At 45.6% G+C, this 72,089-nt stretch overlaps 1 protein-coding gene and 2 pseudogenes across 3 annotated transcripts; 2 read left to right on the forward strand and 1 right to left on the reverse strand.

Moving 5' to 3' along the window:
* Positions 1–19,030: 19,030 nt before the first annotated feature.
* On the forward strand, positions 19,031–47,005 carry pts (6-pyruvoyltetrahydropterin synthase). Of its 3 annotated transcripts, none has more exons than XM_070857528.1 (7): positions 19,031–19,347; positions 19,451–19,632; positions 25,301–25,380; positions 32,300–32,322; positions 42,970–43,026; positions 43,250–43,320; positions 46,863–47,005. In XM_070857528.1, exons 2-7 carry the CDS (start codon positions 19,559–19,561, stop codon positions 46,984–46,986), a joined length of 429 nt encoding a protein of 142 aa, XP_070713629.1. In that variant the 5' UTR covers positions 19,031–19,347; positions 19,451–19,558; the 3' UTR covers positions 46,987–47,005. The 3 variants fall into 3 exon arrangements, with proteins under 3 accessions (XP_070713629.1, XP_070713630.1, XP_070713628.1); XM_070857529.1 differs by having other exon boundaries at positions 19,031–19,144; XM_070857527.1 differs by having other exon boundaries at positions 19,031–19,632.
* Positions 23,757–23,991, reverse strand: LOC139227248 (U2 spliceosomal RNA; annotated as a pseudogene).
* On the forward strand, positions 28,472–28,672 carry LOC139227331 (U2 spliceosomal RNA; annotated as a pseudogene).
* Positions 47,006–72,089: the final 25,084 nt, after the last annotated feature.

The following is a 72,089-nucleotide window of genomic DNA, read 5'->3' on the forward strand; positions in this document are numbered from 1 at the left end:
CCATCCAGCATTCCCACTCACCTTCATCCTTATACAATGTCATGTCACTCCCTCACAGTCACCCTCAATAAATGCTCTCCATCCATTTGTTCCAAGTTGTTAATATAGATTGTAAATTGTTGGGGTTCCAGCACTGATCCCTGCAGCATCCCAATAGTTACTGATTGCCGACCCGAGAATGAACCATTTATCCCGACTCTGTTTTCTGTTAGTTAGCCAATCCTCTATCCATGCTAATATATTACCCCCGTGAAACATAGAAACATAGAAAATAGGTGCAGGAGCAGGCCATTCAGCCCTTCTAGCCTGCACCGCCATTCAATGAGTTCATGGCTGAACATGCAACTTCAGTACCCCATTCCTGCTTTCTCGCCATACCCCTTGATCCTCCGAGTAGTAAGGACTTCATCTAACTCCCTTTTGAATATATTTAGTGAATTGGCCCCAACCACTTTCTGTGGCAGAGAATTCCACAGGTTCACCACTCTCTGGGTGAAGAAGTCTCTCCTCATCTCGGTCCTAAATGGCTTACCCCTTATCCTTAGACTGTGACCCCTGGTTCTGGACTTCCCCAACATTGCGAACATTCTTCCTGCATCTAACCTGTCTAAACCCGTCAGAATTTTAAATGTTTCTATGAGGTCCCCTCTCATTCTTCTGAACTCCAGTGAATACAAGCCCAGTTGATCCAGTCTTTCTTGATAGGTCAGTCCCACCATCCCGGGAATCAGTCTGGTGAATCTTCGCTGCACTCCCTCAATAGCAAGAATGTCCTTCCTCAAGTTAGGAGACCAAAATTGTACACAATACTCCAGGTGTGGCCTCACCAAGGCCCTGTACAACTGTAGCAACACCCCCCTGCCCCTGTACTCAAATCCCCTCGCAATGAAGGCCAACATGCCATTTGCTTTCTTAACCACCTGCTGTACCTGCATGCCAACCTTCAATGACTGATGTACCATGACATCCAGGTCTCGTTGCACCTCCCCTTTTCCTAATCTGTCACCATTCAGATAATAGTCTGTCTCTCTGTTTTACCACCAAAGTGGATAACCTCACATTTATCCACATTATACTTCATCTGCCATGCATTTGCCCACTCACCTAACCTATCCAAGTCACTCTGCAGCCTCATAGCATCCTTCTCGCAGCTCACACTGCCACCCAACTTAGTGTCATCCGCAAATTTGGATTTACTACATTTAATCCCCTCATCTAAATCATTAATGTACAATGTAAACAGCTGGGGCCCCAGCACAGAACCTTGCGGTACCCCACTAGTCACTGCCTGCCATTCTGAAAAGTACCCATTTACTCCTACTCTTTGCTTCCTGTCTAACAACCAGTTCTCAATCCACGTCAGCACACTACCCCCAATCCCATGTGCTTTAACTTTGCACATTAATCTCTTGTGTGGGACCTTGTCGAAAGTCTTCTGAAAGTCCAAATATACCACATCAACTGGTTCTCCTTTGTCCACTTTACTGGAAACATCCTCAAAAAATTCCAGAAGATTTGTCAAGCATGATTTCCCCTTCACAAATCCATGCTGACTTGGACCTATCATGTCACCATTTTCCAAATGTGCTGCTATGACATCCTTAATAATTGATTCCATCATTTTACCCACTACTGAGGTCAGGCTGACCGGTCTATAATTCCCTGTTTTCTCTCTCCCTCCTTTTTTAAAAAGTGGGGTTACATTGGCTACCCTCCACTCGATAGGAACTGATCCAGAGTCAATGGAATGTTGGAAAATGACTGTCAATGCATCCGCTATTTCCAAGGCCACCTCCTTAAGTACTCTGGGATGCAGTCCATCAGGCCCTGGGGACTTATCGGCCTTCAATCCCATCAATTTCCCCAACACAATTTCCTGACTAATAAAGATTTCCCTCAGTTCCTCCTCCCTACTAGACCCTCTGGCCCCTTTTATATCCGGAAGGTTGTTTGTGTCCTCCTTAGTGAATACTGAACCAAAGTACTTGTTCAATTGGTCTGCCATTTCTTTGTTCCCCGTTATGACTTCCCCTGATTCTGACGTTTGTCTTTACTAACCTTTTTCTCTTTACATACCTATAGAAACTTTTGCAATCCGCCTTAATGTTCCCTGCAAGCTTCTTCTCGTACTCCATTTTCCCTGCCCTAATCAAACCCTTTGTCCTCCTCTGCTGACTTCTAAATTTCTCCCAGTCCCCAGGTTCACTGCTATTTCTGGCCAATTTGTATGCCACTTCCTTGGCTTTAATACTATCCCTGATTTCCCTAGATAGCCACGGTTGAGCCACCTTCCCTTTTTTATTTTTACACCAGACAGGAATGTACAATTGTTGTAATTCATCCATGCGGTTTCTAAATGTCTGCCATTGCCCATCCACAGTCAACCCCTTAAGTATCATTCGCCAATCTATCTTAGCCAATTCACGCCTCATACCTTCAAAGTTACCCTTCTTTAAGTTCTGGACCATGGTCTCTGAATTAACTGTATCATTCTCCATCCTAATGCAGAATTCCACCATATTATGGTCACTCTTCCCCAAGGGGCCTCGCACAATGAGATTGCTAATTAGTCCTCTCTCATTACACAACACCCAGTCTAAGATGGCCTCCCCCCTAGTTGGTTCCTCGACATATTGGTCTAGAAAACCATCCCTTATGCACTCCAGGAAATCCTCCTCCACCGTATTGCTTCCAGTTTGACTAGCCCAATCTATGTGCATATTAAAGTCACCCATTATAACTGCTGCACCTTTATTGCATGCACCCCTAATTTCCTGTTTGATGCCCTCCCCAACATCACTACTACTGTTTTGAGGTCTGTACACAACTCCCACTGACGTTTTTTGCCCTTTGGTGTTCTGCAGCTCTACCCATATAGATTCCACATCATCCAAGCTAATGTCTTTCCTAACTATTGCATTAATCTCCTCTTTAACCAGCAATGCTACCCCACCTCCTTTTCCTTTTATTCTATCCTTCCTGAATGTTGAATACCCCTGGATGTTGAGTTCCCAGCCCTGATCATCCTGGAGCCACGTCTCCGTAATCCCAATCACATCATATTTGTTAACATCTATTTGCACAGTTAATTCATCCACCTTATTGCGGATACTCCTTGCATTAAGATACAAAGCCTTCAGGCTTGTTTTTTTAACACCCTTTGTCCTTTTAGAATTCTGCCGCACAGTGGCCCTTCCTGTTCCCCGCCCCGGGCCTCTCCGCCCCCCACCCTCCCCCATCTCCCCTCCGTCTCCTGCCTCTGCCTCCCTTTTGTCTCCCTCTGTCTCCCTGCATTGGTTCCCATCCCCCTGCCATATTAGTTTAGCTCCTCCCCAACAGCACTAGCAAACACTCCCCCTAGGACATTGGTTCCGGTCCTGCCCAGGTGCAGACCGTTCGGTTTGTACTGGTCCCACCTCCCCCAGAACCGGTTCCAATGCCCCAGGAATTTGAATCCCTCCCTGCTGCACCACTGCTAAAGCCACGTATTCATCTGCGCTATCCTGCGATTCCTACTCTGACTAGCACGTGGCACTGGTAGCAATCCCGAGATTACTACTTTTGAGGTCCTACTTTTTAATTTAGCTCCTAGCTCCTTAAATTCGTTTCGTAGGACCTCATCCTTTTTTTACCTATGTCATTGGTACCAATGTGCACCACGTCAACGGGCTGTTCTCTCTCCCATTTCAGAATGTCCTGCACCCGCTCTGAGACATCCTTAACCCTTGCACCAGGGAGGCAACATACCATCCTGGAGTCTCGGTTGCGGCCGCAGAAATGCCTATCTATTCCCCTCACCATTGAATCCCCTATCACTATCGCGCTCCCACTCTTTTTCTTGCCCTCCTGTGCAGCAGCGCCAGCCACGGTGCCATGAACTTGTCTGCTGCTGCCCTCCCCCGATGAGTCATCCCCCACAACAGTACTCAAAACGGTGTATCTGTTTTGCAGGGGGATGACCACAGGGGACCCCTGCACTACCTTCCTTGCACTGCTCTTCCTGCTGGTCTTCCATTCCCTATCTGGCTGTGGACCCTTCTCCTGCATTAAGACCAACTCACTACACGTGATACTCACGTCATTCTCAGCATCGTGGATGCTCCAGAGTTAATCCACCCTCAGCTCCAATTCCGTAACGCGGACCGTCAGGAGCTCGAGGCGGACACACTTCTCACACACATAGTCGTCAGGGACACCGGAAGTGTCCCTGAGTTCCCACATGGCACGGAGGAGCATATCACGTGACCGATCTCTCCTGCCATGCCTTAACCCTTAGATACCCTTAAATTGGTAATAACAATGGTACAGTTCACTTACTGATATAAAAAACAAAAAGAAAAGCTACTCACCAATCACCAGCCAATCACTTACCCCATTGGCTGTGACGTCACCTTTTGATTCCTTTCTACTTCTATTTTGCTTTCTCTCCCGCTGTAGCTGCACAAGTACGCCTTTATAGGCTGCTCCGACGCTGCTCCCACCTCTCGCCAACTGCCGCTGACCCTCGAGCTCCCGCTGGGCCTTTATAGGCCACTCCGACGCTGCTCCCGCCTCTCACCAACTGCTGCTGACCCTCGAGCTCCCGCTGGGCCTTTATAGGCCGCTCCGACGCTGCTCCCGCCTCTCACCAACTGCCGCTGGTACTCGAGCTCCCGATGGGCCTTTATAGGCCGCTCCGACGCTGCTCCCGCCTCTCACCAACTGCCGCTGGTACTCGAGCTCCCGCTGGGCCTTTATAGGCCGCTCCGACGCTGCTCCCACCTCTCGCCAACTGCCGCTTCATATGCCATTTCATTCACTCATAGGTCTGTTCTTTCCCATCTTGTAGGAGAACTAGTGGCAGGGATAGTGGATGCATTGGTTGCAATTTACCATAATTCCCTTTTTTTCTGGGGAGGTCCCAGCAGATTGGAAAACTGAAAATGTAATGCCCCTATTTAAAAAAGAAGGCAGACAAAAAGCAAGAAACTATAGACCAGTTAGCCTAACATCTGTGGTTGGGAAAATGTTGGAGTCTATTATTAAAGAAGCAGTAGCAGGACATTTGGAAAAGCATAATTCAGTCAGACAGAGTCAACGTGGATTTATGAAGGGGAAATCGTGTTTGACAAATTTGCTGGAATTCTTTGAGGATGTAACAAACAGGGTGGATGATGGGGAACCAGTGGATGTAGTGTATTTCGACTTACAGAAGGCATTTGACAAGGTGCCACATAAAAGGTTACTGCACAAGATAAAAGTTCACGGGGGTAATATATTAGCATGGATAGAGGATTGGCTAACTAACAGAAAACAGAGTCGGGATAAATGGTTCATTTTCGGGTCGGCAATCAGTAACTAGTGGGATGCTGCAGGGATCAGTGCTGGGACCCCAACAATTTACAATCTATATTAACAACTTGGAATAAAGGACTGAGAATAATGTAGCCAAGTTTGCTGACAATACAAAGATGGGAGGAAAAGCAATGTGTGAGCAGGACACAAAAAATTTGCAAAAGGACATAGACAGGCTAAGTGAATGGGCAAAAATTTGGCAGATGGAGTATAATGTTGGCAAGTGTGAGGACATGCACTTCGGCAGAAAAAAATCAAAGAGCAAATTATTATTTAAATGGAGAAAGATTGCAAAGTGCTGCAGTACAGTGGGATCGGGGATACTTGTGCATTGTTATATATCTGGACTTGTATATACTCTGTACACCCACCAGAGGTCTCATTCCCCGGAGTCCCAACCGGAGTGGCACTCTGGAGACCTGCAATAAAAGACTACGGTCACACTTTACTTTGAGCTCACAGTGTTCAGTCTGACTCTTTCTCCATACACTACAACTGGCGACAAGATACAGATAGCGAACCCAAAGATGAAGAGAACAGTGGGCATCCTGGAGAAATTTTCGGAGGGAGATGATTGGGAAACTTTTGTGGAGCGACTCGACCAATACTTTGTGGCCAATGAGCTAGATGGGGAAGAGAGCGCTGCCAAACGAAGGGTGACCCTCCTCACCGTCTGTGGGGCACCAACGTATGGCCTCATGCTGAATCTGCTCACTCCAGTGAATCCCACGGAGAAATCGTACGACGATTTGTGCACACTGGTCCGAGAGCATTTGAACCTGAAGGAAAGCGTTCTGATGTCGAGGTACCAGTTCTACACATACAAAAGATCTGAAGGCCAGGAAGTGGCGAGTTATGTCGCCGAGCTAAGACGCCTTGCAGGACATTGCGAATTTAAAGGACATTTGGAGCACGTGTTCAGAGACTTTTTCGTACTTGGCATTGGCCACGAAACCATACTTCGCAAACTATTGACTGTAGAAACCCCAACCTTGAGTAAGGCCATAGCGATAGCCCAGGCGTTCATTGCCACCAGTGACAATACTAAGCAAATCTCTCAGCACACAAGTGGTGCTACAAGTACTGTGAACAAAGTGATGTTGTTTTCAAATCGTAACGGACAAGGCAGATCACACATACCTGCAGCTGCACATCCACAGATGTCTCAGAGTCCACCATCAAGGGTGATGAATGCAAGGCCATTAACACCTTGTTGGCGCTGCGGGGGTGATCATCGTTTTTATTCATGCCGATTCAAAGGATACATTTGCAAGGGCTGTGGAACAATGGGACACCTCCAACGAGTGTGCTGGTGAGCTGCTAGGCCTCCTAAACCTGCAAACCACCATGTTGCAGAGGAGGACAGATCCACAGAGGATCATGATGAAACAGATAGAGGAGGCAGAGGTACACAGGGTGCACATAGTTACCACGAATTGTCCCCCGATGATGTTAAAGGTTGAACTAAATGGACTCCCGGTGTCAATGGAGCTGGACACAGGCACGAGCCAGTCCATCATGGGCAAAAAGACGTTCAAAAGGTTGTGGTGCAACAAGGCCTCAAGGTCAGTCTTAACTCCAATTCGCACAAAACTAAGAACTTACACGAAATAACTGATTCCTGTAATTGGCAGTGCTACCGTAAAGGTCTCCTACGATGGAGCAGTGCACAAGCTACCACTCTGGGTGGTACCGAGCAATGGTCCCACGCTGCTTGGCAGGAGCTGGCTGGGAAAGATACGCTGGAACTGGGACGACGTCCGAGTGCTGTCGCCCACTGACAACACTTTGTGTGCCCAGATCTTAAACAAATTTCCTTCGCTGTTCGAACCAGGTATCGGGAAATTCCAAGGAGCAAAAGTGCAGATCCACCTAATTCCGGGGGCACGACCTATCCATCACAAGGCGAAAGCAGTACCGTACATGATGAGAGAAAGGGTAGAAATCGAGCTCGACAGGCTACAAAGAGAGGACATCATCTCACCAATCGAGTTCAGAGAGTGGGCCAGTCTTAATGTCCCAGTCCTCAAGGGAGACGGCACCGTCAGAATCTGTGACGATTACAAAGTAACTGTCAATCGTTTCTCCCTGCAGGACCAATACCCACTTCCAAAAGCCGATGACCTCTTTGATCCTGTATTTGTGTTAAATTATGGGCAAGGTCCCAAGTCGATTCCCGGCACTGTTGTGGCCAAAGAGGGGAGCAGGGTGTTTCGGGTCAAACTTTCAAATGGAGTCATTCACCAAATCAAACTCAGATTCACGGACTACACTGAACAACCCACCTTGGACCCTACCGTTTTTGATCCCCCAACACACACCAGTGGCAACCGACACCACGGTTGACCACGAAACAGAACCCATCATCCACAGCAGCCCTGCAGGGCCCAACACACCAGGCAGCCCAGCAAGGCCAGCAAATGACTCAACAACACCAGCCTTCACCATGAGACAATCAACGAGGGAAAGAAGGGCCCCAGATCGACTCACATTGTAAATAGTTACACTATTGACTTTAGGGGGGAATGTTGTTATGTATTTGGACTTGTATATACTCTGTACAGCCACCAGAGGGCTCATTTCCCAGAGTCCCAAGGGATCTCATAATCCCTTGGGAGCACAGGTATTTAAGAATGCTTCACAGGTTGGAGTGGCACTCTGGAGACCTGCAATAAAAGACTAAGGTCACTTTACTTTGAGCTCACAGTGTTCAGTCTGACTCTTTCTCCATACACTACATGCATGAAACACAAAAGGATAGTATGCAGGTACAGCAAGTGATCAGGAAGGCCAAAGGAATTTTGGCCTTTATTGCAAAGGAGATGGAGTATAAAAGCAGAGAAGTTTTGCTGCAGCTATACAGGGTATTGGTGAGGCCATACCTGGAATACTGCGTGCAGTTTTGGTTTCCATATTTATGAAAGGATATACTTGCTTTGGAGGCAGTTCAGAGAAGGTTCACTAGGTTGATTCCAGGGATGAGGGGGTTCACGTATGAGGAAAGGTTGAGAAGGTTGGGCCTCTACTCATTGGAATTCAGAAGAATGAGAGGTGATCTTATCGAAATGTATAAATTATGAGGAGGCTTGACAAGGTGGATGCAGAGAGGATGTTTCCATTGATAGGGGAGACTAGAACTAGGGGGCATAATTTTAGAATAAGGGGCCGCCAATTTAAAATTGAGATGAGGAGGAATTTCTTCTCTCAGAGGGTTATAAATCTGTGGCATTCTCTGCCTCAGAGAGCTGTGGATGCCGGGACATTGAATAAATTTAAGACAGAGATAGGCAGTTTCTTAACACTTAAGGGATTAAGGGGTTATGGGGAGCGGGCGGGGAAGTGGACCTGTGTCCATGATCAGATCAGCCATGATCGTATTAAATGGCGGCGCAGGCTCGAGGGGCCGTATGGCCTACTCCTGCTCCTATTTCTGATGTTCTTATGTTCTAAAGACACAGAACACCAGGAAGAGGAAGAGAACTGGAGATGGCCTTCAGAGATGGGGGCCTCCCAGTTACCTGGTGACAGAATTAAGTATCAGACAGCCATGCAACAATACTAAACTCAGTCATGTTGACTTGATGTCAACAGCAAGTGAAATATGATCATGTTCATAATGATAACTTCCATGTTCATAATGATAACTGAGTCAGTACGTTGTGGGTTTAAGTCCCACTCCAGGGACTTGAACACAAAAAATCTAGGCTAACATTCCAGTGCAGTGCTGAGATAGTGCTATACTGTTGGAGGTGCCGTCTTTCAGATGAGATGTTAAACCGAGGCCCTGATTGCCCTCTCTCAAGTGGACTTAAAAGATTGCTTGGCACTCTTTCGAAGATGAGCAGGAGAGTTATCCTCGGTGTCCTGGCCAATATTTATCCCTCAATCAACATAACAAAAAAACAGATTAGCTGGTCATTATCACATATATATATAAATAATTTGGATGAGGTAACCAAATGTAATATTTCCTGACATCAGTAGTGGGGAAAATGTTGGAATCAATTATTAAAGATGAAATAGCAGCGCATTTAGAAAGCAGTGACAGGATCTGTCCAAGTCAGCATGGATTTATGAAAGGGAAATCATGCTTGACAAATCTTCTGCAATTTTTTGAGGATGTAACTAGTAGAGTGGACAAGGAAGAACTAGTGGATGTGGTGTATTTGGACTTTCAAAAGGCCTTTGACAAGGTTCCACATAAGAGATCGGTGTGCAAAATCAAAACACATGGTATTGGGGGTAATGTACTGGCATGGATTGAGAATTGGTTGGCAGACAGGAAGCAGAGAGTCGGGATAAACGGGTCCTATTCGGAATGGGAGGCAGTGACTAGTGGAGTGCCGCAGGGCTCAGTGCTGGGACCCCAGCTATTTACAATATACATTAATGATTTGGATGAAGGAATTGAGTGTAATATCTCCAAGTTTGCAGATGACACTAAACTGGGTGGCGGTGTGAGCTGTGAGAAGGATGCTAAGAGGCTGCAGGATGATTTGGACAGGTTAGGTGAGTGGGTAAATGCATGGCAGATGCAGTATAATGTGGATAAATGTGAGGTTATCCACTTTGCTGGCAAAAACACGAAGGCAGAATATTATCTGAATGGCGGCAGATTAGGAAAAGGGGAGGTGCAACGAGACCTGGGTGTCATGGTTCATCAGTCATTGAAGGTTGGCATGCAGGTACAGCAGGCGGTGAAGAAGGCAAATGGCATGTTGGCCTTCATAGCTAGGGGATTTGAGTATAGGAGCAGGGAGATCTTACTGCAATTGTACAGGGCCTTGGTGAGGCCTCACCTGGAATATTGTGTTCAGTTTTGGTCTCCTAATCTGAGGAAGGACGTTCTTGCTATTGAGGGAGTGCAGCAAAGGTTCACCAGGCTGATTCCAGGGATGGCTGGACTGACAATGAGGATAAACTGGATAAACTGGGCCTTTATACACTGGAGTTTAGAAGGTTGAGAGGGGATCTCATAGAAATGTATAAGATTCTGATGGGACTGGACAGGTTAGATGCGGGAAGAATGTTCCCGATGTTGGGGAAGTCCAGAGCTAGGGGACATAGTCTTAGGATAAGGGGTAGGCCATTTAGGACTGAGATGAGGAGAAACTTCTTCACTCAGAGAATTGTTAACCTGTGGAATTCCCTGCCGCAGAAAGTTGTTGATGCTAATTCAGTGGATATATTCAAGAGGGAGTTAGATATGGCCCTTACTGCTAAAGGGATCAAGGGGTATGGAGAGAAAGCAGGAAAGGGGTACTGAGGTGAATGTTCAGCCATGATCTTATTGAATGGTGGTGCAGGCTCGAAGGGACGAATGGCCTACTCCTGCACCTATTTTCTATGTTTCTATGTTTCTATGTAATATTTCCAAGTTTTCTGATGACATAAAACAAGATGGGATTGTGAGTTGTGAGGAGGATGCAAAGACACCGCAAGGCGATTTAGATAGGTTGAGTGAGTGGGCAAACACATGGCAGATGCAGTATAATGTGGATAAATGTGAAGTTATCCACTTTGGTAGGAAAAACATAAGGACAAAGTATTATTTAAATGGGGATGGCTTGGGAAGTGTCGATGTACAGAGGGACCTGGGTGTCCTTGTACACCAGTCATTGAAAGCAAACATGCAGGTGCAGCAAGCAGTTAGGAAGGCAGATGGTATGTTGGCCTTCATTGCAAGAGGATTTGAGTACAGGAGCAAGAGTGTCTTACTACAGTTATACAGGACATTGGTGAGACTGCACCTGGAGTATTGTGTGCAGTTTTGGTCTCCTTACCTAAGAAAGGATATATTTGCCATAAAGGGAGTGCAGCGAAGGTTCACCAGACTGACTCCTGGGATGGCAGGACTGTTGTCTGAGGAGAGATTGGGTCGACTAGGCCCGGATTCACTAGAGTTTAGAAGAATGAGAGGGGATCTCATTGAAACGTATAAAATTCTGACTGGGTTGGATAGACTGGATGCGGGGAGGATGTTTCCCCTGGCTGGGAAGTCTAGAACAAGTGGTCACAGTCTCCGGATGTAACTAGCAGAGTGGACAAGGGGGAACCAGTGGATGTGGTGCATTTAGACTTTCAAAAGGCTTTTGACAAGGTCTCACATAAGACATTAGTGTGCAAAATTAAAGCACATGGTATTGGGGGTAATGTACTGACATGGATAGAGAACTGATTGGCAGACAGGAAGCAGAGAGTAGGAATAAACGGGTCCTTTTCAGAATGGTAGGCACTGACTAGTGGGGTACCGCAAGGTTCAGTGCTGGGACCCCAGCTATTTACAATATACATTAGTGGTTTAGACAAAGGAATTGAATGTAATATCTCCAAGTTTGCAGATGACACTAAGCTGGGTGGCAGTGTGAATTGTGAGGAGGATGCTAAGAGGCTGCAGGGGGACTTGGACAGGTTAGGTGAGTGGGCAAATATATGGCAGATACGGTATAATGTGGATAAATGTGAGGTTATCCACTTTGGTGGTAAAAACAGAGGGCTGATTATTATCTGAATGGTGATAGATTGGTAAAGGGGGAGGTGCAACGAGACCTGGGTGTCATAGTACATCAGTCATTGAAGGTTGACATACAGGTGCAGCAGGCGGTGAAGAAGACAGATGGCATGTTGGCCTTCATAGCGACAGGAACATATTCTGTTGGAATTGGACAAGTTAGATGCAGGAAGAATGTTCCCGATGTTAGGGAAGTCCAGAACCAGGGGTCACGGTCTAAGGATAAAGGGTAATCCATTTAGGACCGAGATGAGGAGAAACTTCTTCACTCAGAGAGTTGTGGGCATGTGGAATTCTCTACCACAGAAAGTTGTTGGAGCCAGTTCGTTAGATATATTCAAAAGGGAGTTAGATATGGCCCTCACGGCGAAAGGGATCGAGGGTTATGGAGAGAAAGCAGGAATGGGGTACTGAAATTCATGATCAGCCATGATCATATTGAATGGTGGTGCAGGCTCGAAGGACCGAATGGCCTACTCCTGCACCTATTTTCTATGTTTCTAGAATACGGGGTAGGAAATTTAGGACCGAGATGAGGAGAAATTTTTTCACTCAGGGGGTGCTGAACCTGTGGAATTTTCTACCACAGAAGGCTGTGGAAGCCAAGTCACTGAATATATTTAAGAGGGAGATAGATAGATTTCTAGAAACAAAAGGCATCAAGGGGTATGGGGGAAAAGCAGGGATATGGTGTTGAGCTAGAGGATCAGCCATGATCATATTGAATGGCGGTGCAGACTCGAAGGGCCGAATGGCCTACTACTGCTCCTATTTTCTATGTTTCTATATTGCTGTTTGTGGGAATTTGCTTGTGTGCAAATTGGCTGCCATGTTTCCCACATTACAACAGTGACTACAATCCAAAAGTACCTCATTGGCTGTAAAGCGCTTTGCAACGTCTGGTGGTTGTGAAAGGCGCTATATAAATGCAAATCTTTCTTTCTTTCATTGGAGCAGGAGTAGGCCATTCAGCCCCTTGAGCCTGTAAAGCCATTTGACGAGATCATGGCTGATCTGCGACCTAACTCCATATACCTGCCTTTGGCCTATACACCTTAATACCTTTGGTTAACAGAAAGCTATCAATCTTCGATTTAAAATTAACAATTGATCTAGCAGCAAGTGCCATTTGTAGAAGAGAGTTCAAAACTTCTACCATCCTTTGTGTGTAGAAGTGTTTCCTAATTTCACTCAGAAACAGCAGGAGCCCGATGAAACTGGGTCTGCATCAGAGTTATTCCGGGGGAGTGGCGGTACCTCCGCCGAATTCACACAACACATTTCACCCAATTGCATCAATAAACAAAAACAGCATTTTATTACTCACTGGGATGAAATCAACCCCAGGACTAATTTTGAGTTAGTCGCTGAAATTCCTTCATAGACCAGTTGAGACTGTAATATTACTGCAAATTTTAACAAAAGTTCTATTCGATTCGATTATCTTTGTTACCTCTAGACTTGACTACTCCAACACATTCCTGGCTGGCCTCCCACATTCTACCCTACGTAAACTAGAGGTGATCCAAAAATCGGCTGCCCTTGTCCTAACACGCACCAAGTCCCGCTCATCCATCACCACTGTGCTCGCTGACTTACATTGGCTCCCGGTTAAGCAATTTCAAAATTCTCATCCTTGTTTTCAAATCCCTCTATGGGGCCTCGCCCCTCCCTATCTCTGTAATCTCCTTCAGCTTCACAACCCACCCCACAGATGTCTGCCCTCATCTAATTCTGCCCTCTTCAGCATCCCTGATTTTAATCGCTCAACCATCGGTGGTCGTGCCTTCTGTTGCCTAGGCCCTAAGCTTTCGAACTCCCTGCCTAAACCTCTCCGCCTCTCTACCTCTTTCCTCCTTTAAGACACTCCTTAAAACCTAACCCACCTGCCCTAATTTCTTCTTATGTGGCTCGGTGTCAATTTTTTGTCTTATAAACTCCTGTGAAGCGCCTTGGGACGTTTTACTAGCGGCGCTATATAAATACAAGTTGTTGCTGTTGTTGTGTTGTCATGGAATATTACAAAGATACTCAACACAAGTCTGTTTTGGAGAAAAGAATCATTTATTATAAAGTACTCAATCAAGGGAGAGACAGCTCTACACGAGTTCAGTAACTCGGTGATCCAAACCAGCCGTTCTCCTCGAACAATTGTCGGGTTACTGGTTTTATACAGTCAAAATACATACAAAATTATTAAACTACACACGGAAGTGTTCCATTGGTTGTTTGCCACAAGTCCTCGCCCACCTACTGCGATTACATTATTCCATACAATTTCAATGATTGCATTGGTTCATACAATTCTAATGATTTCATTGGTACATATAGTTACAGCAAGTTTATCCAGGGTGGCCCTTATCAAATGAGTTGCGTGTTACATCATTTCTGTGAATTCCTTTCCCAGGCTCATTGATCCTGTGTGCTCGGTCGTCCTTGACTAGGTTTGATAAATACAGCTGGATGTCTCAAAGAGACTTTGTCTCCTGTTATCTCGTATAACCCGAGGTGGCCCCTAGCAGTTTGTTATTTTACGAGCACTGTCTCCATCAGCGGCCATTTGTCTTTGTCTTGGTATACTACTATAGCTGTTTGTCTGTTCTCAGGCATGTGCTGGATACTATCTCCTTGAGAGTTCCTTGACCTCAGCCACAACCTCTTCTAAGATGCATCCAGCTGGGTTTTGTAACCTCTGTTCTTTGTTTTAGACCTGATAACAGCAAAACACATTCTGTTCCTTGATTAATGAGTTCAATAGGGCAAAAGCAGTTGGTTACTGGAAAGCAAAGCTCAGCTATTCAACCATGAACACGTCTTTTCTTTCAGCCTTTCTTGCCTACTTTTTAACTTTATTAAATTAATTATCCCCCTGATTAATTTGTTCTTCTACAGTGTCAATTCTGAGTTATGCTGCCAGTGGCCTTATTTAAGACATTTAAAGTTTGTTATTGTCCATTTATCTGTAAAGTTTGCACCGATTTATGGAAACTAGACCCACAAACCGTGTGATGTATTTGCAGCCATGCTTTATACCATGCATTGTACCATGTAATTACATGTAATAGCCAACAGCTGGGGAAAGCCCGGGAGGCACACATTATTACCCCTCGTGTTGCCTCCCTATATAAAGCAGGCTCCCCCTGCAGTGCTCACTTTTGGAGTTTATATTAAACCTGAAGGTCACAAGGTGATCAGCTCCAGCGTGGGCCACGTGTGATTTATTATAGTGATAAGCATATGTATCAACTGGCGACGAGAATAGGATACTAACACGCAACTATGGCCACCATTGACTACATCGAGCGATATTGCGTCGGGGAAGACTGGGATGACTTCATTAACTGGATCAGTGCTTTGTCGCGAAAGACTTAGAGGGAGCTGCGAATGTCAGCAAATGCAGGGCCGTCCTCCTCACGGTCTGCGGATCATGGACATACACATTGATCAAGGACCTACTGGCCCCGATGAAACCCGCTGAGAAAAGTTACGAAGAACTGTGCGAGCTAGTTCAAAATCACCTAAAGTCAAAACACAGTGCCCTCATGGCGAGGTATCGTTTCTACACCCACCGCCACGGAGTAGGCCAAGACATGGCAGCGTTCATCGCAGAGCTAAGGCGTCTTGCTGGGCCATGCAAATTCGGGACAGTTCTTGAAGAAATGTTAAGAGACTTCTTGTTTTGGGAATCAGGCATGAAGAGATTTTCCGCGCATTGTTAGTGGAGGAAGTCTTGGACCTAGCCAAAGCCACCCTAATTGCTCATGCATACATGGCCAGAGAGGAAGAAACAAAGCTACTCTAATCACAACTGCGGAATCATTCGGGACCAAACACCGTGAATAAGCTAAATTCTTCGGCAGACAGGAGAAGTGCCCCCAGCTGGGCTAATGCGACCTCTGCTCGACCTGAGATGACTCACTCACCACAACAATGGACTAATGTGAAGAGATAAGTACCTGTGAATGCAAGTCCATCAGCAAGCTGAGGCAATGTAAAAGCATTATCGTCGGTGGAGAAAGCCACGTGTGTGCAGGTCTTAGACAAGTTTCCGTCACTGTTCCAGCCTGGCATTGGCAGCTTCACAGGGGCCAAGGTGACAAATCACCTCAGCCCAGACATGAGACCCGTTCACCACAAGGCCAGAGCGGTCCCTTACATGATGCGGGAGAAAGTAGAAGTCGAGCTAGATCGGCTTCAGCGCAAAGGCATCATATCGCCAGTGGAATTTAATGACTGGGCCAGTCCCATTGTCCCTGTTCTTAAAAGTGATGGGACAATTAGAATTTGTGGCGATAAACCGAGTATCGTTACAGGACCAGTACCCGGTACCCATAGCGGGGGATTTATTCGCGACCCTGTCGGGCGGAAAGCTGTTTCCGAAATTGGACTTCACCTTGACGTACATTGGCAGAATCATCCAAGAAGCTGTCATGCATAAACATAGAAATTAGGTGCAGGAGCAGGCCATTCAGCCCTTCGAGCCTGCACTGCCATTCAATAAGATCATGGCTGATCATTCAACCTCAGTACCCCTTTCCTGCTTTCTCTCCATATCCCAAGGAGCTATTCATAAACAACTGGTGCCCCTTTGGGATCGGTTCAGCAGCTGCAATCTTCCAACGAAACACGGAGAGCCTGCTGAAATCTGTCCTGGGAATGGTCGTCTTCCAAAACGACATCTTGATCACTGGACACGACACCGATGAACACCTCCATAACCTGGAAGAGGTGCTACGCCGACTAAATCGAGTAGATCTAAGATTGAAACGAACCAAATGCGTCTTCTTGGCACCAGAGGTGGAATTCCTGGGAAGGAGAATCGCAGCAGATGGCATTAGACCCTCAGACTCAGACGGAGGCGATCCAGAAGACTCCGAGACCACGCAGCACGACGGAGCTGTGCTCGTTCCCAGGACTACTGAACTACTTTGGTAACTTTCTGCTTGGGCTGAGCACTTTGCTTGAACCTTTACATGTACTGCTCCGCAAGGGTGATGACTGGGTCTGGGGTAAAAAAATCAAGAAACTGCCTTCAGGAAGGCCAGAAACTTATTGTGCTTAAACAAACTACTGGCGCTGTATGATCCCTGTAGGCATCTTGTTTCAGCGTGCGATGCGTCATCCTACGGGATCGGGTGTGTGCTTCAGCAAGCGAACGTGTCGGGTAAGCTCCAACCTGTAGCGTATGCGTCCCGCAGCCTTTCCAAGGCTGAAAGGGGGTACAGCATGGTCAAAAAGGAGGCCCTAGCATTTGTGTACGTGATAAAAAAGATGCACCAGTACCTATTTGGCTGGCGGTTCGAACTAGAAACCGACCACAAGCCGCTCACATCGTTATTCTCTGAGAGCAAAGGCATTAATACCAATGCCTCAGCTCGCATTCAGAGGTGGGCATTAACGCTGTCCGCTTATGACTACACGATCCGCCACAGACCAGGCACCGATAACTGCGCAGATGCGCTCAGCTGGCTCCCGCTCGCCACCACCGAGGATGAAGCGGAGCAGCCCACGGAACTGGTCATGGCCATGGAAGCCTTTGAGGGCGAAGGATCACCCGTCACGGCGCGCCAGATAAGAATCTGGACCAGCCAAGACCCACTGCTGTCCCAGGTGAAAAACTGTATATTAAGTGGAAACTGGGCAACCACGTATGGAGAGATGCATGGCGATTTTAAGCTGTTTCACTGGTGCAAGGACAAGTTATCCGTCCAGGCCGACTGCATTTTGTGGGGAAATCTCGTAGTCCTGCCCAAGAAGGGCAGAGATTTATTTGTCAAGGATCTCCATAGCAAATACCCCGGCATCGTAAACATAGAAACATAGAAACATAGAAAATAGGTGCAGGAGTAGGCCATTCGGCCCTTCTAGTCTGCACCGCCATTCAATGAGTTCATGGCTGAACATGCAACTTCAGTACCCCATTCCTGCTTTCTCACCATACCCCTTGATCCCCCTAGTAGTAAGGACTTCATCTAACTCCTTTTTGATAGAATGATGAAAGACATTGTGAGATCGCACATGTGGTGGCCCGGCATCAACGCGGACTTACAGTCATGCGTACGCCGGTGCAACACGTGCACGCAACTCAGCAACGCACCCAGGTAAGTCCCCCTGAGCCTGTGGTCCTGGCCCTCCAAACCCTGGTCCCGCATCCATGTAGACTACCCGGGTCCATTTCTAGGAAAAATGTTCCAAGTTGTAATTCATGCTTATTCTAAATGGATCGAATGTGCTATAATGTCATCCAGCACATCCACCGCCACAATAGAGGGCCTTCAGACAATGATCGCCACCCATGGCCTGCCCGACGTCCTTGTTAGTGATAATGGACCATGCTTCACAAGTTCCGAATTTTGCGAATATCATAAAGCAGGGCATGCAGCGAGTGACGGAAGGCCCCTTGCAGACCCACCTGTCTCACGTGCTGCTTGAATATCGGACGAGGCCCCACTCACTCACAGGGGTTCCGCCTGCCGAACTTCTCATGAAGAGGATGCTCAAAACAAGGTTGTCCCTCGTGCACCCGGTTTTAAGTGAGATTGTCGAAGACCGGCGTCTTAAGCAATGTACATATCATGACCGTAACTCTGTAACACGTTGTATCAATGTCGATGACCCTGTTTTCGTGCTGAAGTTTGGTACGGGCCCCAAGTGGCTCGCAGGCACTGTCGTAGCTAAAGAGAGGAGTAGGGTATTCGTGGTAAGACTCACTCATGGACAAACCTGCAAGAAGCACATCGATCAAACCAAATTGAGGTTCACTGATGATCCAGAACTGCTGGATGACTACAGTGACATCGACTTCCAACCACAAGCAACAGAACCAGCGGTTCACCAAGAGACAAAACCCGTCGCACCAGACAGTCCGACCAGGGCCGCAGCACCGCAAGGCAGCGACACTCCGGTCAGGCCGCCCACACCCAGCGTCCAACTCAGACACTCAACCAGAGAGCGCAGACCCCCAGTCAGGCTCAACCTGTAAACTGCATCGAAGACTTGGGGGGGAAGTGTTGTGATGGATTTACAGCCATGCTCTGTACCATGTAATTACATGTAATAGCCAACAGATGGGGAAAGCCTGGAAGGCACACATTACTGCACCTCGTGCTACCTCCCTATATAAAGCAGGCTCCCCCTGCAGTGCTCACGTATCATTAAACCTAAAGGTCACGTGTGATTTATTATAGTGATAAGCATACGTATCAAACCGTAATACAGTTTTCACGTTGCAGTGGCTGTGCAGAGAATGAGCTTCGGGGTGTGAATTATTTTGTTGAATTGCAAGCTGCAGATAATGCAGTAAGTCTCGATCTCCAGCAATCACTTAAGACATTTCCCAGTCTGGTGCTGCAGATACCGCTGCAAACAGCAGAAGGCGTCCTACACCGCACAGAGTTGATTTTTTTTTTGCAAACTTGAAAAGCTTTGAGCAACCACAAGCTCGCTTGGACCTGCCCCTGCTTTTGCTTTGGCACTCGCACCACATGTTGAATTTTCCCCAAGTAATTGTTTTTTTAAAATCTTTTCGAAACTTGTCGATTCTTTCCATTCCCACACCCTCCTTGCCAAAAACAAATATATAAGCAACACACTGCTTTGTGACAGGTTGTTGGTTTGAAGAGCGGAGAAGGATTGGACTGCCTGGTGGAGAGTGCCTGGCGTTGAAACCCCGCACGCCGAGGCTGCTTTGAAGCGCAGGTTGCAGCGGCGCCGATGGAGGGGCAAGCGAAGAGGGTGGTGCAGATTACGCGGGTGGAGACTTTCAACGCCGCTCACCGCCTGCACAGGTAAGTGACAGTAGCGTCGCCAAGCAGCGTCTCCGCAGCTGGGTCAGTATCCAGGGGGGGCAGCACAGAGGGGAGGCAGATGGGTGAAGAATATCGACGGGCGGGCTATAACTGAACGCTGCATTATAACAAAAGCAAAATACTCCGGATGCTGGAATTTGAAATGACAATTTTTAACCTGCTGAGTATTTCCAGCATCTGAGATTGCAGCATCCGCGGAAACTCTCTCTCCATAGCTACTGCTGGGATTTGCAGCATTTTCTCTTTCTGTTCCCGATGCTGATGTTCCGATGCGTGGGTTTATAGGATTTGTAGTTTTCTCATCGCTCCCTCCGCGATGTGGCGCGACGGGAAGGATTGGAACAAGGGACTACAAACCCCAGAACTGTCCCTGTGCGGGCCTGCTGAGCAGACATGGTGCTAGTGCGTGGCTGATTTTAGCGTCGTTTTGGAATCTAACCTTAAATTTAACCCCCGCCACCGCGGTCGCAATTGAAAGTGAACCAGGTCAGACCGAAGGTCAGTGCCTGGCCGGGGCTGATTCTGTAACTTCTGACCCCAGACCGGCAGCCACAGCACATCCCCAGCCAATTGTAGCTTACCCTGGACAGTAGGGGCAGGGAGCTTACTCTGTCCTGTGGTGCAAGGGATACTCAATGTCTTGGGACAGCTCATACTCCCATTTACTTTCAATATTTTCTTCGCTTTCCCGAAAGGCACCGATTCGCACAGTTCAATCCTTTAATGAGTACACAAGCTAAAATACTGCTGGAAATCTGAAATAAAAAACAGGAAATGCTAGAAACACTTAGCAGGCCAGACAGCACCCGTGGAATGAGAAACAACGTTTCAGATCGATGACCCTTTGTCAGAACTGGAAACATTTAGAGATGGAACAGGTTTTTAAGAAAGTGTCTTCTTACTTAAAGGGGCAGGGGGAGGGGAGGAATGAACAAAAGGGAAGGTGAGTGATCGGATGGGAGGCAGGAGAGATTAGAAGACAAAAGGGATGATGGTGCGAGGCAAAAGGAGATGGTAATGGGACACGTTATTCTTGTTGATATGTGTGCGCACTAGGTCCATGCAGCAGAGCTTGGTCTTCAGTCATCCTGGTTAACCCTTGCCACTGAATAAAGGCCTAGCTCTGTCAAGCCCGTGTGATGGTTGATAGGCGTCGGTCACCACACGTTAAAAAAATCCACGCACAGGCATCTTCCACCCTTAGAGTTCAGGTCTGGAATATTGGGTCCTCCATTGAAACATCCCTTTTGGTGTGGAAGCAAGTCATCCTCGTTAGAGGGACCGCCAGTGATGCAGATGAGTACAGCTTTAAATGTATACATGTGACAGAGAGTGACTTGGGAGGTGTAAATAAGGTGTGACAGCATGTAGGAGTTGAATTTACACAGTTTATGTCAATCCCTTGTTGGACATTCACATGTTTTCCAGCGGGGGTTAGTGGACAACAATTGGGAAATGGGACCTTGACTGAGATGCACTCACTGACCCAAGAGGGTACAATGTTCTCCTCATCTAAACTCTATTGTGTGTACATTGAACTCCTGCGTGCTGCTGCGCCTTATTTACACTGCCAAGTCACTCTCTGGCACATTTCTACATTTAAACCTACACGAGTGAATTGCTCAACAACAGCTTGCATTTATATTGCACCTTTAACATGGTAAAAACATAGAAACATAGAAAATATGTGCAGGAGTAGGCCATTCGGCCCTTCGAGCCTGCACCACCATTCAATAAGATCATGGCTGATCATTCACCTCAGTACCCCTTTCCTGCTTTCTCTCCATACCCCTTAATCCCTTTAGCCATAAGGGTCATATCTAACTCCCTCTTGAATATATCTAACTAACTGGCATCAACAACTCTCTGCGGTAGGGAATTCCATAGGTTAACAACTCTCTGAGTGAAGAAGTTTCTCCTCATCTTGGTCCTAAATGGCTTACCCTTTATCCTTAGACTGTAACCCCTGGTTCTGGACTTCCCCAACATCAGGAACCTTCTTCCTGCATCTAACCTGTCCAGTCCCGTCAGAATTTTATGTTTCTATGAGATCTCCTTATTCTTCTAAACTCCAGTGAATACAGGCCCAGTCGATCCAGTCTCTTCTCATATGTCAGTCCAGCCATCCCGGGAATCAGTCTGGTGAACCTTCGCTGCACCCTCAATAGCAAGAACGTCCTTCCTCAGATTAGGAGACCAAAACTGAACACACTATTCCAGGTGAGGCCTCATCAAGGCCTTACTACAACTGCAGTAAGACCTCCCTTCTCCTATACTCAAATCCCCAAGCTATGAAGGCCAACATGCCATTTGCCGCCTTTACCGCCTGTTGTACCTGCATGCCAACTTTCAATGACTGATGTACCATGACACCCAGGTCTCGTCCCAAGGTGTTTCACAAGAGTGTTAGCAGACACAACTTTGACACCGAGCCACACAAGGAGGTATTAGAACAGGTAGGTAGGTTTTAAGGGGTGACTTGAAAGAGAGGTAGAGGCGGAGAGGTTTAGGGAGGGAATTCATTGCTTGGAGCCTAGACAGCTGAAGGCATGGCCGCCAATGGAGGGGCAAAGGAAGTTGGGGTTGCCAAGAGGCTAGAATTGGAGAGTTCTCCGAGGTTTGGATGGCTGGAGGAGGTTACTGAAATAGGGAAGGGCGAGGCTGTGGAGGCATTAAGAACATAAGAAATAGGAGTAGGCCATACGGCCCCTCGAGCCTGCTCCGCCATTCAATAAGATTTAAACAAATGTATTGTGCACAGAATGTCAGAGGATATATTGGCCCGGATTCTGCTCATTAGCACTCACCGTTATTAAAGAGTAAATCGGACAGCAACTTCCAGCGTCCACACATGCGCTGTTAAACGCAGAAATCCGGAAGCTGCTGTCTGAGTTTCCCTACTCCTCCACACGCTTCGCTATAACTATCTCACCAAGACACTCAACATTGAAATATATGTAACAGCATGAAGTTGGAGTACATCCGTAGACTCATAGAATCATAGAAATTTTCAGCACGCAAAGAGGAAATTTTGGTCTCTCTGTCCGTGCCGGCCGACAAAGAGTTATCCAGCCTAATCCCACTTTCCGGCTCTTGGTTTGTAGCATTGTAGGTTATAGCACTTCAAGTGCATATCCAAGTACTTTTTAAATGTGGTGAGGGTTTCTGCCTCTACCACCCTCTGGGTGAAGAATTTTTCCCTCAAATCTTCTCTAAACTTCCTACCAATTACTTTAAATCTATGTCTCCTGTTGTTGACCCCTCTGCTAAGGGAAATAGGTCCTTCCTATCTACTCTACCTAGACCCCTCATAATTTTATAAACCTCAATCAGGTCTCCCCTCAGCCTCTTCTATTCCAAAGAAAACAAATCCAGCATATCCAATCTATCCTCATAGCCAAAATTCTCCGGTCCAGGCAACCTCCTCGTAAATTTCCTCTGTACCCTCTCTAGTGCAATCACATCTTTCCTGTAATGTGGTGACCAGAACTGCATGCAGTACTCTAGCTGTGGCCTAACTAGTGTTTTAAAAATTCGAGCATAAACTCCTTTTTTTTTTATTCGTTGCCAATCTTTCCAATTCTTTGTCAAATCACAAACGCCAGAGGTCACCTTGCACACATCAAGGATCACTCTGCGCCAATGCTGTTAGCCAAAAGGCCTAAAGCCACTGCACCGTTCCTGGAAGTACTGCAATACCAGGTTCGTGCCATGGAGGTGGATGGGTTAGGCCCCCCACACACCTCCGTGGAGGTGGATGGGTCAAGTTACCCGAGCATAAACTCCTTTTTTTTTTAAATTCGTAGCCAATCTTTCCAATTCTTTGTCAAATCACAAACGCCAGAGGTCACCTTGCACACATCAAGGATCACTCTGCGCCAATGCTGTTAGCCAAAAGGCCGAGAGCCACTGCACCGTTCCTGGAAGTACTGCAATACCAGGTTCATGCCATGGAAGTAGATGGGTCAGGCCCCATAAACTCCTTTTTTTTTATAAATTCGTAGCCAATCGTTTCCAATTCTTTGTCAAATCACAAACGCCAGAGGTCACCTTGCACCTGTCAAGGATCACTCTGCGCCAATGCTCTTAGCCAAAAGGCCTAGAGCCACTGCACCGTTCCTGGAAGTACTGCAATACCAGGTTCGTGCCATGGAGGTGGATGGGTCAGGTCCCCCACACACCTCCGTGGAGGTGGATGGGTCAACCCTCCCCACCCACCTCCTGTTTCCAAAAATGCAAGCATATACCTTCCTGACCAGGGAGAAACCACCATGAGGTCATGGTGGCTGGTCAGAAACGGTACTACACTTGATCTTAGCCAAAAGGCCGAGGCCCCATAAACTCCTTGCTCTTGTATTCTATGCCTCAGCTAAAAAAGGCAAGCATTCCATATGCCTTCTTAACCACCTTATCTACCTGGCAAGCTACCTTCAGGGATCTGTGGACTTGCACTCCAAGGCCCCTTTGTTCCTCTACACTTCTCAATGTCCTACCATTTAATGTGTATTCCCTTGCCTTGTTAGCCCTCACCAAATGCATTACCTCACACTTCTCCGGATTGAATTCCATTTGCCACTGTTCTGCCCACCTGACCAGTTCATTGATAGCTTCTTGCAGTCTACAGCTTTCTTCTTCATTATCAACCATACAGCTGATTTTAGTATCTGCAAACATCTTAATCATACCCCCTACATTCACATCTAAATCATTGATATATACCACAAAAAGCAAGTATTGAGCCCTGCGTGATAGATAGTCACTAAATACGCCAGAAATGGTTAGGGTTTGTCCTTTGAGTTGTGAGTACATTTTTAACGGTCTGATAAGTCTTAATTACTGCCAAATGACCTCTCTGGCATTGAAAAATTTACTTTTAAAAGCATGAGTATCACTCCTTTAGATTTTAATGATTGTTGGGAATTTTAAAAAAATAATTAAAAACCATTTACTTTTTCTTTCTATCTCTTTTTTATCTTCTCTTTTAATCCTATCTTTCTTTCCCTCTCTTTATTTCACATTCTGAACCTGATTTGACATTGAATTAAATATTCTAACTTACACTTCCTGGTTCAGGCTCTGCTTCCCACGTTAACGATTCTTTAATCTGATTGGTTAAGGAGATTGACGGAAGCTTGCCCTGTTCAAACAGGTCTCAGATCTCCTGTAGAGGGCACCACGCCATTTCAGATTTCTAATGACCACAAGTCCCAGTGCAAAAGCTCACAGAAAGTCTGTGGGCAAGTGTAAGTGTAATGAACAGCCGCTGCTGATTACAAAATCTGGGCCATTGTTTTATATCAAAGTGGGACATTGTAAAATGCAAAAGCCAAATGCTTCCCAGCCAGTGAAATGCTTATAAAATGTAATCACTGTTGCAAATAAGGAAATGTGATTATAAATCCCTAATGTCTTTTTTTGTGAAATGTTTTATATCCCTTGATACCCATGTTAGGCTGATATAATACCAGCATCTGATATCAGACACAGGAAGGGGAAAACTGCAGGAAAATTGGCACATATTTGAGATAGGAAGATGCATAATACACCAGTCGAGTCCGCATCTTGTTACAGAAAACCAATGTGTACACCATGACATTTAGAATATTTGCTTTGAAAATGTGATTACTATTTGGGACTTGCTTTCCAGTAACTGCTTGAGTGATGAAGAAAACAAGAGAATTTTTGGAAAATGCAACAACCCGAATGGCCATGGGCATAACTACAAAGGTCAGTAATGGACATATCACTTGTTGGCAGAAAGGTGTGAAATTCATAACTGACTGAACTCTGCTACAGCAGTGAAACCATTATCCCGAACTCCTTACAGTGAACGTCCTTATTGTACCCTGGAGTCCTCTGCTGCTTCATATCAAATGGCTCCAAAGCCAGATAAACTCCATTCCTGATGTTTAGCGTAACTAGTTTGGTTGCTGTGGTGTTAACTGAAAACCTGATTTGGGCGCTCATTTTTTTTGTGTGGCCCACATTCATGATGCCCCACATTCAGCAACAGCCTGGCATAGTCATACTCACAGAATCATACCTTTCAGCCAATGTCCCAGACTCCTCCATCACGATCTCTGGGTATGTCCTGTCCCACTGACATGACAGACCCACCAGAGTTGGGGGGCAGAGTGGTAGACAGTCGGGAGGGAGTGGCCCTGGAAGTCCTCACGGCATCAGGTCAAACATGGGCTGGGAAACTTCCTGCTGATCACCACCTACTGCCCTCCCTTAGCTGATGAATCAATACTCGTTCATGTTGAACACTACTTGGAAGAAGCACTGAGGGTAGTGAGGGCACAGCAAGTACTTTGGATAGGGGACTTCAATATCCATCACCAAGAGTGGCTCGGTAGCACCACTACTGATAGAGCTGGCTGAGTCCTGAAGGACATAGCTGCCAGACTGGGCCTGCAGCAGGTGGTGAGAGAAACAGCACAAGGGAAAAACCTACTTGACCTTGTCCTCACCAATCAACCTGTCGCAGATGCATCTGTCCATGACAACATTGGTAGCAATGAACACTGCACAGTCCTTATGGAGATGAATTCTCATCTTCACACTGAGTACACCCTTCATCGTGTTGTGTGGCATGACCAAGGTGCTAAATGTGATCAATTTGGAACAGATCGAAACTGGGCATCCATGAGACGCTGTGGGCCATCAGTAGCAGCAGAATTGTATTTCACCACAATCTGTAACCTCATGGCCCTGCATATATCGCTCACCCTACCATTATCAAGCCAGGCGGTGAACCCTGGATCAATGAGAAGTGTAGGAGCATGCCAGGAGCAGTACCAGGCGTACCTAAAAATGAGGTGCCAACTTGGGGAAGCTGCAACACAGGACTACATGCATGCTAAAAAACAGAAGAAGCATGCTATCCCAGAACCAACAGATCAGATCAAAGCTCTGCAGTCCTGCCACATCCAGTCGTGAATGGTGGTGAAGCATTAAACAACTGACAGGAGGAGGAAGCTCCAAGAACAAAGCTATCTTCAATGATGGTGGAGCGTAACACGTGAGTGCAAAAGACAAGGCTGAAGCATTTGCAACCGTCTTCAGCTAGAAGTGCTGAGTGGATGATGCATCTCGGCCTCCTCCTGAGGTCCCCTCCATCACCGAAGCCCATCTTCAGCCAATTCGATTCACTTCACGTGATATCATAAAATGGCTGAGCGCACTGGATCCAGCAACATCATGGCTATCATGCTGAAGACTTGTGGTCCAGAACTAGCCAGGCGTCTAGCCAAGCTGTTACAATACAACTACAACACTGGCAACTACCCGACAAAGTGGAAAACTGCCCAGGTATGTCCTATCCATAATAAGCAGGACAAATCCAATCTGGCCAATTATCGCCCCATCAATTATCGCCCCACCTACTCTCAAGCATCAGCAAAGTGATGGAAGGTGTCGTCGACGGTGCTATCTAGCAGCACTTACTCACCAATAACCTGCTCACCGATGCTCAGTTTGGGTTCCGTGAGGACCACTCGGCTCCAGACCTCATTACAGCCTTGGTCCAAACATGGACAAAAGAGCTGAATTCCAGAGGTGTGGTGAGAGTGACTGCCCTTGACATCAAGGCAGCATTTGACCAAGTGTGGCCTCAAAGAGCCCAAGTAAAACTGAAGTCAATGGGAATTCAAGGGACAATTCTCCACCAGCTGGTGTCATACCTAACACAAAGGAAGGTGGTTGTTGGAGGTCAATCATTTCAACCCCTAGGGCATCACTGCAGGACTACTTCAGGGTAGTGTCCTAGGCCCAACCATCTTCAGCAGCTTCATCAATGATCTTCCCTCTATCATCATCAGATCAGAAGTGGGGATGTTCGCTGATGACTGTACAGTGTTCAGTTCCATTTGTAAATCCTCAGATAATGAAGCAGTATATGCCCACATGCAGCAAGACCTGGGCAACATTCGGACTTGAGCTGATAAGTGGAAAGTAACATTCATGCCACACAAGGGCGAGGCAATGACTATCTCCAACAAGAGAGCATCTAACCACCGCCCCTTGACATTCAATGGCATTACCATCGCTCAGTCCCCCAACATCAACATCCTGGGGTTCACCATTGACCAGAAACTTAACTGGGCCAGCCACATAAATACTGTGACAACAAGAGCAGGTTAGAGGCTGGGTATTCTGTGGCGAGTGTCCCAAATCCTGATTTCCCAAAGCCTTTCCACTATCTACAGGGCACATGTCAGAAATGTGAAGGAATACTCTCCACTTGCCTGGATGAGTGCAGCTCCAACAAAATTCAAGAAACTCGACACCATCCAGGACAAAGCAGCCCGCTTGATTGGCACACCATCCATCATGTTAAACATTCACTCCCTCCACCACCGGCGCACAGTGGCTGCAGCAACTTGCCAAGGCTTCTTCCACAGCACCTCCCAAACCCACGACCTTTACCATCTAGAACGACAAGGGCAGCACCACCACCTCCAAGTCACACACCATTCTAACTTGAAAATATATTACCATTCCTTCATTGTCACTGGATCAAAATCCTGGAGCTCCCTCCTTAACAGCACGATAGGAGTACCTTGAAATAGGAGGTGGGTGGGGTGGATTGACCCATCCACCTCCACGGAGGTGTGTGGGGGGCCTGACCCATCCACCTCCATGGCACGAACCTGGTATTGCAGTACTTCCAGGAACGGTGCAATGGCTCTCGGCCTTTTGGCTAAGAGCATTGGTGCAGAGTGATCCTTGATGTGTGCAAGGTGACCTCTGGCGTTTGTGATTTGACAAAGAATTGGAAAGATTGGCAACGAAAAATAAATAAATAAATAAATAAATAAAGACTCGGCCTTTTGGCTAAGATCATGCGTAACTGACCTGACAGGGGAGTAACCATGACCCCAACGTGGTTCTCCCTGGATCAGGAAGGTGGTTCTCCTATGCTTTTTGGAAATAGGAGGTGGGTGGGGTTGCTGACCCATCCACCTCCATGGCACGAACCTGGTATTGCAGTACTTCCAGGAACGGTGCTTGGGCTCTAGGCCTTTTGGCTAAGAGCATTAGCGCAGGGTGATCCTTGATGTGTGCAAGGTGACCTCTGGCGTTTGTGATCTGACAAAGAATTGGAAAGATTGTCTACGAAAAATTAAAAAAAAAAAATTATAAAAGTAAATAAAAAATAAAAATAAATAAAAATAAAGACTGCAGCGAGGTGGGTGGGGTGGCTTGACCCATCCACCTCCACGGAGGTGTGTGGGGTGGCTTGACCCATCCACCTCCATGGCACGAACCTGGTATTGCAGTACTTCCAGGAACGGTGCAGTGGCTCTCGGCCTTTTGGCTAAGAGCATTGGCGCAGAGTGATCCTTGATGTGTGCAAGGTGACCTCTGGTGTTTGTAATCTGACAAGATGATCTGACAAAGAATTAGAAAGATTGGCAACGAAAAAAATAAATAAATAAAGACTGCAGCGGTTCAAGAAAACGGGTCACCACCACTTTCTCAAGGACGATTGGGGATGGGCAATAAACGCTGGCCATGCCAGCGACACCCACAGCCCAGGAACAAATTAAAATAAACTCCAAATGTGCTGAGTTGATGGGTAGGGTAGGGGGTGGGGACAAGAAAGAAAAATAGCTGTGAAACCAGAGATTTAAATATTGGGTCTATAGTTTTAAAAGAGCCCCTTCATTTGGTCCTTGGATGTTGGGATATTTTTTCACCCTCCTCTCACTGGGATGAGGAAACGGTACTGATTCCCATCAATAGTGAAACCCCACAGCTCGAAATGCCCTTAAGTGAAGGCACAGGGACAGATGGTGCATAAAGACTGAAAAATGAACTTGCAATTATATAAGAACAACTTGCATTTATATAGCACCTTTAATGCAGTAAAATATCCTTCACACGAGCCTAATCAGACAAAAATTGACACTGAGCCAAAGAAGGCGACATTAGGACAGGAAAGAGGTAGGTTTTAAGAAGCACCTTAAAGGAAGAGAGAGAAGTGGAAAGGTTTAGGGAGGGAGTTCCAAGCTTAGGGCCTAAACGACTCAAGGCACGGCCATCAATGGTGAGGTGAAGGAAGTGTGGGATGCACAAGAGACCAAAATACCATCTTTCACATCCTCAGAACATCCCAAAGCACGTCAGAGCCAATCAATTAACTTTGAAGTGCACTCTTTGAATGTAGACAAACATGGCTACCAATTTGCACACATCAAGTACCACAAATAGCAGCGAGATCAATGACAAGTTAATTGGCTTTGGTTTTGCTGGTTGAGGGAGGAATGTTGGCCAGTATACTCGGAGAAGTTGCTGCTCTACTTTGAAAAAGTGCTGTGGGAGATCTTTTATGTCCATCTGGACAAGCAGTTTTAATGCCTCATTCATGTCTCATTTAATGTCTTAGCCAGAAGGTGGCATCTCTGACAATACAGCGTCAATGTGTCAGTCTAGATAACTTGCCTGGAATTGGACTTCAATCCACACCTGATTCAGGCAAGAGTGCCACCACTGAAGTCAACTGACATTTAGCATTTTAAGTTTCCATAGCCAGTTCTAGCACTCTTATTTGTTTCAGAGAGCTACTGTACAGAATATATACAAAGAATACCCAATGAGCACAAGTGTTTTATTTACCAATTGACTATGACATGCACTGGGAGAATATTGACGTCGTATCAGCAATTTCTGATGCGGCAAGTTCCATTCTCAGCTGTGTCATCAGGGTAGACACAGAGCAAACATTAAGCACTTCTCAAGAAAATGAAATGACACACAGGCTCCTGTCATACATATGCGATATGTGTTCGCACTAGCTCCGTGCAGCAGAGCAGGTCTCCAGTCATCTTGGTTAATCCTTGCCACCGGACCAAGACCTAGCTCTGTCAAGCCTGTGTGGTGGCTGGTGTGCAATGGCCACCCCATGTTAAAAAAAATCCACACACAGGCATCTTCCACCCTTCAACATGTAGTTCGGGACCTGGAATATTAGGTCCTTCATTGAAACACCTGTGAACTCATTTCTTTTTGACGTGGAAGCAAGTCATCCTCATTTCGATGATGATGATGATTATTGACTGCTACAGAACAGCACTGGCACAGGCTTCAGAGTAGGTCATCTTGCCACCCCCTCCCCAGAGGGACAGAGCGTGTTTGTTGCCAATGGGAAGTGGAAACCAACAACAAGGAAAATTGCTCTTATTGTTTACTTCTACTGTTTAGGTATATCCAAACCATGAGCCCCTGAGCCCTGGCACCCCCCAGCCCTTGAAGCATCAGCAACTCCATTCAATGTGTGCTTCCAGCTCATTGATTTAACCCGTTTTGAATTTTTTGTTTCTGGAGCTTTGGAAAAGGTTGTTCATGTGCTGTTGCCTCATTAGTGGATGAATCCTAACTGAAATCTCAGCACCCTTTAGTCTCAGCAGCTTTTTATTTGTGATGTGAATGTGGCTAGATCTTGATGTGTCACCTTGGAGGCCTTGGTACTTGAAAAAAAAAGTAAGACTTGCATTTTTATAGCGCCTTTCACGACCACCAGATGTCCCAAAGCACTTTACAGCCAATTAAGTACTTTTTGAAGTTTAGTCACTGTTGTAATGTAGGAAACGCGGCAGCCAATTTGTGTACAGCCAGCTCCCACAAACAGCAATGAGATAATGACCAGATAATCTATTTTAGTGATGTTGCTTGAGAGATAAATATTGGCCAAGGTATAAATCCCCTGCTCTATGAAATAGTGCCATCTGATCTTTTGTGTCCACCTTGAGAGCAGATGGGGCCTCGGTTTAACGTCTCATCTGAAAGACGGCACGTCTGACAAAGCAGCGCTCCCTCAGCACTGCGCTGGAGTGTCCGCCTAGATTTTTGTGCTCAGGTCTCTGGAATCGGAATTAAAGCCACAGCCTTCTGACTCAGGCGAGAGTGCTACCTACGGAGCCACCGCTGACCTACAAGGGCTAAAAACTAGGCACCCTTGCACTAATTGTGTACAGGACGATGATTTCATGCTTTTAAATTGCCCACTGGAATATGGGTTATAACAATAGTTAGACTGTTCTTCCCTTTATTTTCCATCTCTGGTTTAAGGGAAATCTTGTTCCAGTTGGCAGGGTTAAATACTGGAGGTGTGGGGATGGACAATTATTTTGTAGTGCTGCTTAACAACATTTGGGGATCAGGAAGTATTTATGTGGAACTGGGTCTCGGTGAGGGGGGGGGGGGCGGGGGCGGGGGGTGGCATTGAATGAGTAGAGTCTGTGATTTGAGTAGTTTGGATAAAATCTGAGGAAGATGAGTTCTGATAGGGTGTGTGAGCTTTTTTTGTTCCCATGCTATCTTTAGGCTCTGATGTGATTAGAAATTTGACCTGAAAGAACTCTTGTGGAGAACACACATACCACCTGTTTTGGGGAATCCCATCAGTACATGAATGGGTTCTGGCAGTGGACCATGTGGAACTTAATTCTACCTCATTCTCCTGGTGTATTGGTTATACCTGTAAGTAAGAAAACTGCATTTATAAAACCTGAAAGTACAGCACACTCCACAAAATAGACTTTGCTTGTCTGATTAATGTGAGTGGTTTTCAGGTTTCATCATCTGAACAATAACAATTTTTTGTGCGATAGTTCTAACCTGGTGTGTTTGTCTTTTTCAGTGGAGGTTACAGTGCGTGGAGAGGTGAGTGAGAATTTGGATTCTTGTTGGCAACTGTCAATATGGCGCAAGAAATGTTTCAATCTGCTTGAGTCATAAGAACATAAGAAATAGGAGCAGGAATAGGCCATTTGGCCCCTTGAGCCTGCTTCGCTATTCAATAAGATCATATATTTCATGTACAAAGACTCCCAGATTCCTCAGTACTGCAGCATTTTGTAATCTCTCTCCATTTAAATAATAATTTGCTTTTTATTTTTACTTTCAAAGAGGATAACCTCACATTTCACATCATACTCCATCTGCCAAATTTTTGCTCACTCAACTTAGCCTGTCTATATCCCTTTGCAGATTCTTTGTGTCCTCCTCACAACTTGCTTTCCCACCTATCTTTGTATCATCAGCAAATTTGGCTACATTACACTCAGTCCCTTCATCCAAGTCATTAATGTAGATTGTAAATAGTTGATGCCCCAGCACTGATCCCTGTGGTACCCCACTAGTTACAGTTTGCCAAACTGAAAATGACATAGAAACATAGAAAATAGGTGCAGGAGTAGGCCATTCAGCCCTTCGAGACTGCACCACCATTCAATAAGACCATGGCTAATCATTCACCTCAGTATCCCTTTCCTGCTTTCTCTCCATACACCTTGATCCCTTTAGCCATACATAAGAACATAAGAATTGGGAACAGGAGTAGACCATCTAGCCCCTCGAGCCTGCTCCGCTATTCAACAAGATCATGCCTGATCTGGCCGTGGGCTCAGCTCCATTTACCCGCCCGCTCCCCGTAACCCTTAATTCCCTTATTGGTTAAAAATCTATCTATCTGTGATTTGAATACATTCAATGAGCTAGCCTCAACTGCTTCCTTGGGCAGAGAATTCCACAGATTCACAACACTCGGAGAAGAAATTTCTTTTCAACTCGGTTTTAAATTGGCGCTCCCGTATTTTGAGGCTGTGCCCCCTAGTTCTAGTCTCCCCGACCAGTGGAAACAACCTCTCTGCCTCTATCTTGTCTATCCCTTTCATTATTTTAAATGTTTCTATAAGATCACCCCTCATCCTTCTGAACTCCCAACGAATAAAGACCCAGTCTACTCAATCTACCATCATCAACCCCCTCTCATCTCCGGAATCAGCCAAGTGAATCGTCTCTGTACCCCCTCCAAAGCTAGTATATTCTTCCTTAATTAAGGTGACCAAAACTGCACACAGTACTCTAGGTGCGGCCTCACCAATACCCTATGCAGTTGCAGCAGGACCTCCCTGCTTTTGTACTCCATCCCTCTCGCAATGAAGGCCAACATTCCATTCGCCTTCCTGATTACCTGCTGCACCTGCAAACTAACCTTTTGGGATTCATGCACAAGGACATCGAGGAGGCTCAAGCACGTGGGGAGATCCCGTCCGAACTGACCCCCGTCCGGACGGAATTCCTCATCGGCGCCAAACCCCGGAACCTCCCTCGGGGGCCGGCGCCTCACAACTTGAGCCGCCTCGGGGAAATCCCCTCCGTGCCTTTCAGTTCCGCGCGGAGGGGTTTCCTGTACGGGCTGCTCCTGCACACCCTCAACTTTGCCATCCTCGCCGGCCGTCCGGACACGCCATGGCGTACCATCTTGCCGTCCGGAGGAGGCGGGGGTCCCCGATGGAGGGCACTCTACGCAGGGGTCCTCCCACTATTCATCGGGGACTTGGCCTGGAGGGTGGTGCACGGAGCAGTGCCGTGCAACAAATTTTTAAGCCGGTTCACAGACTCCAAGGCCGCCTGCAATTTCTGCGGTCTGGAGGAGTCCGTGTTCCATGTTTTTATTGAGTGCACGAGGTTGCAGCCCCTGTTCCATTATTTGAAGGGGCTGCTCCTGAAATTCTGGCTGCACTTCAGTCCCACTCTCCTGATCTTTGGGCACCCTGTGCGGAGGGGAGCGGGTAGGTCCGAAGGCCTCCTCGTAGGACTGCTCCTGGGCACGGCCAAGGGTGCCATCAGCCGGTCCAGGCAGCGGGCGGTCGAGGGGGTCGTTCAACCTGACTGCCTGCCTCTCTTCCGCTCTTACATCCGGTCCAGGGTGTCCTTGGAGATGGAGCACGCGGTGTCCACCGGTACGCTCGTGGCCTTCCGCGAGAGGTGGGCACCGGAGGGACTGGAGTGCATCATCACGCCCGGCAACCAAATTTTAATTTGATTTTACGTTTTTAAGTTTAATTTGTTTTAATTGCCGGTGCTTTTAGTGTCCCCCTTCCCTTTTATAGGGGGCACTGGGGAAAATTGTGATTTTAGTGCCCAAAAAAAAAAACCAAAAAAAGAAAAACACTAAAAAAAAACAAAAAAAAGGGGGGGAAAAAAAAAGGGCCTTGTAAATGTCTGCTGTGTCATCCAGGGCGGGTGGCACGGTTTAATGTTTCTTTATTTTACAGATAAACTCAAAAGAGTTTCATGCACAAGGACCCCCAGGTCCCTCTGCACCGCAGCATGTTGTAATTTCTCCCCATTCAAATAATAATCCCTTTTACTGTTTTTTTTTTCCAAGGTGGATGACCTCACATTTTCCGACATTGTATTCCATCTGCCAAACCTTAGCCCATTCGCTTAACCTATCTAAATCTCTTTGCAGCCTCTCTGTGTCCTCTACACAACCCGCTTTCCCACTAATCTTTGTGTCATCTGCAAATTTTGTTACATTACACTCTGTCCCCTCTTCCAGGTCATCTATGTATATTGTAAACAGTTGTGGTCCCAGCACCGATCCTTGTGGCACACCACTAACCACCGATTTCCAACCCGAAAAGGACCCATTTTTCCGACTCTCTGCTTTCTGTTAGCCAGCCAATTCTCTATTCATGCTAATACATTTCCTCTGACTCCGTGTACCTTTATCTTCTGCAGCAACCTTTTGTGTGGCACCTTATCGAATGCCTTTTGGAAATCTAAATACACCACATCCATCAGTACACCTCTATCCACCATGCTTGTTATATCCTCAAAGAATTCCAGTAAATTAGTTAAACATGATTTCCCCTTCATGAATCCATGTTGCGTCTGCTTGATTGCACTATTCCTATCTAGATGTCCCACTATTTCTTCCTTAATGATAGCTTCAAGCATTTTCCCCACTACAGATGTTAAACTAACCGGCCTATAGTTACCTGCCTTTTGTCTGCCCCCTTTTTTAAACAGAGGCATTACATTAGCTGCTTTCCAATCTGCTGGTACCTCCCCAGAGTTCAGAGAATTTTGGTAGATTATAACGAATGCATCTGTTATAACTTCCGCCATCTCTTTTAATATTCTGTATTAAAATAAGGGCCATATCTGACTCCCCTTTGAATATATCTAATGAACTGGCATCAACAACTCTCTGCGGTAGAGAATTCCACAGGTTAACAACTCTTTGAGTGAAGAAGTTTCTCCTCATCTCGGTCCTAAATGGCTTATCCCTTATCCTTAGACTGTGGCCCCTGGTTCTGGACTTCCCCAACATCGGGAACATTCTACCTGCATCTAACATGTCCAGTTTTGTCAGAATTTTATATGTTTCTTTGAGATCCCCTCTCATCCTTCTAAACTCCAGTGAATACAAGCCCAGTCGATCCAGTCTCTCCTCATATGTCAGTCCTGCCATCCCGGGAATCAGTCTAGTGAACTTTCGCTGCACTCCCTCAATAGCAAGAACGTCCTTCCTCAGATTAGGAGAACACAATTGAACACAATATTCCAGGTGAGGCCTCACCAAGGACCTGTACAACTGCAGTAAGACCTCCCTGCTCCTATACTCAAATCACTAGCTATGAAGGCCAACATGCCATTTGCCTTATTCACCGCCTGCTGTACCTGCATGCCAACTTTCAATGACTGATGTACCATGACACCCAGGTCTCGCTGCACCTCCCCTTCTCCTAACCTGTCACCATTCAGATAATATTCTGCCTTCCTGTTTTTGCCACCAAAGTAGATAACCTCACATTTATCCACATTATATTGCTTCTGCCATGCATTTGCCCACTCGCCTAACCTGTCAAAGTCACCCTGCAGCCTCTTGGCATCCTCCTCACAGCTCACACCTCCACCCAGCTTAGTGTCATCTGCAAACTTGGAGATATTACACTCAATTCCTTCATCTAAATCATTGATGTATATTGTAAATAGCTGGGGTCCCAGCACTGAACCCCTCCCCCTGGCGTGGACTCTTGAACCAAGTGCCCCAGCCCCACCCCTCCGTCAGAAGTTTCATTTTCCACCCCACTAGTCACTGCCTGCCATTCTGAAAAGGACCTGTTTATCCCGACACTCTGCTTCCTGTCTCCCAACCAGTTATCTATCCACGTCAATACATTACCCCCAATACCATGTGCTTTAGTTTTGCACACCAATCTCTTGTGTGGGACCTTGTCAAATGCCTTTTGAAAGTCCAAATACACCACATCCACTGGTTCTCCCTTGTCCACTCCACTAGTTACATCCTCAAAAAATTCTAGTAGATTTGTCAAGCATAGTTTCCCTTTCATAAACCCATGCTGACTTGGACCGATCCTGTCACTGCTTTCCAAATGCACTGCTATTTCATCTTTAATAATTGATTCCAACATTTTTGCCACTATCGATGTCAGGCTAACCGGTCTATAAATCCCCGTTTTCTCTCCCCCTCCTTTTTAAAAAGTGGTGTTACATTATCTACCCTCCAGTCCATAGGAACTAATCCAGAGTCAATAGACTGTTGGAAAATGATCACCAATGCATCCACTATTTCTAGGGCCACTTCCTTAAGTACTCTGGGATGCAGACTATCAGGCCATGGGGATTTATCGGCCTTCAATCCCATCAATTTCCCTAACACAATTTCATGACATAAGAATTGTAAGGGGTGGTTTTCAGGGGGTCAGCTTTCCCTTCTGACCTTATATGAGCGGTTCCGAATCGCTCCCACACCCTTGGTTCTAGACACTGGAATTATGAAGGGACTGTGACAGACTTGGACAGACAATTGATTTCAAGGTAGGAAGCAGGTATGGCTTTATTGTGTTTAAAAAGAAGTAAAAGGCACACCTTTAATAACACACACAGAATATTAATACCAATACACACTGAGGGCTACAACACATTGAATAAAATGTCAAATTACAGCCTGTGGGGAAAAGAATACAGCTTAAACTCTAAATGGGGTAAAGAGGAGAATGCAGATACATTTACACAAGTTATCCCAGCCTCCCCCTTCCCAATTCCCCTAACTAACTAAGTTATAGCTCTGGGGAGGTTCAGGGGCTATGCTCACCAATCCCCTTTTGACAGTTCCAACTCCGGGGTTCGCCTTAGTTGTCCCTGGGGTTTGCCTTAGTTGTCCACGTTCTGTAGTCTGTACCCCTTGGTAGCGTAGGACCAGCTTGTAGAGTGGAAAAATCTTCGGTTTTTCTTCGGTTTTATCGGGTTGGTTCCGGTTGACTGTTTGGTCGCGATGGTCAGAAACTTTCCGATAGTCGTTTTGAAAGCCTGTTTGCTGTCGTGGTGCTGTCCTTCTGGGTTTGAGAGATTCCTTTCGCCAATGTTTCGGGGTCCCACTTTTTCGAGGCTTCTGCAACGAGACTGCTAACTTAATAGTGTCTCTAGAAGCACACCTAACTGCCAGAACAGGCTTCAATTATACTAAAACAGGCTTCCTTATCTTCCATGAAATCTAGCTCCGCTCTTTGTTTCGATTTTGCAGCCCAGCTAACTGAAACTTGATTAAGTGGTTTTAATCTGGCGTTAATAGGCTTTTCGAAGTTGGTGAGCTCTCGTCTATTGTGCTAGTCTGGCCTGAGCCAGATATTTCTATGCCTGTTGAAAAGGTGTTGGAATATGTATGTGACATTGGAGTCCTTTGGGTGGGGTGATGCTGTTTCTTCCTTGGTAGATTGTTTGAATGCTAATGTTTTCTAGGGGCAAGTTTTCGAGAGTAAACAGTTTCCAGACAATTTGATTAGCTCCAATGTTCAAACTGGCCCTTTAGAGATGGACCCCACCCCTTTTCTTGCCGACCCAACATTCATCTTTTAAAAATCCCAAATTTGATTTAAAGTTCGTAGTTTCTTCCATGTGCACTTTAGGATTTCAGACTTTCTGGTAGATAGTTCCAAATTAAATTCCCTTTCCTATGAGTCCAAACACTGGGGGGGGGGGGCTGTCTCCATGAATGCATCCCCTTTTATCCCCTGCAGGCTCGTCTCCCCCTTTAAAACTCATTTTTGTCCCGAAGATTTTCCTTCCATTTTAAAAGTCCAGAAAAGGATTATTCTCCTCTGCAGGGGAAAGGTACAAGGAATCTTTGCAAAATATTGGTAAATTCTACAGGATTTCCTTCAGTTCCTCCTCCCCACTAGACCCTCGATCCCCTAGTATTTCCGGAAGGTTATTTGTGTCTTCCTTCGTGAAGACCGAACCAAAGTATTTGTTCAATTGGTCTGCCATTTCTTTGTTCCCCATTATAAATTCACCTGATTCTGACTGCAAGGGACCTACATTTGTCTTCACTAATCTTTTTCTCTTCACATATCTATAGAAGCTTTTGCAGTCAGTTTTTATGTTCCCAGCAAGCTCTCATACTCTCTTTTCCCCCTCCTAATTAAACCCTTTGTCCTCCTCTGCTGAATTCTAAATTTCTCCCAGTCCTCAGGTTTGCTGCTTTTTCTGGCCAATTTATATGCCTCTTCCTTGGATTTAACACTATCCCTAATTTCCCTTGTTAGCCACGGTTGAGCCACCTCTCCCATTTTATTTTTACTCCAGTCAGGGATGTACAATTGTTGAAGTTCATCCATGTGATCTTTAAACGTCAACCCTTTAAGTATCATTCGGCAGTGTATTCTAGCCAATTCACATCTCATATCATCGAAGTTACCTTTCCTTTAAGTTCAGTACCCTAGTCTCTGAATTAACTGTGTCACTCTCCATCTTAATAAAGAATTCTACCATATTCTTCCCCAAGGGGCCTCCCACAACAAGATTGCTAATTAGTCCTTTCTCATTACACATCACTCAGTCTAGGATGGCCAGCCCTCTCGTTAATTTCTTGACATATTGGTCTGGAAAACCATCCCTAATACACTCCAGGAGATCCTCCTCCACCGTATTGCTACCAGTTTGGTTAGCCCAATCAATATGTAGATTAAAGTCGTCCATGATAACTGCTGTACCTTTATTGCACGTATCCCTAATTTTTTGTTTAATGCTGTCCCCAACCTCACTACTACTGTTTGGTGGTCTGTACACAACTCCTACTAGCGTTTTCTGCCCCTTGGTATTCCGCATCTCTACCCATACAGATTCCCCATTTATCTCGACTCTTTTTTCTGTCAGTTAGCCAATCCTCTATCCATGCTAATATATTACCCCCAACCCCGTGAGCTCTTATCTTGTAAAGTAACCTTTTACATGGCACCTTATCGAATGCCTTATGGAAATCCAAATACAGGCAACTCTAGATTATCCGTGGCCCTCTGCGATCGGGCTATTCCGGGTAAACGATTTTGCTGCGAGGGCGAGTACAATAGAGTACATTTTCTATCAGTCTTGCTTGCTTCCTGCAATCTTTTTTATTTCTTACTTCTTTTCTGCACAATTAACATGTTATGACTGGTGTTATCAACTTGTATAGGTGTGTATCGCTGTAAATGCATTTTCTGAAAAAGTGAGACCATTATCGGTCGGTGGAGAAAGAGCACAGACAAGCCGGACGGTGCCAGCATGCAGGGACCCCACCCGAGCCATGCATGTTTATTTAGCAACGCAACAGAAACAGCAACGGCCCCATTCCTTTCCCGTCGACTACTATTAAGAAATCTTCCTTTAACAATATAATGCGTTTCATTTAAACTTTTGGCGAAAGTGCAAACGGGATCGGTTCTGGCGTCCGAAAATCAGGAGAGATGTGTAACAGCCATTCGACCATGCATTGTCCGACTTGCACTCAGGCCAAGCGTTAAAATATCCCCGATTTAAGCACACGGTTTCAGATGTGCAGAGATGAGATAAACACAACTCGATAAAATTCAACTTGGGGAGGGGGGTGGCATTGGAGGGTGGTCAATAAAACGGGCAGTATCAGACTTCATTGGAAAGACAAATCCAGCTGAGTCGGGCGTGTGCCGTTGCAGTGGGTTCTCTGTTAGATCCGTGTACAGATAATCGAGAGTTGTCTGTATACTGCATCTACAAGTTCCCTTTTATTCACCCTGCTCGTTACATCCTTAAACGCCTCCAACCAATTTGTCAAACCTGATTTCCCTTTCATAAAACCATGCTGACTCTGCTTAACTATATTATGGTTTTCTAAATGTCCTGCTACTACTTCCTTAATAATGGACTCCAGCATTTTCCCAGTGACAGATGTTAGGCTAACTGGCCTATAGTTTCCTGCTTTCTCTCTCCCTCCTTTCTTAAATACAGGCGTTACATTTGCAGTTTTTCAATCCGCTGGGACCCCTCCAGAATCCAGGGATTTTTGGTAGATTACCATCAATGCATCCACTGTCTCTGCAACCACTTCTTTTAAAATCCTAGGATGCAGGCCATCAGGTCCAGGGGACTTGTCCACCTTTAGTCCCATTATTTTATCTAGTATTTTTTCTCTCGTGAAAATGATTGTTTTAAGTTTCCCTCTCCCTAGAGCCCCTTAATTATCTACTATTGGGATGCTTTTTGTGTCTTCTACTGTGAAGACCGATACAAAATATTTGTTCAAATCTCTGCCCTTTCTCTGTTTCCCATTATTAATTCCCCAGTCTCATCCTCTAAGGGACCAACGTTTACTTTAGCTACTCTTTTCCTTTTTATGTACTTGTAGAAGCTCTATCTATCTTGTTTTATATGTTTTGCTACATTACTCTCATCATGTATCTTCTCTTTATTATTTTTTTAGTCGTCCTTTGCTGGTTTCTAAAAATTCTCCAATCCTCTGACCTGCCACTATTCTTAGAAACATTGTATGCCTTTGTTTTCAATTTGATACCATCCTTTATCTCCTTAGTTAGCCACGGATGGTTCATCCTTCTCTGAGTCTTTCTTTCTCACTGGAATATATCTCTGCTGAGAGTTATGAAATATCACCTTAAATGTGTGCCACTGCTTATTACCCTTTAATCTATTTTCCCAGTCCACTTTAGCCAACTCTGCCTTCATACCTTTGTAATTGCCTTTATTTAAGTTTAGGACACTAGTTTGTGACCCAACTTTCTCAACCTCAAACTGAATTTGAAATTCTGCCATGCTATGATCACTCTTCCCTAGATGATCCTTTACTATGAGATCAGTAATTAATCCTGTCTCTTTACACATTACCAGATCTAAAATAGTCAGCTCCCTGGTTGGTTCCTCATCGTATTGTTCTAAAAAAAACTATCCTGAATACACTCTATGAACTCTTCCTCAATGCTACCTTGGCCAATTTGATTTGTCCAATCAATATGAAGATTAAAATTGCCCATGATTATTGCCGTACCTTTCTTACAAGCCTCCATTATTTCTTGATTTATACTCTGTCCTACAGTGCAGCTACTGTTTGGGGGCCTATAGACTACTCCCACCAGTGACTTCTTTCCCTTTATTATTTTTTATCTCCACCCAAACTGATTCTACATCTAGATCTTCTGAGCCAGTATCATTTCTTACTACTACAGTGATCTTATCCTTTATTAACACAGCTACCCCACTTCCTTTTTCTTTCTGTCTATCCCTCGGAAATGTCAAATACCCCTGGATATTCAGTTCCAAGCCTTGGTCACCTTGCAAACATGTCTCTGTAATGGCTATCAGATCATACCCATCTATTTCTATTTGTGTCGTCAACTCATCTATCTTGTTACGAATGCTGCATGCATTCAGATAAAGACAGGTCACAACCTGTCATGAGCACAATAACTTGCACCAAATACATTGCCAAGGGTTTAGAGGAAAATGACAAAAGTGGGGACTACCCAACTTTTTTTTTATCCTTCGGCACAAACATACACCAGGGATTGACTCAGTCACATCAAAGCCTTTGCTTGCTTAGCTTTAAATTAGGACAACACTTAGCCTCTGAAAGAGGTCAATTTTCAGCTAATATAAAGCCACTTGTTTAAGGTGGTCCCAGCTGCAAAATGAGCACTTGGGCAGAGTGGAAGAAGAAGGAGGCTAGAGAAAAGGTTTTAAAAGGTAATAATGTATAGAAAAGATCATTAAGTTTGAATAGATAGGAAAAGATAACATTTAAATTGAAGGGAGAGAATGAGGAAATTGTGATTAAAAAATTAAGTGCTTCAACTGAATTATTTCAATTTGTCGTTTAAAATCATTCCAGTAATAAAGCTGTTTATTACTTTAATACCATTTGTTTTAATGTCAGTGTGAACTGCAAAATGGCCGACCCAAGGAGATGGTTATTTCCTGCCACCTGCTAGCAGTGTGAGGGTTAAGTTCCAGAAACATTTTTTTCACTTTGATGGAACTAAATTCATTAAAATGGAATATTCCCCTTTTGAAACGTCCCTCTATTGTCAATTGGTAATGTAAAAACAAATAATAATATAATTGCGAGAACTATCCACTTGAAGGCAATCAAAGTAGAATGAAAGTGGTTCCATCCGGTCTTTCTGCAGCTCAGCTGAGTGGTGAATCTAACTTCATTTCTGATCCACCATTTCATGTCTGTTTTAGGTCAGTTCACGCACTGGGATGGTGATCAACCTCACAGAACTCAAGGAGCACCTGCAGGTGATGACTAAATTAAAGAATTCTATTTAGACGATTAAATTAAAGAATACAGATGGATGATTCGGGATGGGGTGGAAATTGTAAAGGTTATCAAATGGCCCTGATATGACTGCTGAGTATCTGATCCATAACCCTTTAGGTCGTTAAAGAATGGTCTGTTATTTTTAATCCAACGCTGTAATAGATATTGACTGCAGGTCCCTGTCTAATCTTTCGTCAACAGGAAGCTATTGTGAAACCACTTGACCACAAGAACCTGGACAAAGATGTTCCACACTTTGCGAATCTTGTTAGGTAGGTATATCACCTGTTCTTGCATTGAGAATCCTAAAGCCTTTAACTTTATGCATGTATATGAAAAGCAGGTGGTGATGAGGAACAATTTGGGGGCTTGTCAAGGTGGTGGATGCTAATGCCAGCGAATAGACTATGTTCCTGATTCTGGTACTCCATGTCCGCATCAAATACTGCAGTTATACTGTTTTATAGTCTCAAATCCATGCAGTGTGAAGTGCCATTGGTAGACCCAGTTATACTGAGGTCCATGACAAAGGAGTTCTGTTTGTATCTGCTTGGATTCATTTATAGACCTCTGCTCTCTCGGCAGTTCATTTATAATGTTAAGAGTGTGGGGTGCAGTATCTCTTAGCATTAAAACCATTGAAAAGTACATTTCTGAAGTGGTTCACTTCTACAATGCATGATACACCAGACTGGATTTATAGCACACACCCTAAACTCTAGCTGCTACGAAATAGTCCCATGGAGGTGGTCCCATACTAATCCACATTAGTGCGCATGGGAGTCAGATTGAGATTTCCCTCCTGCGGCATACTGAGCCATGTTGCTGCACATCTGAGGATATTCTGAATTCATATAAAAGTAACACCAAAATATTCCCAGGACAGGTCCAACATGGGATCGATGCAGCAGTTTCTGTTGACCGAAGTGTCAGTAAAGTCATCCCATCATAGGCAGTCCCTCGGAATCAAGGAAGACTTGCTTCCACTCAATATGAGTCCTTAGATGACTGAACAGTCCAATACAAAAACCACGATCCCTGACACAGGTGGGACAGATAGTCGCTGAGGGAAAGGATGGGTGGGACAAGTTTGCCGCACGCTCTTTCCGCTGCCTGCGCTTGATTTCTGCATGCTCTCGCCGATGACTCGAGGTGCTCTGCGCTCTCCTGGATGCACTTCCTCCACTTAGGGCGGTATTTGGCCAGGGACTCCCAGATGTCAGTGGGGATGTTGCACTTTATCAAGGAGGCTTGGAGGGTGTCATTGTAACGCTTCCTCTGCCCTACTTTGGCTCGTTTGCCGTGAAGGAGTTCCGAGTAGACCGCTTGCTTTGGGAATCTCGTGTCTGGCATGCGGACAATGTGGCCTGCCCGGGGTAGCTGATCAAGTGTGGTCAGTGCTTCAATGCTGGGGATGTTGGTCTGGTTGAGGACGCTAACATTGGTGCATCTGTCCTCCCAGGGGATTTGTAGGATCTTGCGTCAGTAAAGTCATCCCTCGGAATCGAGTAAAGTGCCTCTTACTACGCTGACACTGATTTCTCTTTTGGTTTGGGTGGGGATGACTGTTGGCCAGGATACCAGGAGAACTCTCTTCTTCAAATAGCACTAAGGGGACCTTTTATGTTTATCTAAATAGGCAGTTGAACCCCCAATTTAAAATCTCATCTAAAAGATGGCACCTCCAACAATGCAGCGCTCCCTCAGTACTGCATTGAAATGTCAGTCTAGATAATGTACTTGGTTCTTGGAGTGGAGCTTGAGAACACACAATCTTCTGACTAGAGCTGAAAACACTAGCACTAAACCAAGTAAATTGGTGGAGCACCATCATCATAAGGGCTATAAAGAAAAAAAGAAAGACTTGCATTTATATAGCACCTTTCATGACCAGCAGACGTCTTGAAGTGCTTTACAGCCAAGCAAGCTCCCACAAACAGCAATGTGATAATGACTAGATAGTCTGTTTTTGTTATGTTGATTGAGGGATAAATATTAGCCAGGACACCGGGGATAACTCCCCTGCTCTTCTTCGAAGTAGAGCCATGGGATCTTTTACATCTACTTGAGAGAGCAGACAGGGCCTCGGTTTAATATCTCATCCGAAAGACGGCACGTCCGAACACTGCAGCACTCCCGCAGCACTCCCTCAGCACTGCGCAGGAGTGTCAGCCGAGATTTAGGTGCTCAAATCCCTGGAGTGGGACTTGAACCCACAACATTCTGACTCCGAGGCGAGAGTGCTAGCCACTGAGCCACAGCTGATCTCAGTAATGGTTCAAGAAGGCCCATCATCACCTCCTTGGGGAAACTAGGGATTGCCCATCCCTACTTGCCCTCGAGATGGTGGTGGTGAGCCGCCAGCTTGAACCGCTGCAGTCCAGATCAGAGGGCAGTTATAAGTCAACCATATTGCTGTGGGTCTGGAGTCACATATAGACCAGACTGGATAAGGACAGCAGATTGCCTTCCCTAAAGGACATTAGTGAACCAGATGGGTTTTTACGGCAATCATGGTCCCCATTACTAATACGAGCTTTTTAAAAAAAATAATGTTTAATGTGAAAACTCTCAATGCCACATCAATATAATGGAATATTTCTCCTACTAACGTTCTTTATCTTAATGAGTAGTTAAATAGAGATTGCCTGGAATATTAGCAAATTTCATGACTCCATGTCAGGGTGAACCCAGATAATATATCGCTTTAGACCCACAAAAATTTAAAGTGAACAATCTAATGTACACACCCACACGCACATCAAATAATTCATACACAGATCAAAAGAAATGTCTTTGGGTATTAGTTAGCCAGTTTACTGACAACTGGTTGCACTTTAGCTTTAAGGAGATGAGAATAGAATCCAGAATAAAACTGGGTTAAAAATTATATTTTGAAAAAATAATCCTCTGATCAAACCTGGTAGAACAACAATTCTGCTTTCATCACAAATGATCAATCCATAACTTTGGGTTGGATTTAGCTGTAAATGCTTGATTTAAAGGGATATTGTAAATGCTCACCCTGCCGCCTGGTTTCTTGAAACCATTGATTAAACCTTTGCCATTTTTATTAAGGGTGGCCATAAGATGAGACCATAACTGATGGAGTGGCAGTTGTGAGTGACAGATGCCTAACCACATGTTTTTAGAAATGCGAGTTCATCCAAACTTATATTTCTACACCACATTTATTAGTTTTGTGTTTGAAATCAAGACATCCCTTGCCTCAGACTCTCTGAAGTCTTCTGCTGAGGTGGGGGTGGAGTTGATGGTGGGAGCAGATGGTGGTGTTTCAGGTCTTAACAATTTCTCCACACTCCATAGGGGAAACTAAGTAGACTTTAGGTTGTCCTTGTGTTTTACTTTCTCCTGGGTCTTGCGTTATGAGAAGAAGCCATGCTCATCTCAGTCTGACAAGGTCCTGTTGATCAGAATTCCTTATCGATGTGAAAAGTATCCTAGTTTTTGTTTTTGTCTTTTCTTGGGCAAACCTGTTTTCATGTTGTATCTGGGTATAATATAGATCTGGCAGCTTTAACGAGTCAGCACTAAGTGTTCAAAACCACTCTTATTTTAACTTAAGCTGCAAATTGATGCAATGTTACGGTGCATTTACACTGCAGGCTCAGTGTAGGTCCAAGTTGGTTTTGGGTTTGCACCAACCCGAAATTGGTGTAAATCAGGTATTCAGGCCCAAACTGAACCCACTTTACACCAATGCTGCAGCAGTGGTGTGGATGCACCCTTAAAGAGGGAGATACGTAGCAGAATGAGCAACTTGTGGAACTGATCCTCTTGTCTTTCTGATTAGCACGACTGAAAATGTAGCTATCTACATCTGGGACAACCTACAGACTCGTCTCCCACCAAATCTACTCTACGAAGTAAAGGTGTATGAAACGGATAAGAACATTGTTGTTTACCGTGGAGAATAAAAGATTTCTTTCGAGTTTTTGCAGTGTTCTAGTCTTCGTACCCTGGCTTCTTGTTGACCCAGAATTTCTGTTGACCCCAGAAAGTCCCGCCCAATATATCCAAGATGAAATGTCACTGCTTGTACTGTATTAAATTCTGTTGAACTGCCAAATAAGTTCCCAAGATAGTTACATATGAGGAAGGCCATTCGGCCCATCTTAGTTCAGCACCCAGAAAGATCCAAAGGTCTTTCCATTTTATCATCTAACTGTTGTTTAGAAGATTCCAGAGATTTTGCGTCCACCATTCTTCCTGGTAGTCCATTCCATGTGTTCACTCTTTGTGTGAAGAATATTCCTGATTTCATTCCTAAATTTACCTTTTACTAATTTGAATTTATGTCCCCTTGACCTACTCTCTCTATCTAACTTAAAGTCCCATCACCGCGTGTTGTCATTATCTAGTCCACTGGGGCAATACACTAGTAGAGGCAGAACAAAGGAATCGCTTTGTTGCTTGGCACACTGAAACCTTGGCTTTGCAAAAATTAAAGGATGGGAACTGCGAGGAAATGAGATATCGGGCATTGGTGAAACCAGTATTTTGAATATATTTGCATTGCACAAATTGTGATTTACTTGCCACAGCTGCAAACCGAACAGAATTCTGACACAGACATCTATAAATATTGAAATCAGTGTCACAGTAATAGCCCCAAAACCCACTGGTACAAAGTATGGAACTTGCTGGAAGTGTGAGCGGATAACAGCCCAGTGAGAGCAATGGGACCTTGGTGAGCGAAGGGACCAACCGTCTATCTCCTTAACCAATGAGATTAAAGCATTGAGAAATAAACAGAGGAAGGACTGAAAAGAAGGGTGAATTCAAGGTGAATTCAATGTCAATTCAGGTACAGAAGGAGAAATAGAGAGGGAATGAAAGATTGGATTAAGAGAGAGAAAAAAGAGGCAGAAAGGAAAAGTAAGAACAAAATCATTTAAACTATAGATATGTGAAGAGAGAAAGATTAGTGAAGACTAATGTAGGTTCAAAGCAGTCAGAATCAGGTGAATTTATAAAGGGGGAACAAGGAAATGGCAGACCATTTGAACAAATACATTGGTTCTGTCTTCACTAAGGAAGACACAAATAACCTCCCGAAAATACTAGGGGACCGAGGGTCTAGCGAGAAGGGGGAACTGAGGGAAATCCATAATAGTCAGGAAATGGTGTTTGGAAAATTGAAGGGACTGAAGGCCGATAAATCCTCCGGGCCCGATAGTCTGCATCCCAGAGTACTTAAGGAAGTGGCCCTAGAAATAGTAGATGCAGTTTTCCAACATTCCATGGACTCTGGTTCAGTTCCTATGGATTGGAGGGTAGCTAATATAACCCCACTTTTTTAAAAAAGGAGGGAGAGAGAAAACAAGGAATTATAGACTGGTTAGCCTGATATCGTTTGTGGGGAAAATGTTGGAATCAATTATTAAAGATGTAATAGCAGCGCATTTGGAAAGCAGTGACGGGATCGGTCGAAGTCAGCATGGATTTATGAAAGGAAAATCATGCTTGACAAATCTTCTAGAGGTTTTTGAGGATGTAACTAGTAGAGTGGAAAAGGGAGAATGTAGTGTATTTGGACTTTCAAAAGGCTTCTGACAAGGTCCCACACAAGAGATTAGTGTACAAAATTAAGGCGCATGGTATTGGGAGTAATGTATTGACATTGATAGAGAACTGGTTGGCAGACAGGAAGCAAAGAGTAGGAATAAACGGGTCCTTTTCAGAATGGCAGGCAGTGACTAGTGGGGTGCCGCAGGGTTTAGTGCTGGGACCCCAGCTATTTACAATAAACATTAATGATTTAGACGAAGGAATTGAATGTAATATCTCCAAGTTTGCAGATGACACTAAGCTGGGTGGCAGTGTGAGCTGCGAGGATGCTAAGAGGCTGCAGGGGGACTTGGACAGGTTAGATGAATGGGCAAATGAATGGCAGATGCAGTATAATGTGGATAAATGTGAGGTTATCCACTTTGGTGGCAAAAACAGGAAGGCAGATTATTATCTGAATGGTGACAGATTAGTAAAAGGGAAGGTGCAACGAGACCTGGGTGTCATGGTACATCAGCCATTGAAGGTAAGCATGCAGATACAACGGGCAGTAAAGAAAGCAAATGGCATGCTGGCCTTCATAACGAGGGGATTTGAGTATAGGAGCAGGGAGGTCGTACTGCAGTTGTACAGGGCCTTGGTGAGACCACTCCTTGAGTATTGTGTGCAGTTTTGGTCTCCTAATCTGAGGAAGAAGGTGCTTGCTATTGAGGGAGTGCAGCGAAGGTTCACCAGACTGATTCCTGGAATGGCAGGACTGACATATGAGGAAAGACTGGATCAGCTAGGCTTATACTCACTGGAATTTAGAAGAATGAGAGGGGATCTCATAGAAACATATAAAATTCTGATGGGACTGGACAGGTTAGATGCAGGAAGAATGTTCCTGATGTTGGGGAAGTCCAGAACCAGGGGCACAGTCTAAAGATAAGGGGTAAGCCGTATAGGACCGAGATGAGGAGAAACCTTTTCACCCAGAGAGTTGTGAACCTGTGAAATTCTCTGCCACAGAAAGTTGTTGAGTCTAGTTCATTGGACATATTCAAAAGGGAGTTAGATGTGGCTCTTACGGCTAAAGGGATCAAGGAGTATGGAGAGAAAGCAGGAATAGAGTACTGAGGTTGCATGATCATATTGAATGGCGGTGCAGGCTCGAAGGACCGAATGGCCTACTCCTGCACCTTTTTACTACGTTGGCGGCGCTATATAAATAAAGCTTGCTGTTGTAGTTGACTGACTTAAAATGATTTTAAAATGGAATACTTATTTGCGCAGTTCTGAAGATTAGTGGCCAGCAATAAAACTGTGCCAACTGTAATGTTGATCGTATGTTGTGAGAAAGATTGTGTCATAGCATCTTATGTTCGCCCACATTTACAATGTAGAAAACCATGTATAGGAACAGTCTAAAATATTAAAGGCATCTTCCATTCCTTAAGAAACCCATTCCTTGTACGTTTACAAAATAAAAAGTAAGATTTATTTTCCTCCTCTTAATGTACCTGCTTTAAACCCATCTGATCATAGAGGCTTAGCCCGACAGAAGATATAAATAATGGTTAAGTCCGAGCTACTCGAGCTTGGGTGTAAACTGCTAACTATGGTGGGATTATTATAGTCAAATTATTTTAAGCTGATGTTGTCTTATCCGCTTAAGAATGTAGGAAAACTGAGAAGTACCTCCTAATAATGTAATTTAAAAGTGCCAGTCGTGATTTTGGTGCTGCATTCAAAGTGAATCAACGGATATATCATAGTTGCTGGTTATAGATGGTGACAGCAGAGACCTGGGAGATCCTTAGGGCCTGATGTATGTAAAATTGATTTTATATTTATAATTTATATCACCAAATTCAATTTTAAATAATTAATTAAAATGGCAATCACACATATTCCTCACTGACCTCGATTTTTCCATAGTCGCACAATTACTATAACGGAGAGAATCCAACTCGCTCTCGGTCAGTCCACTTTTATATATCTTTTATATTTGCATCATTAAGCCTGCTAATTCCTCCAAGTTTGAGAGGCCTCAGGGACCACTGTTCATTGTTTTTTTTCTTCGTTTTCTAACTTTTTCTCGACAGTTTTCCTTGGCCCTGCCCTGAAGTCATCGAGGGCCATTTCCAACTTCACCACCTGGACGATAACTTGGTTGAACGGATCATCCGGCCTTTGTAGAACCTACTTGACCTGTTCCACCAAGTTACTTCACGGGATGAAGTTGGAATTACCCCCATTGTTTCTTTCCCTGATACAATTCCATCCGCACTGGTTGCCTTCTGGTACCAAAGGGCCATGATTCATGTGCGAATCCTGGCCTTGAATGCTGGCTTACTATTTGCACTGAAGGGCTGATGGAGAAGCCGCGATATTTGCTGATTTTCCCCCTCCCTAATCTAGGACTACTGACACCAATTTTTGTACTCAAACAAAGGTCAGCCACCTTGGGATTTAATCTGGGACTTTCCTGGCCTCTAAAGCTCACCTAATCATTGGATCATCTCACTGAACTATCATCGGAGCTCAAGGCCCATTCTTTTTAATCAGTATTGAACATCAGAAAGAGAGACGTTGAAGTTAATCATAACTTTCTGGAACAGTTGAATTTTTGGTTAAGGGACTCACTCATTAACAATTGTAAATGAACATAATGCAACAATTCCTACTTCAGATAACATTTCTGTATGTGTTCCCTCCATTTGGTGAAGAGTTTTTAAGTTCTGTGACCTCTTAATCTTTGCAAACACTATTGCTTTTCCAGAGAAGAGTTGCAAGCAAGTTTCCCTGTCAGATAATGCCGCTTTGTTGTTGTGGTGTATTTTTGTGAAGTCAAATTATTTATAGAACTATTCAGTCAGAAAGTTGGTACATCTGAGAACCATTAGAGATGTGGTTGTCTATATGTATCTGTAGACTTTCAGATAATTGCAATTGGCTTCTTCAGATGCTAGTTAAACTACAATAACAGTGAATTAAGAAATGACTATTCCCATGTGATACACGTGTCAGAATGTGAGTGGGAAACAAATTAACATATTAGTGATGTGCTTTATTTTAATCTAAGTGTTAAATCCCTTTTATGTTGCTTAGTACTCAGTGCACACTTGCCCTGGAGATACACTTGGAGGCCTCATGCCAATGCTGCTTGAATTTAACACACTGCAATATGGAGCATGGTCCCAGGGTGACCCTCCTTGTATGGATGGCATCCGTGAAGGTACCACAGTCATGCAAGCCAATTTGTTATTTAGACTTGGAGGCCACACCAACTTTGAGAAGATGTAAGGAAATAAAACATGGGGCATCTACTAGTAATAGATCCATGTGGAATTCAAACACAGACACTGCACGTCAGGGTATGAGAGACTCCTGTCCACCTTATTAAAGGCCCACCATCATGTTAAAGATCCACCTTCAATGTGCGAAACGAGCTATCCCTTCGGCCTCTGAGAAGATTGTCAAATAAGGGTAAAGGGCTCAATTTTCCCCAATTATCTGCGCTGTTTTTTTTGGCCTGCACCGTTCCTTTTGGAGTAAATTAAAATCTCCAAGTTTCCCCAAAGTTTCTGGGCTAGCGTAATTCATTAAGGTAGGATTTTTTTAGGCTACGATTTATTTACCTTATTGGGGGCGTAACCTGCCACCGGTGCCAATTTTGGCCATTTAAGCAAGTTTAGCCAGCTCCGATTTGCTCCAATTTTTCTTCGGACGGCGTATGTGACCACTCTGGAAAAACCTTCTGGGCGGTTCACAAAATCAGCGCAGGTAAGAGAATTAGTGCAGCAGATGCAGTTCCACGGCCCGGACAGCAGCAGCAGAGAGGGAGGGAGAGTGGGGGGAAGAGGGGAGAGGGGAGAGGGGTGGGGGAGAGGGTGTAGAGGAGAGGAGAGGAGAGGAGAGGGGAGGGGGGGAAAAGGCCTTTCGGCCAGGGCTAGCAGCGGCACCGGGAGGGGAGGGAAATCTTTCTGCCAGTGTTAGGAGCGACACCCGGCAGCGGAAGGGGGGGTGGGCGGGTGAGGGGAGAGGAGGGGATAGACTTTTGGCATAACACTTTAATCATTTAATGCTGGTAAGCTGCTGCAATGTGCAAGGTGCTTGTGCAGAATGTGTTGTATGGTTCACTTTCCAGCCTCCCTGCAGTAGTGTGTCTCTCGTTACCCTGGCAACCCGATCTTTTTGCCACAGATCTTAGGCTCCAGCCCCATGCTAAAGGACAGGCTAGGCGGCACCAAAGTCAACAATTCAAAAGGGGAAAATTGGATGATTTTGTTTTGGCAGGCCCCAAAAAAACGGGCGTAACTCTTCAAGTACGCCAAAAACCGGCTTTGGGGAAAATTGAGCCCATTGTTTGTTCAGTGGGCCACTGCCCTCCAGGAGTTGGTTTGGTACCAGTCATGGCGGTCTCTGGGATTTGATGCTTGTCCAACTATGTGTAAAGTTATTCTGTACTGAGTTTTGCCATATTGTAATGGAGTCACTTATGGCACACGAAATCTATTCACATCACAAAGAAATACTGCAAAATAACAGCAAATGATTGCAACATACAAACAAGTGATATGCTTAGTTGAATTTGCATCAGATTTAAATAGCATTTGTTCTGTCATTTTAATACATTAAAGCAGCTGATAAATGTTTCTGGGTAAATAGATTTTTTGTAAAACTTAGAAGTGACTACTTTTTAATGACCGTCTCCAAGCACTGTAAAAGTCTTCTAAATGTATTCTATTAAAATGAAGAAAAAGCACCATGGATAATCTCTCTCATTGCATTGTGTTGTGTGCATTCCCAATCCTGTATCGACCAGAATCTGCTGGCCCCAAGCATTGTTATTCATCGTAGAGTCCACTAGAGGTTACTAATTCTCTTTGTTACACAACTGAAAAAAGATTACGCTGGGGCATTGACGTAGGTTCCTGGTTAATCATCACTCAAACCTGCAGTGATTACATCACAGGCACGAGGTCATTCTGTGCTAGCTGTCAGGCTAATTAGTTTGGGTCCGCATGACGTCACGAGAATGGAAAATAAGGGACCCAAATAGAATAAAACCACAACCTAAATATCTATCTCTTTAAATAATATGTACACACACACATAAACTGGTAGATCACCTATATAATTGATAAAAAAGGACAGCAGGTTTCCTTCCCTAAAGGATATTAATGAACTATTTGGATTTTTTACAATTTCACAGCTTTGTCAATATATATACATATACTGGTAGCTCACCTATATACAAGGACAGCCCCTTTCCTTTCCTGAGGGTCATTAATGAAATAGTTGACGTTTTACAATAATCTGACAGCTTCATGGTCACTTTTGTTGATACCAGCTTTTCATTTCCAGATTTTCTTAAACTGAATTCAGATTCTCAAAGTGCCCTGATGGGATTTGAACTCAGGTTCTACTCGGTTATTAGTTCCAGCTCCTTATTTCTAGTCTAGTAACATATCCATGGCAATAACATACCCTCACTTGCTTGACATAAAAGATTTCAGAATTCAATATTCTGTTTCTTTCAAAAAATGTTAGAAAATCCAACAAAACTGTCAAATCACATCCATGCATTCTGAGAGGCTGTAGTTTGCAGGAATTCTCACAATGCAACCTGTGTATTGGCAAGAGTTGAGAGCTGAAAGGGTGTGCTTCTTTGCTTTTTCAAAACAAAATTTAGGCAAGTGCTGACATTTATAGAAACTTGTTAACAACTGCTTTCCTGTTGCACACTTTTCATATTCGAACACCTGTAAGATCTTCTCCTTAGGCAGCCCCTTGGAGTCGAGGATGAATTGCTTCCACACTAAAGATAAATTCTCAGGTGACGGATGTGTCCAATGCGGGATCTACAGTCTCTGTCACAGGTGGGGCAGATGGTGGTTGGAGGGACGGGTGGGTAGGGTGCTTGTGTTGTCGTGCGCTCCTTCCGCTGTTTGCGCTTGGCTTCCACTTGCTCCTGGCGAAGAGACTCAAGGTGTTCGGCGCCTTCCCAGATGCTCCTCCTCCACTTAGGGCGGTCTTGAGCGAGGCATTCCCAGGTGTCAGTGGGGATGTTGCACTTTTTCAAGAAGGCTTTGAGGCCGTCCTTGAAGCGTCTCCCCTGCCCACCTGGCGTTCGCTTGCCGTGTCGAAGTTCCAAATAAAGCACTTGTTTTGAGAGTCTCGTATTGGGCATGCGGATGATGTAACCCATCCATCGGACCTGAACGAGCGTGGTCAATGCTTCAATACTGGGGATGTTGACCTGAGCGAGAACACTGACATTGGTGTGCCTATCCTGCCAATGGATTTGCAGGATCTTGTGGAGTCAGCACTGGTGGTACTTCTCCAGTGCTTTGAGGTGCCTGTTGTACATGGTCCATGTCTCTGAAGCATATAGAAGGGTGGGTATCACTACTGCTTTGCAAACCATTAGCTTGGTACCATGTTTGAGGTCCTGTTCTTCAAACACTCTCTTCCTCAGGCGACCAAAGGATGCACTGGCAAACTGAAAGCGGTGTTGGACCTCGTCGTCGATGTCTGCCCTTGATAACAGTTGGCTCCCGAGGTATGGAAAAATGTCCATTTTGTCCAAGGCCTGGTCATGGATTTTGATAATCGAGGGGCAGTACTGTGTGGCGGGGTCAGTTTGGTAGAGGAACTTTGTCTTACGGATGCTTAGTGTAAGGCCCATGCTCGCGTACGCTCCGGTGAAGGTGTTGACGATGGTTTGGAGTTCGACCTCCGAGTGTGTGCAGATGCAAGTGTCATCTATAATTCAATGACAGAGGATGGAACGACCTTGGATCTGGGCTGAAAGTGGCAGAGGTTGAACAGTTTCCCATTTGTTCTGTAGATTAGTTTCTCTCCAGCGTTGAGCTTACTGAGGGTGAGATGAATATTGCAGCAAGGAAGATCGAGAAGAGGGTGGTGTGATGACACAGCCTTGGTTGACCCCGGTCCAAACGTGAATTGGGTCTGTGGTGGATCCGTAGGTCAGGATCACGGCTTGCAGGTCATCATGAAGCAGGCGGAGGATGGTGACAAACTTTTGAGGGCAGCCGAATTTGAGGAGGACGCTCCATAGTCCCTCGGGGTTGACATTGTCGAAGGCCTTTGTGAGGTCAAAGGCGGCCATGTACAGAGGTTGGTGCTGTTCCCTGCATTTCTCTTGAATTTGACGTGTGGTGAAGATCATGTCCATAGTGCCCCTTTAGTGGGCGGAATCCGCATTGCGACTCTGGGAGGAGTTCATCGACCACTGGGAGAGGGCAATTAAAGAGGATTCTTGCGATGACTTTCCTAGTGGCAGACAGCAAGAAAACTCCTCTAATTACCGCAATCGGACTTGTCACCTTTCTTGAAGATGGTCATGATTACGGCGTCTCTGAGATCCCTTGACATGCCCTCCTCCTTCCAAATAAGAGAAATGAGTTTGTGTATTCGCGCCAATAGTGCTTCTCCGCCATGCATCTGTAAGATGCAGTGCCTCTAAACAGCAATAGCTATTAGCCATGGTTCCTTTGTTCATAGTTAGAAAAAGAGATGTCATTGCTTTGTTAATGGTTAACTGTATACTGAGAATGGATTTTTAAAATCAATCACCTCGAATCATAGAATGATCCGGCACAGAAGGCCATTCCCCCCATCATCGTGCCTCTGCTGGCTCTTTGAAACTGCTATCCAGTTAGTCCCACTCCCCTCTTTATTTCAGTTGTATATGTTTATGATAAATACTCTCTCACTTCAGAACCATTTGGAGGCTTAGATAACAACTTGGAAAATGTGTAAGCAATGAATGTGTGAGTGTTTATGCAATACGTTTTATTGATGGAAATATATGTTTATTAAAAACTTTATGAATTGGCCAACTTACTAATAGTGAACTAAAGGATAACATTTGCACTTCTGCACTCCTGGTCCTAGGGTATGAGTACAGTGCAGGAAATTGCGCCCACCCCCCCCCGCAAACCATAATTCAATTTAAAGAAGCAGCAAAGTTAGTGATTCGAATGCAAAGGAACTGGCTGAGGGTGTGTAATGTAGTGGGAACTACCTGTTGGGTGAAAAAGGGGCAGAGGATGTTAATGGGTGGGGATATGGTAGAAGGTTGAAGCCTGATAGTTCAATAGGGGCCCAAGAGCAATTTGTCTCCTGGGCCCCTCACCCATAATGCTACTAAACCCAGCTTGCCACTATACTGCTCGATCTCAGGCATGTCATCGTGAAGCAGGTGGAGAATGATGACAAACTTTTGAGGGCAGCCGTATTGCCAGGGTCCATCCCCCCCAAAGCTTCAAACCCCCCCCCCCCCCGCCCACTACCTATGGACCTTCGACCTCGCCCCCACCCGAGACACCTCCATTGCCCCCCATCTCAGTGCTGGATGACTAAGAGTTATTTTTAGACAGCAATCTCATCTTGAATTATAAATGATTTAAGCTTCATTCATGTGTTGAGTCTGGATCTAAAAGTGGGTTACTACCTTGTAAACACTCCCAGTTATCCATTAACTTTTATGTAACAACATTTGTTGTGGAAAATGAAAAAAACTTTTTAATGTAAATACTGTGGTAATAGAATTTAAGGTGCAGTATTCATTTTTCTGATTATGGTGTCTTTTTGCAACTCTAAGGCATTTGCGAATTAATTGGTGTAATCAGAGGCTGGGAATTTCCAAGTGGGGTGTGGCAACAGTACAGGAGAATACTCAAAACATTTCCAGGGAAAATGTTGATGAAAAATAGTGCCTTTCACAACCACCAGACATCCCAAAGTGCTTTACAGCTAATTAAGTATTTTTTGGAGTGTAGACACTGTTATAATGTGGGAAATGTGGCAGCCAATTTGCACACAGTAAGCTCTCTCAAACAGCAATGTGATAATGACCAGTTAATCTGTTTTAGTGATATTTATGGTGGGATAAATATTGGCCATGATATAAGAACATAAGAAATAGGAGCAGGAGTAGGCCATATGGCCCCTCGAGCCTGCTCTGCCATTTAATATGATCATGGCTGATCCAATCATGGACTCAGGTCCACTTCCCCCCCTGATCCCCATAACCCCTGATTGGTTAAGGACATCAGGGATAACTCCCCCCACCCTGCTCTTCTTCGAAATAGTGCCATGGGATCTTTTACATCCTCCTGAGAGAGGAGACACCTTAGAGATTCCCTCTTTCAGATGAGATGTTAAACTAACAGTACAGCACTCCCTCAGCATTGCACTGGAGTGTTAGCCTAGATTTCTGTGCTCAAGTGTCTGGGGTGGGACTTAAACCCACAACTTTCGTGATGTGGAGGTGAGAGTGCTACCAATTGAGCCACAACTAACATACTAAGAGCACATGTTTAGTGATCGACATATGGGATAATGGAGCTGTCACTGCAACCCTCCGCCACAAGGGGGAGTGAGACTTCAGATACACCATACTGCTGAAATTTGTGTTGAATATACTCAAAGACTTGTACTTACAGCACATCTTATTCATTTATCTCAGAAAAGTCTCCACGTGCTTTGCATACAATTAATTACTTTGATGTGCAGCGACTATTATATAAGCAAGTGTGGCAACCATTTTGCACACAGCAACTTCTCACCAACAGCAATGAGATGAGTGACAACAGAATTTCTTCCAGCGAAAAGAACTCCAACTTTTCAAGTCTTTCTTCATATTTGTAATTCCTCATAACCAGCAGCATCCTGGTGAATTTGCACTGCAACCTCTCTATTACCTCAACATCATTTCTATTGTGTGGATCCCAAAACTGCACATACTACTCCCAACTGTGGTCTTGCAAAAGTTTTATGTCGATTCACCATTACATCTCGACTTTTATATCACCATAAGACTCAGTATCCCATTAGTATTTCTTTTAATGGCCTCATCCACTTGAGGTGGTGTTTTCAATGTCTTGTGAACCTGACCCTCCAAATCCCTCTGCCCTTCCACATCACCCAGCTATTCCACTATGCTCACTTCACAAACTGATCTGGAACTGAGGTAGCGTTTTTTTGGCATTAATATAATAAAATGTGGTGGGGACTACAATTAAAAAGAAAAATGACGGGCTAGTGCAATAGATTTGCCCGCTCGCCTTTTACCTCAGACACTTTCTCAGCTCTAACGTATGTCGCAGTTTCACTTCACACCAACATTATGGCGAGGCTTATTCTGCTTCATTCCTGATTTAGGTTGGGGCCAGACTCTGGATTTACAATGCAACTTCTTAATGTTGGTGCGTAGTGGAACCACTTCACACTGACACCGCAGTTGTAGTGTAAGCACCACTTTAAAGATGGAAACTCACAGCCAGGTTTGTTTTCCTGTTGTTGGGAAACTGTTGGAGAAAAGAAAAGTCCACGATCATAGCAGACAAATGCAATCAACGGTCTTCAATCTCCAGAATCTGTGACTGGGCCTATTATTGGAACACAGATGCTTACTAATAAGAACATAAGAACATAATAAATAGGAGCAGGAGTAGGCCATTTGCCCCCTCGAGCCTGCACTTCCATTCAATAAGATCATGGCTGATCTGATCATGGACTCACCTCCACTTCCCTGCCCGCTCCCCATAACCCTTTACTCCCTTATCGCTCAAAAATTTGGCTATCTCCGCCTTAAATATATTCAATATTATCGATTTGAATTATGATGAAATATTAAAGAAGCCAGGTTTCTCTTCGAAGATTATTGTTATATATGTGGACTTATATCTACTCTGTACAGCCACCAGAGGGCTCATTCCCTGGAGTCCCAAGGGATTCCATAATCCCTTGGGAGCACAGGTATTTAAGAAGGCTTCACAGGTTGGAGAGGCACTCTGGAGACCTGCAATAAAAGTCTACGGTCACACTTTACTTTGAGCTCTCAGTGTTCAGTCTGACTCTTTCTCCATACACTACAACTGGCGACGAGATACAGATAGTGAACCCAAAGATGCAGAGAACAGTGGGCATCCTGGAGAAATTTTCGGAAGGAGATGATTGGGAAACTTTTGTGGAGCGACTCAACCAATACTTCGTGGCCAACAAGCTAGATGGGGAAGAGAGCGCTGCCAAACATAGAGCAATCCTCCTCACCATCTCTTGGGCACCAACGTATGGCCTCAAGAAGAATCTGCTCACTCCAGCGAAACCCACGGAGAGATCGTACAACGATTTGTGCACAGTGGTCCGAGAGCATTTGAACCCGAAGGAAGCATTCTGATGGCGAGGTACGTGTTCTACACCTACAAAAGGTTTGAAGACCAGGAAGTGGTGAGTTATGTCGCCGAGCTGAGACGCCTTGCAGGACATTGCGAATTTGAAGGACATTTGGAGCACATGCTCAGAGACCTTTTCATACTTGGCATTGGCCACGAAACCATACTTCGCAAGCTTTTGACTGTAGAGACACCAACCTTGAGTAAGGCCATAGCGATAGCCCAGGCGTTCATTGCCACCAGTGACAATATTAAGCAAATCTCTCAGCACACAAGTGCTGCTACAAGTACTGTGAATAAAGTGATGTTGTTTTCGAATCGTAACGTACAGGGCAGGTCACACATACCTGCAGCTACATGTCAGCAGATGTCTCAGAATCCACCATCAAGGGTGATGAATGCAAGGCTATTGACACCTTGTTGGCGCTGTGGGGGTGATCATCATTTCCATTCTTGCCGATTCAAAGGATACGTTTGCAAGGGCTGTGGAACAATGGGACACCTCCAACGAGTGTGCAGGCGAGCTGCTAAGCCTGTTAAATCTGCAAACCACCACGTTGCAGAGGAGGACAGATCCACGGAGGATCACTATGAACCAGAGCCTCAGATAGAGGAGGCAGAGGTACATGGGGTGCACACATTCACCACGAATTGTCCCCCGATAATGCTGAATGTTGAACTAAATGGACTCCCGGTGTCAATGGAGCTGGACACGGACGCGGGCCAGTCCATCATGGGCAAAAAGACTTTGGAAAGGTTGTGGTGCAACAAGGCCTCAAGGCCAGTCTTAACTCCAGTTCGCACGATACTAAGAACTTACACGAAAGAACTGATTCCTGTAATCGGCAGTACTACCGTAAAGTCTCCTACGATGGAGCGGTGCACATGCTACCATTCTGGGTGGTACCGGGCGATGGTCCCACGCTGCTCGGCAGGAGCTGGCTGGGAAAATTACGCTGGAACTGGGACGACGTCCGAGCACTATCGCCCGCTGACGACACTTCGTGTGCCCAGGTCTTAAACAAATTTACTTCGCTGTTCGAACCAGGCATCGGGAAATTCCAAGGAGCAAAAGTGCAGATCCACCTAATTCCGGAGGCGCGACCCATCCATCACAAGGCGAGAGCAGTACCATACATGAAAAGAGAAAGGGTAGAGATCAAGCGAGACCGGCTGCAATGAGAGGGCATCATTTCACCGATCGAGTTCAGCGAGTGGGCTAGTCCTATTGTTCCAGTCCTCAAGGGAGACGGCACCGTCAGAATCTGTGGAGATTACAAAGTAACTATCAATTGTTTCTCCCTGCCGGACCAATACCCACTATCAAAAACCGACGACTTCTTTGCAACGCTGGTGGGAGGAAAGACTTTCACGAAGCTGGATCTGACTTCAGCCTACATGACACAGGAACTGGAGGAATCATCGAAGGCCCTCACCTGCATCAACACGCGCAAAGGTCTTTTTGTTTATAACAGATGCCCGTTTGGAATCCGATCAGCGGAGGCGATATTCCAGAGAAACATGGAAAGTTTACTGAATTCAGTCTCGCACACCGTGGTCTTCCAGAACGACATCTTGGTCACAGGTCGGAACACAGTCAAGCACCTGCAGAACCTGGAGGAGGTTCTTAGTCGACTCAACCGCGTGGGACTCAGGTTAAAATGCTCGAAGTGCATTTTCCTGGTGCCTGAAGTGGAGTTCCTGGGAAGGAGAATTGCGGCGGACGGCATCATGCCCACCAACGCGAAGACGGAGGCAATCGAGAACATACCGAGGCCACAGAATGTGTCGGAGCTGCGGTCGTTTCTGGGACTCTTGAACTACTTTGGTAACTTCTTACCGGGTCTCAGCACCCTGCTAGAACCACTACATGTCTTACTATGAAAAGGGGGGCAAATGGATTTGGGGCAAAAGCCAAGAAAATGCCTTTGTAAAAGCGAGAAAATTGTTATGCTCAAACAAATTGCTTGTGTTGTATGATCCATGTAAGCATTTGGTGCTAGCATGTGATGCGTCGTCATATGGCGTCAGCTGTGTATTGCAACAAGCTAATGATTTCGGGAAAATGCAACCGGTTGCTTATGCATCCAGGAGTCTGTCTAAGGCCGAGAGAGCCTACAGCATGATTGAGAAAGAAGCGTTAGCGTCTGTCTATGGGGTAAAGAAAATGCATCAATACCTGTTTGGGCTAAAATTCGAATTGGAAACTGACCATAAGCCACTTATATCCCTGTTTTCCGAGAGTAAAGAGATAAATACCAACGCATCGGCCCGCATCCAGAGACGGACGCTCACGTTGTCCGCATCCAACTACGCCATCCGCCACAGGCCAGGCACAGAAAACTGCGCCGATGCTCTCAGTAGGCTGCCATTGCCCATCACAGGGGTGGAAATGGCGCAGCCCAAAGATCTAGCCATGGTTATGGAAGCATTTGAGAGTGAGCAATCACCCATCACTCCCCGGCAGATCAAAACCTGGACAAGCCAGGACCCCTTATTATCTCTAATCAAAAGCTGTGTGCTTCACGGGAGCTGGTCCAGTGTCCCAGTGGAAATGCAGGAAGAGATAAAGCCATTCCAGCGGCGGAAAGATGAAATGTCTATACAGGCAGACTGCCTTCTGTGGGGCAATCGAGTAATGGTCCCCAAGAAGGACAGAGACACCGTCATCAATGACCTCCACAGTACCCAACCAGGCATCATAATGATGAAAGCGATAGCCAGACCCCACGTGTGGTGGCCTGGTATCGATGCGGTCTTAGAGTCCTCTGTTCACAGATGTAATACATGCTCGCAGTTAAGCAATGTATCCAGGGAGGCGCCGCTAAGTTTACGGTCTTGGCCCTCCAAATCGTGGTCTAGGGTACATGTCAACTATGCAGGCCCGTTCTTGGGTAAAATGTTCCTTGTGGTTGTAGACGCGTACTCCAAGTGGATTGAATGTGAGGTAATGTCGGCTAGCACGTCCGCTGCCACCACTGAAAGCCTGCGGGCCATGTTTGCCACACACGGCTTACCCGATGTCCTGGTGAGCGACAACGGGCCATGTTTCACCAGTGCTGAGTTCAAAGAATTCATGACCCGTAACGGGCTCAAACATGTCACATCTGCCCCGTTTAAATGGTCAGACAGAGAGAGCAGTGCAAACCATCAAGCAAGGCTTGAAGAGAGTAACTGAAGGCTCACTGCAGACTCGCCTATTCCGAGTCCTGCTTAGCCACCGCACGAGACCCCACTCACTCACTGGGATCCCACCTGCAGAATTGCTCATGAAAAGAGCACTTAAGACAAGGCTCTCGTTAGTTCAACCTGATCTACATGAACAGGTAGAGAGCAGGCTGCTTCAACAAAGTGTATACCATGATAGCGCAAATGTGTCACGCGAGATTGAAGTCAATGATCCTGTATTTGTATTAAATTGTGGACAAGGTCCCAAGTGGCTTCCCGGCACTGTCGTGGCCAAAGAGGGGAGCAAGGTGTTTCAGGTCAAACTTTCAAATGGACTCATTCACTGGAAACACTTGGACCAAAATCAAACTCAGATTCACGGACTACCCTGAGCAACCCACCTTGGACCCTACCTTTTTTGATCCCCCAACGCACACACCAGTGGCAACTGACACTTCGGTTGACCACGAAGCAGAACCCATAATTCACAGCAGCCCTGCAGGGCTCAACACACCCAGCAGCCCAGCAAGGCCAGCAGCACAGCAGCCCAGCGAGAGCCCAACAAATGATTCAACAACACCAGCTTTCACACTGAGACGATCAACCAGGGCAAGAAGGGCCCCAGATCGACTCACATTGTAAACAGTTACACTATTGACTTTGGGGGGGGAAATGTTGTTATGTATGTGGACTCGTATTTACTCTGTACAGCCATCAGAGGGCTCATTCCCCAGAGTCCCAAGGGATCCCATAATCCCTTGGGAGCACAGGTATTTAAGAAGGCTTCACAGGTTGGAGAGGCACTCTGAAGACCTGCAATAAAAGACTACGGTCACACTTTATTTTTGTCATGTATTCAACCAGCATTGTAACCCATGTTTAATCTGACCTACATTGTACACAATGACCACTAGGTGGTGAACTTGTGGGAGACACTCCTAACCTGGACCTTCAGATATAAAAGGGGAAGCTCCACCCACTTCCATCACTTGAGTGCTAAGGAATAAAGGACAGGTCACAGACTGACCTTCTCTCAAACATGGGCCTCGTGTGCATTTATACTGTATAGTAAGGACGTATCAATGGTGACGAGAAACTGATTCAGCGAGTTCATGTGGAGCACGAATACAGTTCATACACCAGGACGCCACCGATAATGATGAAAGTGCTCCTCAATGGCATCCCAGTATCAATGGAGCTAGACACGGGGGCCAGCCAGTCGCTGATGGGTATCAAACAGTTCGTAAAGTTGTGGGCGTCCAAGGCCAGAAGGACAAAATTATCGCCGATTGACGCACAGCTACAGACATACACAAAGGAGGTCATTCCGGTGTTAGGCAGCGCCACGGTAGTCGTGACCCACAAAGATTCGGAGAACAGGTTGCCACTCTGGATTGTCCCGGGGGACGGTCCCGCACTGTTGGGGAGGAGTTGGCTTGCTGTCATGAACTGGAAATGGGGCGATGTCAATGCAATTTCCTCTGTGGAGCGAGTATCATGCCCACAGATCCTGGACAAATTTGACTCATTATTTCAACCCGGCATTGGCACTTTCATGGGGACCAAGGTAGTGATTCACATAAACCCAGACACCAAGCCAGTACACCACAAGGCCAGAACGGTGCCGTACGTGATGTGGGAAAAGATAGAAGGCGAATTGGACCGCCTACTGAGGGAAGGCATCATCTCACCAGTCGAATTCAGTGACTGGTCGAGCCCGATTGTGCCAGTGCTCAAGGTGGATGGGTCGGTCAGGATATGTGGTGATTACAAGGCCACCATCAATCGAGTGTCACTCCAAGACCAGTACCCGCTACCAAGAGTGGAGGACCTCTTTGCGACACTATCCGGTGGCAAACATTTTTCAAAATTGGACCTGACCTCAGCTTCCATGACCCAGGAGCTGGCGAGTGAGTCGAAGAAGCTGACCACCATCACGACACACAAGGGGTTGTTTGAGTACAACAGATGTCCGTTCATGATTCGCTCGGCCGCCGTGATCTTCCAACGAAATATGGAAAGCCTCCTCAAGTCGATTCCAGCGACGGTGGTATTTCAGGACGACATCCTCATCACGGGTTACGATACTGAAGAACACCTCCACAACCTGGAGGAAGTGCTACACAGACTGGACCGGGTAGGGCTGCGATTGAAAAAGGCGAAGTGCATCTTCCTAGCTCCAGAGGTAGAATTCCTGGGGATGAGGGTAGCAGCAGACGGGATCAGTCCTACTGCGTCCAAGACGGAAGCAATCCAGAGAGCACCCAGACCCCGTAGCACGATGGAGCTGCATTCGTTCCTGGGGCTCCTGAACTATTTTGGTAACTTTCTTCCCAAATTGAGCACGCTGCTAGAGCCGCTACACGTGCTCTTACGCAAAAGTCGCGAATGGGTCTGGGGGGACAGCCAGGAAAGGGCTTTTAATAGAGCACGCAATTTGTTATGTTCCAACAATCTGTTAACGCTATATGACCCATGTAAGAAACTTGTGTTAACGTGCGATGCGTCATCCTATGGTGTCGGGTGTGTGTTGCAGCATGTCAATGCCAAGAGTCAGTTACAGCTGGTAGCTTATGCCTTCAGAAGTCTGTCCCAGGCAGAAACGGGCTACGGGATAGTAGAAAAGGAGGCGCTCGCATGTGTATATGCGGTAAAGAAAATGCACCTGTACCTGTTTGGCAGGAAATTTGAGCTGGAGACAGATCACAAACCCCTAACATCCCTTTTGGCCGACAACAAGGCCATAAATGCAAACGCATCGGCCCGCATACAGAGGTGGGCACTTACGTTAGCCGCCTATGACCATACAATTCGGCACAGACCGGGCACCGAAAACTGCGCCGATGCACTCAGCAGGCTCCCACTAGCCACCACTGAGGGGGCTACTGAGCATGCTGCTGAGATGGTCATGGCTGTTGAAGCTTTCGGAAGCGAAGGCTCACCTGTGATAGCCCCTCAGATTAAAATCTGGGCAAATAGAGACCCGCTATTGTCTCTAGTCAAGAAATGTGTCCTGAATGGGGACTGGGCAGCCACGTACAGGGCATGCCCTGAGGAATTTAAACCATTTCACAGGCGCAGGGTTGATCTCTCGATTCAGGCCGATTGCCTATTGTGGGGAAACCGCGTAGTCATGCCCCAGATGGGCAGAGAGGTGTTCATCAGAGAACTCCACAATGAGCACCCGGGCATTGTCATGATGAAGGCAATTGCCAGGTCACACGTTTGGTGGCCAGGGATAGATGCAGATATGGAACTTTGTGTTTGCATGTTTAAAACGTGTGCCCAGCTGGGCAATGCGCCCAGGGAAGCTCCCCTTAGCCCCTGGCCATGGCCCGCCAAGCCTTGGTCACACATCCATGTGGACTACGCAGGTCCTTTCATGGGAAAAATGTTTTTGGTTGTAGTAGACGCCTACTCCAAATGGATCGAGTGTGACATTTTAAATTCAAGCACATCCTTTGCCACGATAGAAAGTCTACGGACAATGTTCGCCACCCACAGTCTACCAGACATGGCCCGTGCTTCACAAGCACTGAATTCCAGAACTTCATGGCAGGCAATGGAATTAACCATGTCAGAACGGCACCGTTCAAGCCGGCCTCAAACGGCCAGGCAGAACGAGCAGTGCAGATAATCAAACAGGGATGCTCAGAATCCAAGGGGGTTCCCTACAAACCCGTTTATCATGCTTCCTGTTGGCCTACAGATCCCGCAGAGCTGCTAATGAAAAGGACACTCAAAACCCGGTTATCCCTTATACACCCCACCATGAAAGAAATTGTCAAGAGCAGGCGCCAGTCACTATATGACTACCATGACAGGAATGCGAGGGCGCGATGTATTGATGTAAATGACCCTGCTTTTGTCCTCAACTACGCTGCAGAGCCCAAATGGCTCACAGGCACTGTGATTGCCAAAGAGGGAAATAGGATTCTGGTAGTTAAACTTACCAATGGACAAATCTGCCGCAAACACGTGGATCAAACAAAAAAGGAGGTTCAGCAACCCCATAGAAGAAGCAGAGGAAGAACACGATATAGAGTTCACTCCACCACAGGTGACCGAACACCAGAACCAAAGGGAGGAGAGCCCAGTCACTGTGGGCAGTCTGGATAGGCCTGAGGCACCGCAAACAGCAGACACTCAGGCCAGCGCCCAACAACCGGAGCCCCAACTCAGGCGCTCTACAAGAGAGCGTAAACCACCAGAGAGACTCAACCTGTGATCCCAATAAGACTTTGGGGGGGAGGTGATGTCATGTATTCAACCAGCATTGTAACCCATGTATAATCTGACCTAAGTTGTACACTGTGAGAACAATGACCACTAGGTGGTGAACTTGTGGGAGACACTCCTAACCTGGACCTTCAGATATAAAAGGGGAAGCTCCACCCACTTCCATCACTTGAGTGCTATGGAATAAAGGACTTAGACTGACCTTCTCTCAAGCATGGGCCTCGTGTGCATTTATACTGTGTAGTAAGGACGTATCAACTTTGAGCTCAGTCTGACTTGAGTGTTCTGACTGACTCTTTCTCCATACACAACAATTATAACGGGCAATAAAGAAGGATTATGTCAATAAATTCAAGTGGGAGCTGTATTGATATTTGGCAAGGGCAGCAATTGAGTGGTATAAGGGATAGAGTGGTAGTTGGTCATTCCTGCTCTTTCTCGTTGCCTGGAATGTTTATGTTCCGAGCTGTGTATCCTTATGTTCCCGTGAAAAGGTCCCAGGAATTTTGTTCACAGCGGCAAAGAATTCAAAGAATATGGCATTTATATTAAAAATGAGCAAGTTATATTAGGTGGAAAGCATGATAGAGTTGAGGAATAAATGACCAGGAAAGTCCCTTGGAGCAGATCCGATGAATAAGCTATAGAAACAACTGGATGCATTTCTGGTCTGAGGAGGCTTTTTGCCAATTTAGGACCAGATTGGTGCTGTGGGCCCATGCCCAGTAGAAACTGGATTGCGATTACCCAGGCTCATTTCGTATAGGTATCTCGCATTCAACAGACAAGGAGATCTTCAGCCCTTCGCCCTGCACTACGTTCTAATCCAGCTCCCAAAGATGAATGGTTAGTGTCTAACCCATTGCACCAACTACTCCTATCCTATCCCCCTCCCCACCCCCCATTGCACATTCTTAAAGGGCCAGGGGGTATAACACCTCCCATTTGGAATGTTGGCAAAACAAGGAAGGAACAGTATTCATGGCCGCCTTAGCCCAGAGCCTATCAGCATCACAACACTTGGGCACAGACATAAGCGGCAAACTACAGGAATCTGGTAGGCGTATGGTTGTGGTTTCAAGTAGCCTGTTCAAACATTTCAGTATCCTCAGGGGTTGCAGCTCCATAATTTTCAAAACCTGTAGTTACATAAAAACACAAACAAATGCCATGCATTCATTCGGTACGTCCGTTTTTAATAGGCCTCGTGATCTCACTGAAACTGTCTCTTGTAAGCTGACGCAGATCGGAATTTTGAGTCTTGCAACATATTCCGTGAGGGAGATCAATGAACAAGCAGGGCAAACACTAATAAATCTCTTTTCCCAGCAGCTGTTTGACCTCCATTTTGCTGATCCACAAGTCTGAATTTGATTGATTAAAAGATTTAGGTCAAAGCCCACTTTGTCCTTCTTGACAAGTTTGCGAGAGAAATGATATGTTATAATAAAGCCATCTGTTTTTTTTGTACAGTGGTAGTTTGGTGTTATGTTTTAAATAATAAATGGAGCCACAGAAAGATTTGTTTAGTGTTCCAACTAAGCATTAAAGAAACGATACTTATCAGAATTCGAGTCACTAAGCTCCCAGATGGAAATTACTGTGTGTCATTACTGTAATAGTCAGTATGGCTCAATGGTCACACTTTCACTACTGAGACAAAACGCTGCGGGTTCAAGCACACAATCTATTTTGGCACTTCAGTGCAGGACTGAAGAACTGTTATATTGTTGGATGTTCTGTCTTTTGGCTGTGAAGTTCAACTGAGGGCCCATTTGCCTATACAGATGCATGTAAAAGATCCCTTGGCAGTTTTTGGGAAAAGAGCAGGGTGTTCTCCAAGTGTCCTGGCCAATATTCATCCCTCAACCAACTCTGCCAAAACAGATTATCTGGTCATCCTTCTCATTGTTCCTTGTGAGACTTTGCTGTACGTCAATTGACTGCCATGTGTGCCTACAAAACAACAGAAAGTCATTGCCTGTAAAGCATTTTGGGATGTCCTGGGGACATGAAGGGTGCTACATAAATGCAGCTTCATTCTTACTGAATATGTAACGCAAATTCCTCTGAATTCAGCAGGTCAATGCCTCTGTTATAATGGCAGATAGAGGAATTTGATTTAAAAAAACTAGTAACACAGAATGTAATTTCCAACCTTGGAAGCCGAGACCGTATTGAACAATCAGTGTTATTTGGTAACTTTACTCCTTTAAACAATGAGATGAAATAACGTGATTGGCCTGCTTATTCCCTTACACTCCTACGACTGTTATTTTAGGCTTGGGCTTCTGAGCAGTTCCCATCATGCAGTGTGGAGAGCACCATAGTCACAATATCATTTCTTTCCTGCTCATTTTCTCCGTTCCTTCCCCCTCTTCTACTCTCTGAACGTAGTTGACCGCTTGTGCTGACTTCTTGCTGGGGACAGTTTCCTCTACAGTGGCTAACTTCCAGCGCTTTGACCAAGTGACCTTCCTCAGTGACCTTTTTAGTTCTAGAGTCTTGTACAAGTTTCCTTAGTCAAGTCCATGAAAGTGGAAAATCCAGATCACGTGTTGATCAAGCTGTGTGTGAAGAAGAACTTCCTAAGTTTACCTTTCATTAGTTTGAATTGTGGCTTCTTGTGCCTTCCTCGCACATTAGTTTGAAGTCATTGTCAAGATGGAACCGGTTACTATCTTCTATACCTCTCCAAGTTCAGCTCCCAGATGCCTTCCTTCAACAACAACAACTTGTATTTATATAGTGCCTTTAACGTAGTGAAACATCCCAAGGCGCTTCACAGGAGTATTATGAGAGAAAAATTTGACACCGAGCCGCATAAGTAGAAATTAGCGCAGGCGAAGTCACAGAGGTAGGTTTTAAGGAGTGTCTTGAAGGAGGAAAGAGAGGTAGAGATGCAGAGAGGTTTAGGCAGGGAATTCCAGAGCTTGGAGCCGAGGCAACAGAAGGCACGGCCACCAACGGTGGAGCGATTATAATCAGGGATGCTCAGGAGGGCAGAATTAGAGGAGCGCAGACATCTCGGGGGGTTGCGGGGCTGGAGGAGATCACAGAGATAGGAAGGGGCGAGATCATGGAGTTATTTGAAAATAAGGATGAGAATTTTGAAATTTGAAGGTTGAAATGCCCAAGTTTCCCCAACCCTCAATAATTCAGACCTCGTAACACTATGGATCAGCCTTGTGGCCCATCCCTACACCGCCTGCAGTGTCTTCTTCTTACTAATTTAAAAGCAGAACTTTTCATCATCAATTAAACAATTGTCGCATACTTTCCCAAACACTAGTACAGCACACTATAGCCTAAAGGCTTGTTTTTATTTTAAACCTAAACTGTGCCAGGGCGCCCTTGATAAGAAGCTGCAGCCCCAGTGTCTCTTTATAATGAAAGGCAGCTGCTCCAAACCTGCAGGTTGTCTTGTTTATTCCCCCTCCACGCTTCATTTCAGCAGGTAGCTTCAGCAAGGCCGAGATCTTGGTTCAGGTTGATGTGAATCCGATGAAACAAAGGTATTTGATGTGAGTTGAGATGTTTGTTGCATGGTTGAGCAGTGCTTTCAGTCGTGCAATCAGTTCAAGAGATCGAGGTGAGGGGGCAGAGAAATGAATGCTGGTCATCCTGGAACAGGTTTATTTGTGGGGCTTCTTGGCTTTTCATTTGTAATTGGGATGTAGGCCAAAATCTTTCCTCTTGGGTTGAGAATCAGATGAATGACTAAACAGCCTCACAGGCGCCAGCCAATTGGCACCTGATTAGTACTAATTTCAGGCCTTTGCAATCCTTTTCACAGCTGGAGGCAAGAATCCAAAGACACCGGCATCTTTCCAGATGATCAGTCTTTTGCAGAGTAAGCACTGAGCGATTTTAAACTTGATTAACTTTCCAGTGTTGCTGCTGATGTATTGAACCGGTGCACCAAACACTACCTGTTCTACACTGGGGGGGCGGGGGGGGAAACACAACAAACAGAACTGTTGAAAAATTGATTTTGAATAGGCCTACCCCAAGGTTATCTTTTTTTCTGTCCTGCTCTCCTGAAACATTCTGTGTTCAATGAATTATCAGGCATTGAAGCAGATAGCATAAATGGGTTCTCGGAATAACAGAGGTCAGAAGTGAATGTGTGATCCACAGGCACTGATTAGTCATCATCATCATAGGCAGTCCCTCGAAACAAGGATGACTTGCTTCCACGCCGAAAAAGGATGAGTTCACAGGTGTTTCAATGAAGGACCTATTATTCTGGATCCCGAACTACATCCTGTAGGCTGGAAGATGCCTGTGTGTGGATTTTTTAACATGGGGTGGTCGTTGCACACCAGCTACCACATGGGCTTGACAGAGCTAGGTCTTGGTCCAGTGGGAAGGATTACTCGAGACGACTGGAGACCAGCTCTGCTGTACGGACCTAATGCGCACACATATCGCAGTGTGGGCTGGCCCGTGCTGACCCTGGGCACTTGCCTCTTCTGGGCCCCGAACTCACGCCTCTCCTGGGCCCCGATCACATCCCTCTACGAACTCTCGCCACTCCTGCAGCACCTGCCCACACTGCAATCAGCCGTCGCCCTCCTGCAGCAGCACACGCTACTCCTTGCAGTGGCCCACTGCCGCACACTGCTCCCTCTACTGGCCCCAGCCTGCTGATGGTCTTGTAAGCTGGGAGCGCGCTGATTTCCGGGCCAGGCTGACACATGCTGCTCCCTCAGTAGAGTAGTGCTGGTGGAGGTTGTTTGAGTTGTTTTCAAGGTTACATTTGAAATGTTCTGCACTATGAGGCTTTACTCTGTGTTGGAAATGGAAATGCACAACTGGCCAATTAGCATCTAAAAGAGAAGGGTATGACAATGGGACCCTTCATCAGGACATTTTGTAAGGAGTATTATACCCTGTAAATAGAGCAT

Source organism: Pristiophorus japonicus, chromosome 16 (genome assembly GCF_044704955.1).
Source record: "Pristiophorus japonicus isolate sPriJap1 chromosome 16, sPriJap1.hap1, whole genome shotgun sequence".
NCBI classification, from domain to species: domain Eukaryota; kingdom Metazoa; phylum Chordata; class Chondrichthyes; family Pristiophoridae; genus Pristiophorus; species Pristiophorus japonicus.

Bases quoted from the DNA above. Each gene is read 5' to 3' on its own strand.
- pts (XM_070857527.1), top strand. From the start codon at position 19,559: ATGGAGGGGCAAGCGAAGAGGGTGGTGCAGATTACGCGGGTGGAGACT. The intron at 32,323-42,969 runs GTGAGTGAGAAT...TGTCTGTTTTAG, and splicing joins AGGTTACAGTGCGTGGAGAG to GTCAGTTCACGCACTGGGAT. The intron at 43,321-46,862 runs GTAGGTATATCA...CTTTCTGATTAG, and splicing joins CACTTTGCGAATCTTGTTAG to CACGACTGAAAATGTAGCTA.